This window comes from Oryza sativa, chromosome 12 (assembly GCF_034140825.1).
Source record: "Oryza sativa Japonica Group chromosome 12, ASM3414082v1".
Classification (NCBI taxonomy): Eukaryota; Viridiplantae; Streptophyta; class Magnoliopsida; order Poales; family Poaceae; genus Oryza; species Oryza sativa.
The window spans coordinates 13,597,266-13,669,354 of NC_089046.1; the positions used below are offsets into that span (position 1 = coordinate 13,597,266).

The 72,089-nt window shown below is 43.8% G+C and overlaps 2 protein-coding genes and 1 pseudogene across 2 annotated transcripts; all 3 read left to right on the forward strand.

Annotated features, from left to right (window-relative positions):
- Window positions 1–7,915: 7,915 nt before the first annotated feature.
- Window positions 7,916–9,301, forward strand: LOC4352086 (heavy metal-associated isoprenylated plant protein 39). Its single transcript, XM_015762849.3, has 3 exons — window positions 7,916–8,077; window positions 8,266–8,341; window positions 8,468–9,301. Exons 1-3 carry the CDS (start codon window positions 8,069–8,071, stop codon window positions 9,100–9,102), a joined length of 720 nt encoding a protein of 239 aa, XP_015618335.1. The 5' UTR covers window positions 7,916–8,068; the 3' UTR covers window positions 9,103–9,301.
- Window positions 9,302–27,678: 18,377 nt separating this feature from the next.
- Window positions 27,679–31,006, forward strand: LOC107279654 (protein DMP10-like; annotated as a pseudogene).
- A 39,899-nt stretch (window positions 31,007–70,905) lies between these two features.
- LOC136354545 (uncharacterized) lies at window positions 70,906–71,988 on the forward strand. The gene is made up of 2 exons (XM_066306050.1): window positions 70,906–71,593; window positions 71,666–71,988. The coding sequence occupies exons 1-2, from the start codon at window positions 70,906–70,908 to the stop codon at window positions 71,986–71,988; spliced, it is 1,011 nt and encodes a 336-aa protein (XP_066162147.1).
- The last annotated feature ends 101 nt before the right edge of the window (window positions 71,989–72,089 follow it).

A 72,089-nucleotide genomic window follows, 5' to 3' on the forward strand; every position in this document is an offset into this window, starting at 1 on the left:
GCTTGCCTCCGTCGCCGCCGACTAGTGTTTCCGCCTGCACGGCTGGCCTATTATGCCGCCGTTGATGGGCGTCTACGTCTTCACTGACCAATTGCCTTCGCCACCTCGTATGATGCCAACTGGAGCTATCGTCTTCACAGCTGGCCACGTCGCTGCCACTGCTAATAGGCGTCGTCATCTTCAATGCAAGCTGTCTATGTCTGCTGCCGACTGGTCTCTTCACTTCCATGGCTGCATGATTCTGCCAGTGTTGATTGGCCTTATCGTCTTCATTGCCGGTCGTCTCGTCTGCTGCTGACTAGTGCCCTCGCCTCTACGTCTGGTTTATACCGCTACCACTACTGATGGACATCATCATCTTCCGTCGCCGACTGGTTATATCGCCGCCGACTGGTGTTTTTATCTTCACAACTATGCGTCTTCGCTACGGTTTGCTTCCGTTGCCGCCGACTCGTGTTCACTTCGTCACGGCTATGCAACTTTGTCACCATGGTGGAGCGACTTCATCTTTATTATCTTCGGCACCGGCAAACCCAATTGTCGCAACTTCGCATGTTTTGCTACTTCACCAACCACGTCTACAAGAGCTTCGACATCTCGGCATGCACTTCCATATTCGATGCCGTGTTATTCTACTACAACAAGTGGTTCCCTAATTTTCAAGATTTCTATTCGGACATCCTCAACACATATCTTTACTCGTGCAATGAGTACTCGATGACAAGAAGCTACAGTTCTCGACTCTATGTTCAGTTGCCTTCTAACTAACCAAAGAGTCGGGGGCTACACAAATACAAGACTCTCAAAATTCAACAAGCTGAAGAAATCAATTAATCAGCCAACGAGTCAACTCCAGGAGTCGTTATCTTCATCTTTGCTTCGAAGCAGATATTCTACTTCAGCAACTCCAATTATTTCACTAGCAATTTTGGTTTCTGGACGCTGCCATAATCTACTCCAAATTTCTCAAAGTATCAAGTTCAAGATTTAATCTACATGTTCGAGAGTTTGGAGTTATCAGCCAATCAGCTTGGTTTAGACGAGTTGGACAACAGCATCTACTTTCCTCCAAGTGAAGCATTTACAACAGCTATAACACTAAGTTCTGCAGTCATCTTCGTACATCAAGAAGCGTTGCATCAGTCTTCTTTATGCACACGCTCTCGTCAAGGAAACTACTTGAGCTTTGATATCTTCTGAACAGTTTGATGGATTATTGTCGCTGACATCATCACTAGCACCTCTGCTTCATTAGCCCTGACATCTCCGCTGTTGCTAATGGATGACTATGTCTTCGCCGACTTATTATTTCACCTTCACGGTTGACCTACAATGCAAACGCTGATGAGCGTCTTCGTCATTATCATCAGTTGCTACACCGCTATTGACTGGATTACCAACATCGTCATCTTCATCAACATCCTGTCAAGCCTCTTCAACATAGCCTACTCTGCTGCCGTTGATGGGCAACTTCGTCATCATAGCCGGCTATCTCTGTTGCCGCTAATCATCATTACCGTCGGATGCGTTTGCCATCGCCGACTATTTTCTTCATCTTCATAATTGGTGGATTTCGCCATCACCATCGATGCGTGTCTACTTCTTCATAGTCGGCTTGCTTTCGTCGCCACCGACTGCTCTGTCGTTGTTGTTGGGCGCCTTCATCTTCACTGCTAGCTGACCTGACTACTGTCGACTAGTTTTTTCGCCTCGATGGCTATGCGACTTCATCATCTTTGATTGGTGTCATTGTTTTTACCACCACCAACATTTTCGTCACCTCTGACGGGCGATATCATCCCCATGTTCGTCATTTTGCCTTCATGTCGACTGCATAAGCTATTGCCAATGGAAAATTTTGACTATGACAGAAGGACAAGTTATATATGCTCAGGGGCTTATCAACTCAATCACAAGGATCATATCTTCAATTTGGACTTGTTCCGGATACATTCAACATGAATTTATGGTCACGAGTCGATTTCATATGCTTAACGGCTGGACTATTCATTATTCCCCACAAGGGCTATCAACCGACTACTTGCGCTAGTCGGGATTCAATTTTTATATCTATTTTGGAGTATCCCATAAGGGATAATCACTCAGATCAGAAGCTATTCTTATGAGCTACAGTTGGTCTATATCACCCGGAAGATTTATTACTCAGGAGCATGTTACATGCTCCATCCTTTAAAGGGTGTCAAAGGCATATTTTTTTGCCTAGGCCTAATATGTCTGCAGCCCATATTTTCAGGTGTGGCCTGTCACATTCTTTTATGTACTTAGGCACCTTTCGCTTAGGCCAAAGTGCGCGTGATCAAATGCCCAATACCTTAAAATCCTTTTATATCGCAGTTACTCAACTTTTTAGGAGTTGGTACAATGCATTTTAAAAGGTGCCCAACAGTGAAGTTTCTCATAGCTGCCCCGCTGACTTTTTTATATAGTCAATGCGTTGTTTGGGTTTATAAAGCAATTGATTGGATACACTATCATTGCTTTTTGTCACGTAAGTGTGCATTATTATTGACCAATATTATGGCTTAGGCTGATTAAATAATGTGGTCATTTTTCAGACGGTTGGTAAATCCTTATGAGTTTATTTACTCGGATTTTACACCACATAGGCCATATATTTCCAGGTGTGGTGAAACCATGTGTCTTTTAGAGATTTAAGCACATCTGTTAAAGCAGTGTGCGCATGGTGTGTGCCCAATACCTTGGAAATTTCTTTATTCACAACATACAAGCTTCTTTAGAGCTGTTTTGCTATGTGAATTTTCAATGATATAGTCAACTTTAGATTGCATGCATCATGCTTTACAAAGCATTTGGTATATCACATAGATCATGTTATTCGGGATTTCATACCGCATATGCTATATATTGATATCAAGTCACTTGGTTGACTATAATTATCAAAAATCACTCTCAGTTGGTTGGATTATTTATTCCTTGACTATATGCTTGGTTTGTTCAACTAACCATAGTCGGGGGCTACACCTATTAGGTGCATCTATTAGATGCACCTGACCTTATTTTTCAGCCCTCCACAGTCCTCTGATTTGGTAAAAGTACTCGGGAGACCATGGCGAAGATGATTGAAGCACTCGGCTTTAGAGTAATCTGGTTCGAGGAAAGATTATCTTCTCGATTGTGAAGGTCTTAGGGGCTACTGTGGAGATTATGGGTACCCCATACCCACACGGCATGGTTATCCGACTGGTTGTAGGGGATAACTTATATCTATATAATATGGAATGGCCTAAAGTCCTGATTTGATAATATTGTAAAGTAGATTTAGGAAGCCAGTACCGTATTGGTTAAGGCTTCTATCTTGTAATCATGCCCCCTATCCTATATAATGTGAGCAGGAGGCCCTCTAGGGGCATGACCACATATGTTCATCAGATCTATACTATACCCGGCGGATTCAAATCCCCAAACAGGAGTAGGTTATTACCTTTCATTGAGAGGGCCTGAACCTGTCTAAATCCTTTGTCTCCTCATTCATCTACTTTTAGGTCTCGTGCGCTACCCCTTTTATTATTGCCGAATTCATGTTTCGACAATACCAAATTACCAACCGAAGAGACAACTTCTCAAGAACTCATTTAGTACGGAATTAATAACTGAAAGAGGTGGCTACGATCAATACGAATATTCGAAATTGACAGTAGCAGAGGCTGCAGGCGCTGAGGACGGATGGCCACTGGCACTACTCAGTGATGAGAACAAGAGAGAGGGCCATGGCGACGATGGATTGAATGGAAATCAGGGTGAAATAATTGAGCTGAGGGCGCACGGCCGCGTGGGGCGGCGGACATGGGACTGGCTTCGCCCTTTTGGTGCCATTGCCACGCATGCATGCCAGATCGAACTAGCCATAAAGCGGCCGGCAGGGCACAGGACGAGCATGATTAATAAGCCTCACATGAATCAATTCCATCGAATGTACGTTCCAAGGAATTTCACAGAAAATTGTTATGTTGCCTGCAGTACGAAATTCGTACGTAGGTATGTACGTACTCTATATTTGTAACTGGGAATTTCTGATGCTACGTACGATAACCACATCATATTCTTCTTGCTAGGCCATCAGTCACGAGAGAGTGCGCGGAATATTGCGGTGCGTTATGCGGATAATGTGATAATTGGTCATGCATGTTAATTAATTAGGGGCTATATTAATTCAACTTTGCATAATTTCTATTGCTAACAGCAATATAATTAACCACACCGATAATCTCTTGGCATTTTATATTGCAAGGCGACTCGATGTATATAAGCACGTGTGATATTTCGCATTTCATGTCTCCGCAATACTTTTTTTAATTACATGCGTTGGCGCGCACACACGTGAAAATATAACTCTCTAGGACATTCTTAAGACATACTTCCTCCGTTTCACAATGTAAGTCATTCTAATATTTTCCACATTTATGCATTCATTATTAATATCAGTATGAATGTGGGAAATGCTAGAATGTATCTATCTAGATTTATTAACATCAGCATGAATGTGGAAAATACTAAAATGATATACATTATGAAACAGAGGGAGTAAATGATAATTAAAAGATAGATCCATGAAGTAATTATACTAGTGATGCTGTTGGTAACAAAATTCAGAAATTAAAGACCGTACCAGGCATGAAAGCTTAGCATTGGTTGGAAAGATGTCTGAGCCGTACTATTCTAGCCGATGGAATCAAAATCATGTTCTCTCTCCTAAGTCTAAACAGCTGGAGGCACGACGCTCTGTCCTTTGTTTCATGGATCATGCCAAGATTGTTCGTCACGTGTTGCTTAACTGAATTCAAGGCCATGGGGCTAGAATTTGTTGCTGGCAACTTTGAATTCCTGTGTGTAGGGCCGAATCAAGTCTATCTACTGCATGGAAGAACAATCTACTGCCAATATTCTACCATCTTGATAAGGTATTAGGAGGTATCACATTTTCTATTATAAAACTTATATCACATCCTTATAAAACTATGTATTTCGAGTTATCAAAATTTGTAAAATTTTGTTACGTATAAATATTTTTAATATTTTCCAAGGACCGTAAAATTTATCCCCTTTTAAACCTCTGAAGGTACATGGATTTTAAGGCCAAGCCAAAGAAATTAAACCTTGGAGTTACAAAATAAGGCCATATATTAAGAAACAACAATAGCAAAAATGTAATGTTTGTTTCGTTACATAAATGCAAATGTAACACTAAGAATTGCATTAAGCATTCGTCCTAAAAGAGTATTAAGTAAAGATATTATGTAAACACTTACTGATATCTTAAAAAGTCTATAATACCCTTGTAAAGAATTCTTCAATGTTATATTATCTTATATGACTAACTACTTCTCCATTCTTATTTTGATCAATTCCTAGTTCCCTTCCTAAGTTAAAATTGGCCATTTGGTAATTAATCTTCTCCTATTTGAAAAATGGATTTATTTGCTTTTTTTAAACAACTTCTATATATAATTTTGTTAAAAAAACATATCATTTAATAGTTTGAAAAGCATGCTAACGGAAAACGAGAAAATTAAAATTGGAGTTGAAGAATAGAACCAGGCCTTTGTAGTATATACTTATAACTAAATATTTGGGGTCCTGTTCTATCGCCATATTAAACATGCTTATACACAGCTTAAATGTTTTTGTTTTTCACTTATGGTACAAATAATTATAAATATTCTAAAGTATGCCAGAATACGATATACACATGGAGAAAGAAAAATATCAGATTAGACTTGAAAAAACATAGTCACATTTGCAATTTGAATTTTTTTTGTCCATGCATATTGAATTTGATTTTGCAAGTTTATAGGGACGTCTACAATCAATAATCCAAGTTTTCTAATGTTTCTAGAAAAAAAAATGTAAGAAACGAGGGCTTAAAATCTCCATCCTATTATCCCAGTATCAACGGAAAACCATCTAGAAACATTAATTTGAACCATACAATATGCTTTCATTAACTTTGACATGAACCAAAATAAAGAATGTAAGTAGGTAGGTAGGTAAACCAGGACAAATAAAGGAATATATGATAATTATAAGCTGCAAGAAACATGCACACCGGCTCTTCTGATAGGGCTGCGCTGAAAACATGTCATCACCGGTTCCTATCATGAGGTAATCGATCATATTCGGTACGTCTCTCTCCTCTCCTGGAGTAGGCAGACGCAATCTTACATTCTTACCTAAATCACTTTCTCTAATCCGCCATTACAGCCATGAATTGGAGTAAAGCAGCTTGGTCAGCTAGCACTCATCAGCAAAAGGTCTTATGCTTTCCTACAGGAAGAAGCAGCCACATGAAAGAGCTGAAAAAAACAGAGCAAGAACCACTTCCTTTCGGTTTTCTAGTGTAGCACTGGCAAACATTTTTTTCACTAACCAAACTCAAGATTAGTCGGCTAGCTAGTGATTATTGCAGAATGGTTTTGTTAAGACCACCCTAATCTATAATTAGGAGTTAGGCTTAGCCAAAAGTTTGATCATGGAAGCACAATCACTTCATGTCTGCATTCGTGTTACAATTTTTTTTAGATAATGGAAATGGATTACATCTCCGGTTTCTGTCATAAGACACACAGCCATAAGTTTAATAGTAATAAAAAGGTAAGATAAAAGTAAATCAAAATGAGAAATAAGGTGATGGGACAAATCCCCAACTCTCCTTTATTATTGACTAGCGTTAAATCACATAAAATATTTTAGCTAGCAATTCTTATAGAACTACGCTACCCATAGTGGAATAAGAGACTCTTGGCTACCGATTCCAAGAGTGTAGCACCATTGCGCATAGTATTCTGCTCCTCCTGTGGTAGCATTGTAGACCAGAAGTGGAGCCAGTAGGAAGACATGAAGATAACCTGCATAGGGTTAGATAATTGTTTACCATTAAAAACTTTATCATTGCGACAACGCCAAATTGACCAACATACAGCGCTAGCTCCAATTAGAATCATCTTCTTAATGGACCTAGATACCCCTCTAAGCCAATTACCGAAAATGTTTTTGGTGTTACGGGGTGGGGGATATTAAAAGCAAAAAACACACATCTCCAAACAAACTAAGCGACATGACACTCAAAGAAAAGATGTTGGATTGTCTCTTGTGCATAGCAGAAAGAACATTGTTTGTCTCCCCCTCCCCCCAATTTCTTTTAGCCAGGTTATCTTTCGTTAGAATTACTTTCTTGTGAAGAAACCACATAAAGACCTTGATCTTTAGTGGAATTTTCAAGTCCCACAGAATTCTCTTTTTATCCAAACATTATAGTTCATGATCGCGGCATATATAGATTTGACGGAAAATTGACCATTCTTATGGAGCGACCATACAAAGCAGTCCTTTTCATTTGACAGAGTTATATTAGCTAGCCTGAGGATCAAATCGTTCCACTCAATTAGCTTTTGGCCAACAATAGCCCTTCTAAAAGAAATATTTAGCGGCGTTGTGCTCATGACCTCTGCCACAGTAGACTGCTTCTTTCGAGCCACATTATATAATGTAGGGTATTAATCTTTGAAAGCACGCGATCCCAACCACATGTCTTCCTAAAATCTTATGTTTACCCCATTGCGACATCTAAAAGAACCAAACCTAAGAAATTGGTCTTTGACTTTCATTAAACCAGCCCAGAACTGAGAAATACCTATCTTGCTGGACATACCAGAAAGAGGTTTACCCTTTAAGTATTAATTTCCCAAAAGGTCTTGCCATAGGCCTTCACCATTAAACAACTAGAAAAGCCATTTGTTAATAAGTAGCTATTACGATAACAGAGAACTTTTACGATGATCTCTACTGGTAGTATCACGGACGGCACAATCAACGGCGGGCGCTTCAAAAACGTGAAGGGAAGTGGGAGTATTTAGGACCCTTCCCAGCAATCTCACCCATCCCTCCCCTTCCCCTGCTTCGGCAGCTGCTGGTGTGGTGATACACTCGCCTAGCTTTGGCCACCACTAATCTCTGCTCTGCTTTTTCTCCTCTGCTCCACTGATCATCCAATTCTTCTCTTCCTGATTGGCCATTCTGATTGGCTGGTGACATGTCGAAGGTGAGCCTTTCTTGCTCTTGGATTCTGATCCTGATTAGCTCGTGTAGAATCAGGATCATCATCTTTTCTTCTTCAGATCCCAACAACCTTTTTTCTTGCTTGTCTTCCTGAATTGTATCATGTTCAGGTGTTTGTGATTCACACATTGCCAACCTTAACCCTCTGTTTCACATGTTGCTCTGCTGCAGAAAATTGTGGTGAAGCTGGACCTGCATGACAACAAGGACAAGCAGAAGGCCATGAAGGCCGTCTCCTCGGTTATCGGTACGAACAATCGTCTCGAATCTCGATCGATGCATCCACCATTTCTGTCTGTGATTCTGTGTACATCAACGAACTCTCTGAAGTCTGAACATATGTCTGATTGATTGTTGTGTGTGCGTGTGTCAGGAATCGACGCCATTTCGATGGACATGGCGTCGCGGAAGATGACGGTGATCGGCACGGTGGATCCGGTGGACGTGGTGAGCAAGCTCCGCAAGGCGTCGTGGGCGGCCTACATCGAGTCGGTCGGACCGGCCAAGGAGCCGGAGAAGAAGGAGGAGAAGAAGGAGGAGGCCAAGAAGGACGCCGGCGGCGGCGGCGGCGACGGCAAGAAGGAAGGAGGTGACGGCAAGAAGGAGGAGGGCGGCGACGGCAAGAAGGAGGGGGAAGGCAAGAAGGAAGGCGACGGCGGCGGCGACAAGAAGGAGGGCGAAGGCAAGAAGGAAGGCGACGGCGGCGGCGACAAGAAGGACGGCAACGGCGACGGCAAGAAGGAGGGCGACGCGAAGGCCGCCAAGAAGGAGGAAGGCGGCGGCGGCGGCGGCGACGGCGGAGGGAAGAAACCAGCCGCGGTGGCGCCGATGCCGATGCCGATGCCGCTGCACCACCTCCCACCGCAGTACTTCAACATGGAGTACATGAACCAGTATCACCGGCCGCCGCCGCCGCCGCCGGCCTACCCGTACGTGCCGCCGCCGCAGTACTACTACGTCCGCAACATGAGCATGGAGGAGAACCCCAACTCGTGCGCCATTTGCTGATCGAAAAAAAAAAACGCCATGGCAAATGAGCACCATGAATGCTTTGCATCTCAATGCATGATCTGTGTGCACTTCTGCAGCAGGTAGGCGACGCGTGCGTGCGTACACGCTTGTGTTCTTGATCGATCGGCCGTGATGTGTATAGTATAAGATCTCAGTGTTTATGATGAGAAGAACAAATTAAGTTTGCGTGATCGAACCAGTACGTACATAGTAGTAAGTTCGTTTTTTTTTTCTTTTCGACAAATTCAACCAACCTCTTCATCGGTGGATATATCCGGTTAATGAAATATATGATGAGACCAACAAAGTTTGCAAGATCAAACTAGTATACATAGTATGTTTACGGTTTTTTCGACAAAGGAATTCAATCCAGCTTCTGCAGGATGTATTTTGGCCGAATTAAGTACTACCTTCTTCTCAAATTTTATGGGTAAAATCTCTTATATTTTAAGACAGAAGATTTACGTACAATTTGTAATTGGAAATTTGTGATGCTACGTTCTGTCTGACCCAGGTGCATGCTTCCTACTATAACCACACCATCCTTTTTCTCTAAAAAAAACCACACCATCTTTTTCTTTCAAGCAAAGAGAACCAGCAGTAGGAGAGATAGAGAGAGATGGGCATGAGAGAGTGGGGAATATGCAGCGCATGATAGATGAGTGGTCATGCATGTGGTGGGTGCTGTTCAGACTTTGCTTTCTAGCTAGGAGCATTAGAACATCACCAATAAAACTTTGGCATTTTCTCTCCCAATTGTAGCTCGATGCATGTGTATTACCAGCCTAGAGATATGGAGCATATTAATCATGTTTCTACAGTTTCTTGAGAAGAAATTCTCTTGGCAAGACCAGTCATGGAAAAAGTTAGCATCTGTTGGCCTGAAAGATCTCTGGGCCGTACGATTTATTTTTTTTTGAAACCTAAGTTGGAACTTTGTTCCACTTTTATATTTAGAAGAAGAGAATTGACCCAGTTTATAAGGAAAACCGGGCCCGAAAACCATACAGTTGCACGGTTAATTACGGGAAACCGGCTAAAACCCACCACACAGAAGAAAGCAAGAGACCTAACTACAACTAGCATCGACGGCGGAGCCCAATTGTACCACATCATTGTCAAGCTAAAACACAGAAGCGGCCTAAACAGCTCTAACATCACAGAAGAGGTGTTATCGTTGCCGAGCTGGCCGCCCAAGCGACCCAGCAGCGCCGACTTCACAACCGCAGCGACACTGGAGCCGCGAAAGTCACCAGAGCGAAAAGCAGCTCCGACATCTAACAATGGACATCAGCCAAGCCACCAAAGAGCCACTTCCTTCACACGGCCAGCACCAAACTCCTTGGAAGAGACTGCAACTTGTCATCGTCGCCAAGCATCGCCGCACCCCATCAGCGAGCAGCTCCGACTTCATCAGCAGAAGCAACCGAAGAGCGTGTCGCCCACCACAATAACGAAGCGGACCCAAGGAGGCGAAGGCCTCGCCGAACGCCAAGGTATGAAAGTTTTTGAACCGAAAAAGACCCTCCACGGTCATCGATGCATAGGAACTCCTCCGAAGCGACGCCCCCAAGAAGGACACGACGCGTAACGTCGCCGCCTCTCGTCCGAAATCGGAACAAGGTTTTCACCTGGAGATTTGTGGGAAATATGAAAGAATGCCATGACAATGCCTCCAAGGAGGTTTACGGTGCCCATGAGCGTCGTCGTCGTTGAACCGGCCAAAGGCACGGCAAGGCTTTCGCCAGCGTCTTCACATCACGCACACAAGCACCCCACATCAACGACCATGGAATAGTCCATGACGTCTCACAAGCAGTCATACCTCGACGTAACCAAACACGCCAACGCATCCACATCCACACATCACGAGCAGGAGGCTCGCCGCCAGCGAGCAACCCTGCCGGAGCCCGCCTCGACTTCGCGCAGCCGCTGAGCTTGCCAGAGCCCTCTTGAGCCGTGCAACGCCGCCACACGCAACCGCCGCCCACGCCACGCCCGCTCCCGGTCTCCTCCTTTCCAGCCGCCCAACTCCTTCCCCGCCTTCATATGCTGCCGCTAACGTCGACACGCCGTCTGTCGCACGGCGCCACCGTCGCCAGCCAACACCACCACGGCCGCCGCCGTCAGCCGCCGTGGTCCACCGGTCATCTCCCCGCCACCATCACCAGCCGCGGCCGCCAGCCGCCACCATCACCGGTCGCTGCCACCAGCCGCCGCCCGTGCAGATCCGGCCGGGGTGGCGCGGATCCAGGGGACGGAGCACGCCTCGGTGCCGGGCTGGAGCGAGACGACCAGGACGACGCGGCGGAGGTCCCTGCCGTGGCGTCCTGGTCGCGCCGCGGTCCACCACCGACGTCGAGTCGTCGTGGTCCGCCGCCGACGTTGCCTTCAGTCGCCGAGGTCCGCCGCCGTCGTCGGCACCGTCACCGTCAATCCCCCCGCCGGCCACCCCCCTCCAGATCCGGCCGGATGTGGCGTGGATCTGGCCGCCACCGCCGCCGCCCCGGACAGCTCCCCCAGCCGCCGAGCGTGGGGTGGGCGAGGCGAGACCCCGCCGCCGCCGTCCTTGCGGCTGCGCGGCTTTGCCGGCACCCGCTCGGGCGGCGGCGAGGTGGAGGAGGGGGCGGTGGGAGGAGGAAAGCGGCGGCGCGCGCGTCGCGCCGCGAGCTGCCCGGGGGAGGGCGACGCGAGGGCCTATCTCCCTAATAAGCTGTTCGCCGTACGATTTATAGCTGGTAGGAATCAAAATCATGGTCTCCTATCAGCTGAATGCACTCCACTTTGTTCTTTGTTTGCTGAACCATAAGTCAAACACCATTTGTTTAAGATTTTGACAGTTCTTGCTCTTTGGAGAGCTGAAATTTATGTGTAAGGGGAGAGTTTGTGTCTAGTTGACCTATATATACTCCCTACATCCATAATTTACAATTGTTTGGCCTTAATCCGAAATTGATGTACTAGTTATCTCATAATCAACTCTAATTCTATTTTCTATACGCCTTGCCCCCCAATAAACATTCCACTCACCACTGTGGAAAAATCTAATCTAATTGTTGTATTCATGTTTTCTCTAATCTATTACATTGATCCTCTTATGGGGTATATATAGAAGTACATAAGGGATAGAGAGTACCCCCTCCATTCCAAATTGATCTACATATAGTTTTTTGAGGTTATTGCTAAATGATCTACATATTTGTGTTCATTCATGAAGTATATTCGTTATTTGTGCATTGGAGTAAATGGATATTGATGCATGCATCCATGCACATAAGTATTTATAACCCACATGCAATATCTTGGTTTGCTATTGGCTAGGAAATAGTGGGGATGGTGCATGCATAGAGTTTGTTGCTAGAGTAAATATAGTATGAGAGAGTTATTAGCTTTTTTTGGTTTTGGTGTACCTATGAAATATGTAGATCAATTTAGAATGGAGGGAGTACAATACAAGTAAGAGTCGATTTATCTCTAGAATTCTATCTCTAGGACTCTATCTTATATCTAGGATTCTATCTCTAGAATATATCTTATCTCTATAATTTGTATTTGACTCTTATCTTTAACCGTCATATTTATACTTCTAACAACGATCACCTCTTGTTTAATGAGACATCCTAGTTTTTTTCTTTATCCTTGATCCCTCAAAAAGGACAAAATCTCTTCTTATATTACAGGAAAGAGGGGAGTAATATATGGTAAAACTCATCGGAACGCTTGAGTAGCGCGTGCGCACGGTGGTTATTATATCCTACTCCTGATCCGTCCCAGAATATAGCAACCTAAAACCGTATAGGACATATACTAGTACTATGAATCTAGACAGAGAGATATCCAGATTCATAGTACTATGATACATCCCATCCGGTCCTAGATTGCTATATTTTGGGACGGAATGAGTATATTCTGGGACGGAAGGAGTATAACGTTAGCAGTTTGATCCTATCGGATGCTACCATTAGAAAATTGTCTTGAGCCAAATATTATAATTCTTTTGAATTAATTTAATAAATTGTTTTGCAATTTCAAATATTTTTAACTGATTTTCTGTAATTTCTCTCAAATTCTGAAATTTCAGAAATCTTAATTTCCAGCCCCCATCTGACTGTTTTTATCATTTCCTTCCGCAACATCTCGTGTGAACATAGCACATACTCTACTACGATGACACATTACACATATATGTTACTGAATTTAATTTGCTAATTCAGCAGTTCCATCTATGATGTCATCGTTTAGCACTTAATTTCCCACATGAAGGATCACGCTAATTAAATTGAAGATTAGTAGTGCGCAGCTAGGCTGTAGGACCACACACTAATTAGTAGTACGTGTGCATGCACTCCCTAGAAAAACTGCACACGGTAACCACACATATAAACTATGCATATAAGCTTCCTAAGTAGGGATGTAAACGGTATGAAAACTTTTCGGATTCCGGACCTATTTTAAAAAACAGAATACGTCGGTTGGAACTTTTCGGAAATGGAAACGAATTCGGAAATATTTTCTCGGAAACGAAATCGAAAATGATAAGGGCAGTTTCTGTCGGAACTCGAAATCGGTCGGAAAACTTTCCTGAAACTTTCTCAGAATTTCTAGAAATTTTGTGACTGAAATACCCTGGATTCTTTTTTCTTAAGCACTGAATAGTGAATACCATGGTGATTGGTTGTTATTTTTTAAAAAATATTTGTTATGCAAATCTAAAATTACATAAGAATATTTTTTTTCATGCATTGGGATTTATCAACAGCATTACTCTCTTAAACATAGATAATTTATTCCATAGATTGTGTTTTGTAATGTACGATTGGTACTTAACAATTGGATTTATATAATTGTGTTTTACGATGAATTGTTGACCGTTGAGACTTGAGAATTGGATTTATCACTTTAAGAGATTTTTTATTCCGATAAATTTTTGTTACCGTATTTGCGCCGATTCATTTTTGCTCCGTTTTCGGTTTCGATAATATTCGATTCTGTTTTCGTATCCGGGGTTTTCGATTCCGAAAATAATATGAAAACGAAAACGATAAAGATGGTTTACGTCTGTTTCCGTACCGTTTTCACCCCTATTCCTATGTATACCTTGTACCTACCAATTAACAAATATCCCAGAAAATTCTAAAACTAATCTGACATGTACTCTTAAATAGTATTACACGTATCTACAAATTCGTATATTTAAATTCATTATATTTTTGCCGTCAAAAAAAAGAAAAATCTAACGGTTTTAAGAGTGAAAATCTATCAGAATTTTATCTTTTTTTTCGTCTAAAATATATTGAGTTTGAATATGACATTTCACATATAGGTATAATACTACTGAAAATATTATCTATTTTTTTCTTGAATTTTTCCTTAAATTTATTAGTTGATGTGTATGAAACATGCACGAGAAACTTGTGTCATGTTCCATGTATATAAGACTTATGGATTGCAATCTAGGTTTGTTTAATTTAATAATTATCACTTAGCAAAGAAAGATGTCATGTCATCACAATCACCAGGGCATCAAAAGGTTGGTAGGTTTTAATTTACAACAAAACTAACAGAATAAAATATATGTTTTGGGGGAAAGTCATATATATGAATGCATTCAGAAGCGAGCATGCAAGGTTGTGATTTGTGTTTAGCGATAAAAGTGTTCATGAAATTTTTCGAATGTTCGATTGTCCTTTTCTATATAAACTAGGAAGTAGCCTGTGCATTCGTACGGGCATGCATCGTAGACTATGTTTGAGAACTTATAATGATGAAATATTAATCTGAACTTATAAAAGATCATTTTATTTATTTGGATTATTTGAGCATATTTAGAAAAAAAAATTAAGTAATTGGACTATTTTCTCTAATTAAAGGAACTCAATGTTTTATGTAGTGGCTCAGACTATTCATATTTTAGTTAGTTATTTTTTTTACGAAGTGTACGTTTAATTTAGCTATACATGTTTCAAAACATAGCATGGTGCGACTCTATGTTGTTGAGTTATTTCTTTTTCTTTTGGCAAATTAAATATGAAAATTTTATTCTGGTACTATATTGATTTAATTTAGCTATGCATGTTTGTAGAATTTTTCATAATGACATAATATTTATTGTCAAAATTTTAAGGTATTTAGATGTGGTGCAAAGTGCATGGGTGGACTGTGCCCAAATGCTATAATTCTTATACAGTAAAATATAGGCATATATAAATATTACATTGTTAGTTTAATTAATAGATAGAGAATAATTAGATAGAAATCAGACATGTATAGGTTATAAAAAATTGTAGTTGTTTCAACATTGATTGTTTATCGTCTAGATTAGTAGCTACAAAAATAAGGAATGGGAGGGCAGTGTTCTCTACATGTGGAGGAGGTGGAAGGATTTTAGTGAAAACCAATGAGAGATGTTTCTTTTTTCTCAGCATTTCTTTTATTGTTTTTATAGCTGGTAAGACATGACACGTGTTGTCTTATGTTTTTTTTTCCCAAAAAATAGATGACATGTGTACTTATGGTTCTTTCAAAAATAGATCTAATTGATGAAAATAATGAAATCCATCGAGTTAAGTTGGATCGTTTTCTATTTTTTGAGACATGATACATGGTTACTTACAAGTGCAATATGGGACGTTTAATCAAATTTTATCAAGTAGACTGATTTAATATAACATAATGCATATAGTCAACCTTTTCGAAATGTCTCATTCCTATTTGGTTTCCATGCAAAACATAGGTGCCAATGTTCAAAAGAATTTAAATTTATAATAAAAATATGGATAATATGGAACTTGAATTATTTATTTAGTTATAAATAAAACAACAATTGAAACTAACTAAAAATAAGATACAACTTTTAAAATTATAATCATTAATCTTTCTAATTATTGTTTTTTCACATAATGTTGTCCATTGAAAAAAAGAGAGGATGTGAAGGGAGAGAAGCAGAGATAATGTACGTATGGAGACGTCACTTGAACACATACATGACGTGTGAAGGGGTAGGAAGTGGGTCTTTTCCGTTTTTATATTGTTAAGATAGCAGTAGAAAATAATAGGTACACCGTGTTTAAATTAAAATAATTGATGGTTAGGTGTATTATGTAATTTCTTTAGGATTTCTAGGATTTATTGTATACTACTGGAGAAACAATCTTTGGTCGGTCGCCAAGAAACCACAATAATCCTAGTTCGAATAGAAATCGGGACTAAAGATTATTTTTAGTCCCGGTTAAAAACTTTTTGATCTTTAGTCCCCAGTTGATGTTACCAATCGGGACTAAAGATCATTTTTAGTCCCGGTTCAAAGAAGTTATTGGGTCGAGTTAGGCCCCAATTATCTTAGATCTTTAGTTCCGGTTCTTTATATCAACCGGGACCAAAAATACTCCCGAGCGCACGTCGAGTCCTCTCTTATCAATAAGACCGATAAAAACCATTTGCACTTCCTCTCTCATTATAAACCATCTCCACTCTCCAGCCTCCTCGATCCCATCTCAATCTCAGGCGTTCTCCTTCTCGATCGGCCTCCTTTGTCCGATCCCCCTCTCCTCTCCCCTTCCTCCCACTTCCCCTCTCCTCCCCCTCCCCGCCTCCTCCTCCTACCACGGCCTCTCTGGGTCAGCGGCGGCCGGTCGAGGTCGGCAGCGGTGGCGGCCGGCTGGCCGGGCTGGGGAGGCGCGCACGGCGGCCTTCGGAATTGATTTTCTTTTTTTGAGGAATTGTGATGATTGTTTTTGATAATTTGTTATGTGATTAAATGTGGGAAAAAAATCAATTACACAGTTTGCGTGTAAATTGCGAGATAAATCTTTTAAGCCTAATTGTGCCATTTTTTGACAATGTGGTACTACAGTAAACATTTGCTAATAATGGATTAATTAGGATTAATAAATTCGTCTCGCAGTTTCCTAGCGGAATCTATAATTTGTTTTGTTATTAGACAACGTTTAATACTTCAAATGTGTGTCCATATATCCGATGTGACACCCCAAAACAAATTTTTTTGGGAATTAAACCTGGCCTTAGTAGAGTTCTTTGTGGAGGTTCAGTCTTTTATCTTTATGAATTTATAATCGGATGAATTCATATTGTTTTAATTTACTTAATACTATCGTTCTAATTTATTTGTGATGGTTTTTCAAAATTTGTGATGTAATTTTTTTTAGAATTTATGATGAATTTGATTTGGGGATTTATCTGTTAGGGGATGTAATGATTAGTGAAATCCATATGAAAAAAAAATTAAAAAAACTGCCAACCGCCGGTTCTAGCTCTAGCATTTTTAGTCTCAATTAGTAACACCAACCGTGAGTATAGGGGGTTACAAACCGGGAGGAAAGACCATTTCTCCACCAGTGGTAGTGTCACATGGTGGCTTAGGTGTGTTCGTAGGAGTCCCGCGTGGTGGTTTCAGAGTATTTTGTGGGAATTTTAGTTGACTTTTAGCATATAATAGATAGATATGGCGCAAGTTGTCGAAATGTGCCTAATATATATCTACATGTTTCTTTAGGGAATATATTTCTACAAGTAAAATTATACCGGTGTAAACTACATTTTTCTGACATTGTAGAACTATTTTAGTTACATGCCAGTGAAGTTATTATATAGCATGAAACAATATAATAATGGTCACTTTCTTTTCATAATTTTTACAAGCTAAATTATAGTTAAGAGGTGTATTAAATTCTAATTTGTGATTTTAGTCATAATAATGACACAATAGAACATGTAATTTCATCCGATAGCAAAAAAAAAAAACTTCCTTAAAAGAAAAACGGAGAGGAGTTATGTACATGCATATGCACGGGAAGAGGGGATGCCTCTTTGTAAGAAATAGAAAAATCAATCTAATCCAAGTATCCAACGGCTTGGAGTGATGGGCCTATTAATATTAATTTTAGTGAAATCAAAAGCTGGGTTTTTTTTTCAGATTTTTCCTAATTTATTGGAGCGCCACGTGGCATTATAGGAGCATTTATATAAGCATCATGTGACAGCTTAGAAGCATTTATAAAATTTTTCACGGACTTTACTATATAATAGATAGATTGAATATTATCGATATAATTTAGTGAAACATATTTGTAGAATTATTTAAGGTGACATATAATATACCAACCGGAGATGAGGGGAGAGAGGGAGTATGTACGTACAGAAGGCCAGGAGGGGAACATACTTGTGGTGGGGACCGGTGTGGAGAGGAGGATTTTATTTATTTTATTTGATCTAATGGTTAAAAATGTTAGACCCACCAATTTAAAAGAAAATCAACGGTTAGATTTTTAGACTGCCACTTGGCGTCTTAGAAGCATTTGTAGGAGAACACGTGGCGGCTTAGGAGCGTTTTTAAGAAGTTTAATGGACTTTTAGTATATAATAGATAGATAAATGGTACTGTTTAAGAACTTTTAGCTATCTGTAAAATTTAAATGTTCTATTCTTTTTAGCATCGTTTTGATATCAATATAAAACACGAATATTAGAAAATGATCTAATATCATATTGTATTATTTCGTTAAATATGATCGATCGCCGATCGACCGAGGATCGTTGAGGCTACCGATTCTGACAGTCTTCATCTCTAGTTGTGGTGTCCAAATTTGCATCTGTATTTTGCATATCCCAGCTGCTCGATCTCCTAGCCCAAATCAAAATAATCAAAACAAACAGATGGTGTTAATCGCTTGTCAATTTTTGCGGTGCGGATGAGTCGGATGATCCCGACGTCTCGTCGTCCCCTGACGACAGCCAGTCGTCCGGGCCGGCAGTGACAGCTTATAGCTCTTTCAACGCCTCATGGACCTAATGAAAAAAAAGCTGATGATGAGGTAAAAGGCGACCTATCCTTTTCGTTTCGATAAAGAATGATAGCTTTCAGCCTGATCCAGATGTGTCACTGAACTAGGCGTTGTTAATTGTGAATTTATGTGGGTGATGCAGGTTTTACTATTAAAGAATATGATGATACTGTGAAGTCACGTTCAGCTTCTGATCATCCACTCGCAATATAGTACTATATAATATGAGAACGGGAAATTAGCTTAGCTCGGGAAATGGAGCGACGTGTGGTGCCTGCGTGCGTGCGTGCAGTGGACTGGTCGGTGACGATGTTGACTGAAGAAAATCTCAGAGACGATGGAGTTGAAAATTACCTCTAGCTCATGCCTGCGGTTTTTTCAGCCGCACCTGCATGCCGCTTTCATTGTCACACTTGCGAGCGTGGAGATAGGCCGGTAAGAAATAACAGCACGAAGAAAAATTGCCATATATGAGTGTGGTATAAGTAGGTGGCTAGCTGAAAATATACAACGTTCAGTCAATGCCCACGTTAAATACTTTTGAACGGAGAAATTATATCTTAGGCTCTGTTCCTTAAGATTATTCACACTGATTATTTGTTTTATGTTTTGAAAATATGTTTTCCAAATGATCTTTCTTCTACTATATCGCTTAATTAGACCACTCATTTTAAACTATTTGTATGAAGTATATATTTTTAAAAATATTTGATTTATTCCTATAGTCAAGTAGATAATCCATTACAATAATTTGAAAAGAAATGGCCCTTAATATATCTTAAATGTATTAAAAAAATAGACCTATCCAAGGCATGACCTTAAATACCTAGTCTTGTTTGTGAATGCATTGCAGAGCCAGAAAAATATCGAGAGCTTAGGCTAATCTAAGCATATGCATGGACATGGACATATGCATATTCAGATTTGTACCAGGATTGGATTTTTTTTTTACATGTTAGATGGAGTCACATGCAAAAGAGTATATAGAGTTCAAGCATGTAAAATTTCTTGATCCGTGCTTTAACCTCATGATACTGCGAATCAACTACTCCTATGAAGTTAGCGGACGTTGACAATTGAGTGTCCCGAGGCAGTCTATGTCAGAATGTCAGATGATTGTAGTGTACCGACTCAGGGGCTCAGGGCGATATCACTGACAGACAGCAACAAAGCAGCCACTGTTTTCTGCTGTTAAATCGTAACCACCGGCTGGCGTCTGCATTTCAGATCGATTTCTGTCATCGCACTCAAGCAAAAGCCATTTTTGCAGCGTCGGATTCGATGTTAGTGTTTCACGGGAAGGCGTACGGTACTTCTTTTTGGGACAGTAAACATCGGCATTTGCAGCAGTGTTACGGGTACGTCCTGATTCCTGATGGCTAACTGGCCTTTTTCGTCAGTAATCGCAGGAGTCACCAACATAATGATGGTGCACACCATACGTACCAGTTTACCATGGGAATGTGGGAGTCGCATCCAAAGTATTTCCCCATTATTTTGAAGTTGTTTGGCGGAAATCAAGGTTGGGAAGAAAAGATTTTCCTGTGTATACCCTAATTAAATGATCAATGGATTAAGATAGGAGAATAGTTGAGATTAAGATAGAAAGAAATTTGAACGAAAAATAATTGGTAGAATAAGGAGTTATTTGAATGCTTATATTGGTGGATAAATTTTAATCCCTTAACTTATATTGATGAACATATGAAGTAGTTTGACATATTAGTTTCAGAGGGATTTTATGGGTGTGTTTAGTTCACGCTAAAATTGGAAGTTTGATTAAAATTGAAACAATGTGACGGAAAAGTTAAAAGTTTATGTGTATAGGAAAGTTTTGATGTGACCGAAAAGTTAGTAGTTTAAAGAAAAAGTTGGAAACTAAACCAGCCCTATGTAGCATGAACGAATCGAAACGGCAACCTGCAGATGTCTCATTTTGATTTTAAGGAAAAGCTACCGGCAGGCACATCCATGACTGAATATTGGTTCAGACTGAATTCAGTAGTGCAGATCATTGGCATTATACTAGGAGTACCAATTTAGCAACTTGCAATACCTTGAAGAAACAGGACAATCTGCAGATGTCAAAGATAAAATTGATCTGTATTCCGCGGAGTTGATGCTCTGGAAAGGTTCAGTGAAATGCCAATCCAACTTGTTAGAATGTAGATTATCACCAGAAAATTAGTTCAGGTTAAGTCAGTCAATTTGCTTTATTTCTGCAGTCTTGCTTTAACCTTTAGGATGGTAAGTAATAATAAGTACGGATCGAAGACACTATGGTTGGCAGCTCAAGTATCCTCTGGAAACTAAAAGAGTAAAAAAAAGTTAGGTGCAGATGGAAGCACGCAATATTCTTAGCTGCAAGATTTGCAATTAAAATTCAAAATCAGTCTATACTCTTTAGAAGCACATTAATTCCTCTTTGTTTAAAAAATAGAGAAGTGTGCTTTCAGAAGGAATCGAGATGGCAACGTACTCTGCATTTCTGGAACCTGCAGAATGATCTGGTAAACTGGTTCTAGATATTGGTTACACATTAAATTCAGTAGCGCAGATCATTGATTCATCTAGCCATTGAGATAAGGGGCTCCCTACTTATATATTAGGTCATTTGCCCTTCCACAACCAATGTGGGACTATTCAACACATCCGGCCCAGGTGGCGTTGGCCGAGGCCCAATAAATTAAGGTTGATTCATCATTCATGGGCATTGATATATCCGGCCTAGGTGGCGTTGGCCGAAGCCCAATAAATTAAGGTTGTCCGGACCCCAACAGTTCTTAGGCACACCCACTCGGGAAAATGACCAATCTCCCTAAAATACAGTCCAATAGAGGAATGGTGGCTCTCCCTTTTAAGGTGGCTTAATCCTCCCAAGCTAAGCAAGGTGGGATTATTCAGAGGCTCACACGGTCGCCGCCCAACTACAACTGGACCACTTGGCCCCTTATTGCGTCTTTGCCAGCGGTTAATAGTGGAGGATATCCTCATCAGGCATAGTACTTCTTCAGATAATAATGACAATTTGCAGATGCCAAATATACAATTATCTTATCTGTATTCCACACAGTTGAGATGCTCTACAAAACTTCAGTGCAATATCAAAGAATGTTGGCATGCAGATTATTATTAGGGTAAGTTTATCATCATTGAGAAGATACCTAGAGATATCATATTTTCTAGTGTAAAATTTGATACTTCTATATACTAATTCCCAAAAGTACCAAAATTTAAGTATCTGAAGGTACTTTCTTAATGACCATAAAATTCCTCTTATTATTAACTCTTATGAACAGAATATGAGTTCATAACTTCAGGTTAAGTGGGTTATTTTGCTTCGTTTCAGCTTGAAACCTTCGATGTGTTGACGTTTTTTTACAGAGTTTACTCAGAGAACTCGGAACATGGTGAATCAATTAAGGCCCGGTTTAGCTGTTTAGTTCAGGAAAAGAAAATTTTTGGGTGTCACATCGGACGTTTGACCGGATATCGGAATGGGTTTTCGGACACGAACGAAAAAACTAATTTCATAACTCGCCTTGAAACCGTGAGATGAATTTATTAAGCCTAACTAATCCGTCATTAGCACATGTGGGTTACTGTAATACTTATGGATAATCTAATCATGAACTAATTAGGTTTAAAAGATTCATCTCGCGATTTTCATGCAAACTGTACAATTAGTTTTTTATTTTATCTATATTTAATGCTTTATACATGTGTCCAAAGGTTTAATGTGATTTTTTGGAAAAAAAAATATGGGAACTAACCAAGCCCTAAACCAAGGTAGAGTATACTGCAATATGTACAGTAAATTAACGCATTCAGGTTTCTTGCCGCCAGTAAGTCAAAGTATGATAACTCCATCGATCAAGAAAGACGACGTGGGTTAGCCACATAAAATCCAAGCAGAACCGTGTATTAGTACATGTCTTCAATTGTCCATTGAAACAAAAAAGAGTGAAGTAGCACAGTAACATGAATCATGCGAATTCCGAAAGGGTAAAGGAATAATACCTCAGATATCATATAAAAAATGGGCGATGGAAAGTACAAGCTAACACACATACTAGTATTTCTTAGCGGGAGCTGCAAGCCTGTAAGTGATTTCTGCACTATAGGAAGTTATGCTTCGGTTTACAATATTCAGGATTATACAGCTATCTCAGCAGCACAGTACCATCAAACTCTCCCTATCAGCCACTCACTTCATTGTAAACATGATAGAGGACTAAATTAAATACGCATAAAAATTAAATTCAGCAGTGAAGATCATAAGCACTATAACATGATTAACACGTTAGTAACTTAGCAGGGTAGCAGTCATAAAGAAACAGAATAATCTGCAGAACAAAGAAGCATGAACTGAAATGCAAATCTGTTGACACGTGTATAGGAAACTAACTGAACGGCAATTCATCATCTTCAGAATTTCTTCACTGAATTAAGGAATCCTTCATCAGCTTACACCAGCAAGAAACAGTTTCTACACGAGATCACCATCGAACTCAGCGAGAAGCTTGAAAGAAACAAGCAACACACAGAACTGATGAAGGCATCAAGCACATTGATCTCTAACTAATCACCTGATCTGGTGCCCAAACTTGCCGCCTCACTTAAGGGAGAATCCTCAATGGTTGGTAGCTCAAGTATCATCTGGACAAAGGAAAAGGATAGGTGCTAGATCAAAGCACACAATGTTCTTAGGTGCAAGTGATTGTTTTCTGCGGAGGGACTCTAGAAGAGTGACTCTAGACAGTGCGTTGCGGCTTGCGTTGTGCTGGGCCGGTGATCTCCAAGACAGGCCTATCTGAAATCTCATAGCAGGCCAAGATGGGCTTCTTTTGAAGCGAGAAAGATCCATCGGAGCATTTTGGGCTGGATTTCTTCAGGTCCATTAATCTGTTCCAAGCCAATTGCACACAACACATGGTGACATGGAGCAGTGTAGCTGGGTTCGTTTTGAGCTTTTTTTTTTTTACTTTTTAAATTTTTAATTCTAAAAACAAACTCTCCAAAAACTTAGTTTCAAGTACGAATCTTTTTGTCATGCCAGTCGAACTGACTACAGTGACGAAATGAAGCTTCCATGCTGACGCCCTCTTGGGGGTGTGTATTGTTGTTTAACACGCTTGGCGGGGTGGCATGGTCAAAACGTTTATGAGGATTTATTTTTAAATTAAAAGTAAAATAATAATAAACATTATCGTTGGAATGTTTTAGTAGGGCTCTAGGTCCTATATTCTGGTCTTATATAGCAGGCCGGTGCTTAAGCAAATGGCAGTCCATTTAGAACATTTTGAAGACCATCTCATATTCATTGCAAAAATTAAATTCAGGAGTGCAATAACCGCACTGCCCATCAATCCATACGAAATTATTCATAAGCCTCTGATCCACTATCCTGGCTGATCAATAGAGCCATGCCCACTCACCCACACGCTTTTTATTTTTTCTATCTTTTTAATAATGGAATGAAACATCTTGGCTTTTGCTCAAGAGCTATAGCCAATTATTACAAGGTTCACACAAAAACAAACTCACACAGTGAGTATGTAGCCAGTAGCCAAAGTAACAAAACCAAAAGTAGAAGCAAACTAATAAGAATCAAACAAGGTAAAGACCTCATAACTACTGAATTCTATTGATGAATCTCCACTTGAAGTTGGCAAAGAGCTTCATGATCGTCGACTCAAATATACGACACGCATCTTTTATTAGCTTGATATGATCATCATGTCTTTGTAACTGAGCCCATTCCTAGAGCCAATATGTTATCCTGAAAAGTGCCTACAAATAAAATTTTGAAGGTGATCTATCAAAAATCATTTCATTTCACTAAGCCAGAGAGCCCAACATACAGTTGAAGCTCCAACAAAAATAAGTTCCTTGATCTTTTTATTTTTTCCATTTAGCCACTCCTCCCCCACCGCTAGCTATTCTTCTCCGCCGACCTTCTCAATGTAGGATCTGAAACACCAAGCAACTGACGAAGTGGATGAACAACATGTTACCCACGTAGGACACCTTTTATCTCGCCACCGCAAAACCACAATATGCGGAAGATAACAATCGAACCATCAATGTCAGTTGAAAGCAAACAGGATCTTCATAGGATCATCCTCTTTCCCTTTTATGTGATCGTGCCAAATCATAGGAAGAATGGGTAGCTAGACCCTCACATAGTTCTAGCTAAAGCTAATTTTTATTCATAATATTGAGTCTCCCTTACAATGGACGCACACCTATTGCTTATATATAACAATCCTAAGACCTACAAACAAGAAACAAACTCGTTAGATGACTTGGACACGAAGAAAAAAAAACTTTTGTTGCAGCAACCCTATGCTAGTTTGGTAGATTACCGATAAACCATGAAGAATGTGAAGGTGGGACCAAACCTTGACATGAGTCATAAAATTAGCTTTCCAACAAGTAATCAAATGTCCAAAATAGAGTCCGTATGTGAAATCCACGACTGTTTCATCATAGGCTTGTCCAGGCTGTTCGAACCGAATAGAAACCTTCTTATTGTAATATCAAGGAGTTGATTTATATTTTGTGTGATGAAAACATTGGTGGTTTTCGATATATCATGTGTGAAAGATTGGTTTCTTATGATAAGATTTCAGAGTTTAATAGATGATTGATTTTGTGAAGTGATGTTTCTGTTGACCCCGGGTGTCGCCCGTCAGACCGTATGTCATGCAGCCGTCAGACTAGCCAACCCAATGGTATGACCGGCAGGATCCTGATCATTATTGGTTTCGGGTTATCTTGTTGGATTTGGATGTTTTCTTCGAGGATTTGACTTCTAGATGGTTTATATACGTATGGATACTATTGTTATACTAATGTGAGTCAAGTTGGGATAAACTTGTGCTCGGAATATGGTTTCTTGGTTGTTTGCATGTGCAGATGTTGCTTACGGCCTCGGGAGAGTGTTGCCGGTGATAGATCGGAGTTGACTTGGGAGAAGTTGATGTCTAGGGATCAGGAGATCATGTGGGATACTAAAAGGATAGAGAACAATGCACGTGGTGATGAAGAATCCATATGGTATGCAAGAGGGATTGTGTATGTATGGAAAGAGGAGTCAAATTTGGAAGGGAGTCCAAATTCTAGAAGATTGATAGAGATAAGGAAAGGGATAAGTTGTATACTTGCAATAGAGGGTTTCCCACATGGTTAGGAGTCCTAAGTTGTGTTTGCTTTGTAGGCTTTGCACAGCCTACCTCGTGTATAAATAGAAAGGGAAGGTGTGGCCTCCCGGTATCGGTTGTTGAGAGACTTAAGTTGAGAGAAAGTTAGGGTTTCGAGTTTAGTTCGAGATTTTGGTGAGGAATGCTGTTGGTGCACTTTGTAAACACTAGTTGATGCCAAAAAGTCGAAAGTTTCAATCTTCATCTTCGAATTTGTCATCTGTCAGTGCTTTTTGGGTCCTGACGGTCTATCCGCATGTGTTCGGGTGGTCTAACCGGTGGGATAGCGGCGATCTGACCGCACGTGTTCGGGTGGTCTAACCGGTGGCAGGTGGGCGGTTCGACCGACGACAATAGTGCTTCGTCATCTACTCTATTCGAGGTAAATCTTTTATTCCGCAAAAAGGTTTTGGGTTTTAGGTTTTCCCTACCATTCACCCTCCCCCCCTCTGGTAGATTTGTTTGATCTTATGTGATCCTTCAATTATCTTCGAATTTCTCATTTGGAAACAATTCAATCCGTGCAGATGAGATAATTGTTGACTTATGGATTATGGATAGTGTTGGAATAGACGAAAACTATCTAATCATACCGTAGAATCCACAAACTCTCCAAACAGAGCAATTATGTCGTGTCACTTTTACAACATGGGCAACCTTCAGTAAAATTGCCACTACTTTTGATTGGAACATCCAAATCATATGACTTTGATCTGTTAGAAAGACGAATTGAAAACCTATCTAAATATGACCTTTTGATACTTTGAATTCCTATAATTTGATGCACAAATCTTCAGACAATTGACGGCTAGTACTGCACCATATCCTCATCAACCTCCCCTCCTCCTCCCAATGGCATGGAAAGGTTCGATTTATTTGCTGCGAATTCAGGGCCTGATGATCTTGTGGCGGTAAGCTCTTGGCCACCAAATCTGGCTTGTCCATGTGATTCTGGCACAAGACCATGGCAACGGTAATGATTATGACTTCATCCGATGCCCAAATTCGTCCACTCCAAGGTGAGTGCTAGCATAGGTGGTGATGGGCACGATAGGCAATGGAGGCCTATAGTGATATTCCCTTCGTCCCACAATAAGTTAATCTAGTAATGGATGTGACACATTCTAATTTTACTAATCTGGATAGGAGCCTATCCAGATTCATAGTACTAGGACATGTCACATCCAATACTAGATTAACTTATTATTGGACGGAAGTAGTACTTTGTGATGGTGATGGAAGTATGAGATCTATCAAATGAATGGTTGACGACTCGGCATAGGTGACTCATGCCGGTTGGGAACCGGCGATAGGTGGCGGATTTCCCAACCAGTACCCTGCAAGCAACACCTTTGAGGTTCTTGGAATGCAAAAATAAAGCCGGCTCCCCATCACCACTGAGATCACCGTCATGCCCATCACCCAAGAACATGATCACAAAATCAACCTTGAAAAACAAAATTTGAGAGGGATGATCAAAATCAACAAAATCACATAGCGAAGAACACACATAGAATGCCACCTTTGCCGATGTTGCCTTCGTCGAGAGGGCCATCCCTGTGGTTGCGATGGCGGATCCACCCACCCCCGAGCTTGCGGCGGCGTATCCGTCCACCACCAAGGGGTGGGCGCAAGGCGGCAGTTCTGCCCACCCCCGAGTGCACGGCGGTGAATACGGCAGCTCCTATGCTCGTGGAGTAGATCTAGCCAGCCTCAAGAGAGAAATGAAGCGATGTAGGCGAGGATTTCTATCGGTGGCTGTGGCAAAGAGGAGACACCGTGAGCGAAGACGACCGTAAGTGGTTACGGCTGCATCGGTGGAGAGGAGGAGACGTCATGGGCGAAATGGACCGGTGGTGGCTGCGGTGGAGGAGAGGAGGAGGAACAATGGTGGGGGCGAACGATGATGATGGGCGAGGAAGAGCTAGCCACCGCCCGTGCCCGAGAGGTGGCCGGCCATCGTCCGTGCTAGAGAGGTCTCCGAGACAGGAGATGAGGAGTGGAGAGAGCAGATAAGGATGGGGAGAGCAGCGGTCTCTTCTACTAAGTGGAAACGGTGACCGTAAAAAAAACCGGTCTCACCCATGGCCGGTCTTGGCTCGCTCTAGTAGGTGTCGTCTTTTTTTAAAACCAGCACCAATAACACTATTATAAGTACCGATTTATTAAAAAAAGGTACAAATAATTATTAGTGCTGGTTTAATAAGAATTAATGGTGCCGGTTTTCAATTTCAGACGTCCCATGAATGGAAAGGGATCATGAGTGCCAATTTTAGATAAATCGGTACCTTTAGTGCGTATCACGGCCGGTTAATTGATCGGCTTTGAAGGTGCTTGGGCATAACTGCTTCCCCTTTCAATGATTCGGTTCGTGGGCTCCAAATCCGGCGTTGGTTGCAGTTTGCAACTCGGGTATGCGCGCAGTAGCAAACGAATCACGAAATGTTCGTAAAGCCCTGACGACTGCCACTGGTGGAGATGTGCTTTTTAGTCCCGGTTTGTAAACCCCTGTAGTCCTGTTTTTTAAACCGGGACTACCAATCCGGGACTAAATATCGCTATCTTTAGTCCCGGTTCAAATACCTAGGACTAAAGATCGATCTTTAGTCCCGGTTGGTATCAACCGGGACTAAAGAGAGGGGATCTTTAGTCTCGGTTGCTAACACCAACCGGGACTAAAAAGAGGGAAGCGGCAGTGAGATGGTCCCCTTTTCTTTTTTTTCTTTTTTATTTTCTCCCGAATCGAGTGGGATATATATCCCAAATCAAACCCAAATCCCCAAATCAAAGTAACATCTCAAATCTACATCACAAATCTTAAAGTTACTTATACACACAAATCAAATACATCACAAATCCTACAAAAATTACAAACATATCAAATACATCACAGATCCATACAAACGTGCAATGAATCACAAAATTATCCACACAAATATGCAAATGGGCTGCCGCTGCCGCCGGCCGCCTGCCAGCCGCCGCCGGGCGTGGCCCCACCGGCCGCCGCCGCACGGCCGCCTCGCTCCGCCGCTGCCGCACGGCCGCGCGGCCGCCTCGCTCCGCCGCTGCCGCACGGCCGCCGCCGCAGGGCCGCGCGGCCCCCTTGCTCTGCCGCCGCCGGACGCGGTCCCACCGGCCGCCACCGCCACCCGTCCGCCGCACGACGGCCTCGCTCCGCCGCCGCCGCCGCCGCCCAGCCGGCTCGCTTCATCGCCGCCGCTCGGCTGCAGCAGAGAGGGGAAGGGGGAGGAGGAGGAGGCGGGGAGGGGGATCGGAGGAGAGGGGAAGGCTGGAAGGGGGAGGAAGGGGAGAGGAAGAAGGAAGAAGGGGAGGAGGCGGATACCGAGACTAAGTCTCAGTTGTTTTTAAGGAGAGAAAAAAGGGGAGGGGATACCGAGGAGATATCGGCAGTTTATTTTGGTCCCGGTAGATATAAACAACCGGGACTAAAAATAGATCTTTAGTCCCGGTTGTTTATACCAACCGGGACTAAAGATAATTGGAGCTTAACTGTACCCACCAACTTCTTTGAACCGGGACTAAAAATAATCTTTAGTCCCGGTTGGTAAATTTTTTTAACCAGGACTAAATATCATCTTTAGTCCCGGTTTTTATTGCAACCGGGACTATTGTGGAATTTGGTCGACCGACGTTTCTCCAGTGTGCATATATCTTAATCATTGTTACCCCGAACAGAACATCAAACCTCCTTCTGATCTTTAGTCCCGATTTTTATTGCAACCGGGACTATTGTGAAATTTGGTCGACCGACCAAAGATGGTTTCTCCAGTGTGCATATATCTTAATCATTGTTACCCCGAACAGAACGTCAAACCTCCTTCAAATTGAATAAACAAATCGCACAACTAAAGAAACGTGCGTACGTATCCATTTTTTTAACTTTCCAGGCTGAAGGTATAAAGCAAAATATTACGTGAATTTGCCCTTTGCGTGCTCGCAGTAGTGACGCCCCACTGACCACTGTACAGCTTATACCTCTATATATATACATACACACATGCACACACACTACACACACAAAGCTCTTGGAGCTGCATCTGCATGCAAACACCTACTATACAATATTACACACAGTGACACACACTATCGGAGAACGTAGGTAAGTAAGGGCTTACGGCCAGCAACGATGGCGCCGCAGAACAAGGAAGACAAAGCATCGGCCGCCAATATTGATCCAAAACTGCCAATCAGCGAGAGCGATGAGGCGAGGGCACACGCTGCCAATGTGGCAACCGACAAGGTGCGGTGTTGGCGAACTTGGCGCGGCTTCTGCCGACGGGGACGGTGCTGGCATACCAGTCGCTGTCGGCGTCCTTCACCAACCAGGGGGAGTGCTTCCGGGCCAACCGGTGGCTAAGCCTCGGCCTCGTCGTCTTCCTCTCCGCCGCCTGCGTCTTCTTCGCCTTCACCGACAGCGTCCTCTACAAGGGGAAGGTCTACTATGGCTTCGCCCTGCCGACTAGGCTCAACCTCTTCAACCTGAACAAGAAAGAAGAGCAGAAGCTGTTCAAGGACCTAGAGCCCGAGCTCGATTAGCGGGACCTCGGCTACGTCGACTTCGTGCACGCCTTCCTCTCGGCTGTCGTCTTCCTCTCCGTCGTCTTCAGCGACGTCGGCCTCCAGAAATGCTTCTTCCCGAACACCGGCAAGAACGACAAGGAGCTGCTCAAGAACCTGCCGCTGGGGATGGCGGTGCCGTCAAGCTTCGTCTTCATGATCTTCCCTACCAATAGAAGGGGGATCGGGTCCCATTGCTCCAACTCCGAGCACATCGACGACTCCTCCTCCAAGTCTGGTAAGAAAATCGATGGCTCCTCCTCCAACTCTGCAGGTGAGAAGGAGAAGGCGAACAAGCCCACCGCGAAGAACGTGTAGCACCACCAACTTTGGGGTGGTAATTGTTAGGAAACGATAGGCGAACAAACGATAAAAAACAATAGATCAATCACAAAAGACACGAGATTTAACGTGGAAAACCCTCCCAAAACAGGAGAGAAAAAACCACAGGCGCCAGCCAGCAAAATATCTTCACTATATCTGAGGTGAGGTTACATCGCCGCACGACGGCTTACAAGAGGTATATATAGTGGAACCTAAAAGGGATGATGATCCGTACATTATTAGGAGCTGGCCTTTATTAAGTGCAAATGAATTTGGATCACAACTCAACAAACTCCACCTTGAGACAAATTCCTTCTTGTAGCGTGAATCAATCCTTCATCCTGAACACAACAAAGACAAAAAAAAACACTTTCGGCGTCAAATAGCCTCTCGGGCTAAACCACTATACCAACTAAGCTTGAGCAAAGCTCAAACTTAGCAACAGGAACAGGCTTTGTCATCATATCAGCAGGATTATCATGAGTACTTATCTTGCATACCTTTAGCTTACCTTGCGCGACTACATCGCGAACATAATGGTACTTGATATCAATGTGCTTTGTCCTCTCATGAAACATCTGATCTTTGGTGAGGCATATAGCACTTTGACTATCACAAAACAAGTTAATGCAAGAATCAACTCCACAAAGCTCAGCAAACAATCCTTTCAGCCAAACTGATTCTTTACATGTTTCAGCAATAGCCATGTATTCTGATTCAGTGGTAGACTAGGCAACAACAGGCTGCAATGTTGCCTTCCAACTCACAGCACAACTACCAATGGTAAACACATAACCTGTGAGTGACCTTCTCTTATCCAAATCTGCAGCAAAATCAGAATCCACATATCCAATAAGCCCCTTATCAGTCCTGCCAAACTTCAAGCAAGCATCAGCTGTGCCTCTGAGGTACCTGAAAATCCACTGAACAGCTTTCCAGTGTTCTTTACCAGGATTAGTCATGTATCTACTAACCAAACTCATAGCATGAGATAAATCTGGCCGGGAGCAAACCATGGCATACATCAAAGAACCAACAGCACTAGAATATGGAACTCTAGACATGTATTCTACATCCTCATCAGTATTAGCACATTGTAAAGCTGATAATTTAAAATGAGGTGCAATAGGAGTGCTAACAGGCTTTGCATCATGCATGTTAAAACACTGAAGAACCTTCTTAATGTAGCTTTGCTGACTAAGAAATAACAAACCAGAATTTTTGTCTCTAGTGATTTCCATGCCTAGAATTTTCTTAGCAGCACCAAGATCCTTCATATCAAACTCACTACTCAACTGTTTCTTCAATGTAGTAATTTGTTCCTTGCTCTTGGCAGCAATCAGTATATCATCAACATATAACAGCAAGTATATAGGTGATCCATTAACAAATTTAATATACACACAGCTATCAAATTCAGACCTCTTAAAGCCATGTGACAACATAAATGAATCAAACCTTTTATACCATTGACGAGGAGACTGTTTCAAACCATACAAAGATCTTTTCAACTTGCAAACATAATCCTCCTTACCAGGTACTATGAACCCTTCTGGTTGGTCCATGTATATCTCCTCCTCAAGCTCTCCATGTAAAAATGCTGTCTTCACATCTAACTGCTCAAGCTCAAGATCATGCATAGCAACAATACTGAAGAATGTGCGAATTGAACTATGCTTTACAACTGGAGAGAACACATCATTATAATCAACACCAACAATTTGACTGAAACCTTTTGCTACTAACCTTGCCTTAAACCTCGGAGGCTCGCTAGGAGATAAACCCTCCTTTCTCTTGAAGATCCATTTACAACGAACAGGCTTCTTCTGTTTTGGCAAGTGCACAAGCTCCCATGTGCCATTCTTCTCAAGAGACTGCATCTCCTCCTGCATAGCTGAGATCCACTTCTCACGGTCTCCAGAAACAACAGCTTCAGTGTATGTGGCTGGCTCAAGAGTATTCTCCACCTGTTCAGCACAACTAAAAGCATAATAAACCATATCACATTCCTCAATAAGACGGACTGGAGCTCCACAACTCCTCTTTGTTCTGCGATGGGCAATAGGTTCATCTTGTGGCTGCAAAACAGGAGGTGAGTGCTGAACAGTATCATTAACATCATTACCAACAATTTCAGTTTCCTGATCATCCACGTGCTCTACCTGCACGCTAACATATTGCTGCTCCTCATCTGAACCACCTGGTATGACATCTGTGGGCAAGCTGTCATTAAACATAACAGATTCATTGAAAACAACACTCCTGCTCATGAAGGTCTTGTTAGTTTCAGGATTCCATAACTTATATCCTTTTACTCCTAAACCATAACCAAGAAATAGACACTTAATAGCTCTAGGCTCTAATTTTTCATTATCAACATGAGCATAAGCAGTGCATCCAAAAACTCTCAACTGTGAATAATCAGCAGGCATACCAGACCATATCTCAATGGGAGTTTTCTTATTAAGTGGGATAGAAGGCGACCTGTTGATCAAGTAGCAGGCGGTGTTAGCAGCCTCTGCCCAAAAACGCTTGTTCATGCGAGCGTTGGACAGCATGCAACGAGCCTTGGAGATGATGGTTCTATTCATGCGCTCAGCTACACCATTCTGCTGTGGAGTGTACGGGATGGTGTGATGCCTAACGATGCCTTCCTTCCTGCAGTAATCATCAAAAGCATCCGAACAAAATTCACCAGCATTGTCAGTGCGAAGTACTTTTACCTCCTTTTCAGTTTGCCTTTCTATCATAACTTTCCACTCCTTAAAAGCAGCAAATGTATCATCTTTATGTTTCAGAAAATAAGGCCACACTTTTCTAGAGTAATCATCAATAATGGTAAGCATATAACGAGCACCACCGAGAGAGGGCTTACGAGAAGGCCCCCACAAATCAGCATGTACATAATCAAGTATACCTTTGGTGCGATGAACTGAGGTATTGAATTTTACCCTCTTGTGCTTACCAAAAACACAGCGCTCACAGAACTTCATGTTACCCTGAGTGCAGCCATCCAGCAGGTTCCTCTTCATCAATTCTGCCATACCAAGTTCACTCATATGTCCAAGACGCATGTGCCACAGGTTAGTCTTATTAGGTTCATCTTTAGTAACAGCAGCAGCGGTAACAGAACCATGTAATGTACTTCCTCTAAGGACATATAAGTTTGCAGAATTCATATCACCAATCATGTAAACAAGAGAACCTTTCGATACCTTTACAACTCCACCTGAACCGGAGTATTTGTATCCTTCTGCATCAAGTGTGCTGAGAGAGATGAGATTTCTCGCCATCCCTGGTATGTGTCTCACATCTTTCAGCGTGCGTGTTATGCCATCATGAGTCTTGATCTGAACGGAGCCAATGCCCACGATCTCACGTGGGTTATCATTTCCCATGCGCACAACATCTCCATTCTGCACAGACTTGTAAGAACTAAACCAATCTCTGTTAATGTAGATATGAAACGAACATGCAGTATCAAGTATCCATTCATCATGACTAGCAACACAACCAGCAAAAACAACAAGACAATCTCCTGAATCAGAGTTTTTAGCACTGGTAACAACAGAGGCCTTACCATCAGATTTCCTTTTCTCCTTATTCTGCAGCTTCCAACATTCTTTAATGAAGTGAATTTTCTTTTTGCAATACTTACAGAACTTTTTACCTCTAGATTTAGAACGGCCTCTACTCTTACTCTTGTCACGATCATTGCTGTCGTTGTAGGTTCTCTGCTCAGATCTGCCTTTGACCTGCAATGCTTCGCCCTTAGAGGACGACGCATCAGACTGAACCATACCTTTCATCTTCTCCCTGTTTTGGAGCGCCTCATAAACTTCCGCTAGGGTTAGTTCATCACGGCTTAAAAGTATGGTGTCACGAAAATTTTCATATGAACTAGGCAGTGAGCATAACAGTAAAAGACCTAAATCTTCATCATCAAACTGTACCTCCATCGACACTAGGTCGGCAACGATCTCCTTGAAGACCGATATGTGGTTCAACACAGAACCACTCTCCTGCAACTTGTGCGAGAACAATTTCATCTTGATATGCATCTTACTGGTTAGATCTTTAGACATGCAGATCGATTCCAGTTTGAGCCAAAGTTCTGCAGCAGTCTTTTCCTGCAACACTTCTTGCAAAATATCATTAGATAGATGAAGTTGGATTAGCGACAGAGCCTTACGATCTTTCCGCTTCTCCCCAGTGGTCCACTCAGTCGTTTTCTTCTTCCCGAAACTTTCCAGCGCCTCATCAAGATCCGAAGTTTGAGCTAGAACAGCTCGCATCTTGACTTGCCACAGCGAGAATCTCGTCTTGTAGTCTAGCAGCGGTAGATCATACTTCATCGACGCCATCGCGAAACCCTAATCTGGGAACCAGCTCTGATACCACTTGTTAGGAAACGATAGGCGAACAAACGATAAAGAACAATAGATCAATCACAAAAGACACGAGATTTAACATGGAAAACCCTCCCAAAACAGGAGAGAAAAAACCACGGGCGCCAGCCAGCAAAATATCTTCACTATATCTGAGGTGAGGTTACATCGCCGCACGGCGGCTTACAAGAGGTATATATATAGTGGAACCCTAAAAGGGATGATGAGGTATATATATAGGCAGAAGCTGGCCTTTATTAAGTGCAAATGAATTTGGATCACAACTCAACAGTAATGGGCCACAACTCACGGATCCTTTCGTTGCCCACTCAATCTTTGTTAGCTAAAGTAAAATAAATGTGTGAAATTCAGCTCAACCAGTTGGGATTGCCTGCAGTACTACTGATGCAGTAGCAGTCACCGACGTGTGGGCCCGGACCCATATGTCAGCCACTGCTACTGTATCAGCAGTACTACAGAGAATTTGCATCTTATAGATCGGCCCCATAGGCTAATGGTGTTGGCCCATTACCACCGGCTCAGTCATCCCTTTGTGTCTGGCTTGCTACCCCAAGAGTTTTCTTCTTTTCTCCTTGAAATCTATAAACCGATTGTATTCAGTGCTGAAAATTTTTAGGATGAAGGATGGCGTCATTCCTTATATATGTTCTGAAATATAAGAACATCAAACTGTAATTAAAGCAATTCATAAATCCAATTTATTAATCTCAGCTAAAGCAAACTCAATATATGTGAAAAGAAAAATAATAAGTTGGTATCTAGTACACCATAGTACAATTCATGGATCAAGAGTGTATCTGATACAAACAAGAAATGTTAAATGGGAATGAAATTTTTATTTAATTCACAAGCTCCTAAATAATAATGAAATGCATGAACTCGAGCCCTGTATCAATACGATTGTAAATAAAACTGATACCACTTAGGAGGGAAAAAATGATTTGTAGTGCAATAAATATCATTAATATGCAGTAGGAGTAATTATTTTTGTTCTGAAACATGCAGTAGGAGTAACTAATACTCCACTAAAACAATAAAATTTTAGTTCAGTTATCAAATTCCAGGTTACGAGTTCAAGAAAAAAAAATCAACAAATCGTCTAAATAAAAGAATTTCGTTTTAAATGAAATTTGAAAGTCCATATTCATTTAATATTTTGAATTTTCAATTTTCTGAATAAAAGGGAAGTTCCACAATTAAATTCCGAATTTAATTTAAACTCAAAAGCAGCCATTTGGTTGCCTGCAAAAGAGGTCATTGGGCTTGCAGGATTTTGATGCTTTGGTTGGCTGGGAAAGCCTTGGTCTGCTAACTGGTTAGGACCCAAAAATCTCCGTGCAGATAACCAAACAAAGATGGAATAAGTTCATATGAGGTCCCTTATCTTGTCGATCAATCCGATTTTCATCATTCAACTGGAAAATCATATACAATGGGTCTCTCAATTGTTAAAACTGGTGCAAAACAAGTCCCAAGGCGGTTTGGACGACGGTTTCAGCTGGCGTGATGCCTACGTGGCTAATTTGACTCGGTCTTCATCTGACGTGGCATATGAAGCCAAATTTAACAATTTTAAAAATAAAACAAAATATGTGGGCCCACATGTCAGTCAAATAATAAAATTAAAAATAATGAGACCCACTTCCTCCAACTCATCCTCTCTCTTCTCTATCTCCCCCCCTCATCCCATCGTGGAATACACGAGCTGACACGACCACCATCCCAGGGCTCTGCCACCGGTGGCGGTGGAGGAAGAGGACGGCGACGTGACCGGTGGCTTAGGAGGATGACAGAGAAGGGGCGGCGGTGTGTCTCGCGGCGGTGGAGGAAGACAGCGCCGAGGGAGAAATCGACGAGGTTGGCGTCGGAAGAGGACGACGGCATGGTTGGTGGCAGAGGAGGACGGCGCCGTGGCCTGCAGTGGCGGAGGAGAACGACACTGTGGCCCGCAGCCTCCCGCAGCGGCGAGGGAGGACAACGTCGTTGCCCGCGGTGGCGGAGGAGGACAGCGTCGTGGCCCACCAAGGGGGACGGCGCCGTGGCCTGCGGTGGCGGAGATTGACGGTGGTGTGGAGTGTTGTTGCGACATCCTGCAGGTGTCCAAATTCCACAATCTAGGGAAGAAGGGAAACAGAGGAGAAGGAGCAGGGGAGGAGATAGAGAAGAGAGGGGATGAGGTGGAGTAAGTGGGGCCCAATGACATGTGGGTCCTACTATTTTTTTTATTTTATTAATTGAATCACATGTGGGTGTTAATGCCAAAATTTGGTAAGCCCGAAGTTATTATTTGCCTAGAGTTAGTACCGGCTTTAGAGTCTTGGAATCGGCCGATGGGAGTCGTCAAATCGCCAGCAGTTGTGTTCTTGGTGGAGTCGGATTAATTAAAGGAAATTTATGCAGAAGAGTTCGAGTTCAAGAAGGATGCGGCATGGCAAGTTTATATATTAATTAGGAATAATTTGTTAGTTCCTTTTATCTTTAGGAAAGTGTGTTTAGTGTCATGTAAGGACTTTATGTTTTCTTTTTATCTTTAGGAAAGTTTCATTCTTGTTCTATAAGGACTAGTATCTCCCCATGAGTATAAATATTTACACCCGGGGTCATTGTAAGATATCTCTCGATCAATACAACTACTCTCGGCGAATCGCCACCCTCTTTCCTTAGGTTTTTACTTATCATCTGGTGGAATTTGGCACCTGACGCGGGGCTGCATCGGTTCAGTTCTATCTCCGGTGAAGGAATAAGTCCTACATTCCGCCGGCCTTGGTGAATCTATTGGATACGTTAGTGTTGTTCAAGGCTGCATCGCTTCGATCTCTTGGATCGCTCTGGTTTGGTTGATATATTTGCCTACCTGATATCTCAATTCTATCTCTAATTGTGTTGTGTTTGGAGACGCATCGGTTTAGTTGGAACTGTCTCGGTTAGGTCTGATCTTCTATCTTAGCCGATATCTCTCTACAATCACAATGCTGTTGTAAATAGATCTGTCATATCCATCACGTTAGACAGATCTATCGGCTCATCGAGTATTATATTATCATATACAATCTCGTGCTGCATCGGTTAGGTTCGACCTACTAGATTGTTGTTGATAATATAAATCATGTTAAGCCGATAGGTTCATGCTAATGTTTTATCGGGGTGCTAGCCGATAAGTTATCTGGACGTTGCATCGGCTTTTAAGGATTGTATATATATACATATATATATATAATATTTAGCCGATGACAACAAAGACTTTATTGTTATCTAATATTGTGGATTTTATGATATCGGATCTCCAGTTGATGTATGCTTTAACCTTCGGATCAGTGCTAATTCTATTATATCATACTGCTAGCCGATTGGTTTCTACTCGATTATATTGTTATACTATACTATCATCAGCCGATTGCCTTTATATCATTATCTACATTGGACATATAGCCGATGGCTCAAAACCCTATCGTTATCGGCTGGTATCGGCATCGGCTAGAACTACTCCATTGGCTTGTCCGCCGATCGGCTCATTGATCTACTATTTGCATATCTTGTCAATTGCAGGATCAAACTGACTGGCACGCCCGCATCTCATCAAGATTTAGACCTGCACTAGAGCTAAGCAGATCTCCCAGGCTAGTGTGTTTTTTCATCAACAGTGGGTCCACATATTTTGTTTTATTTTTTAAGTTGTTAAATTTTGATTCATGTGCCACGTCAATGCCACGTTAGATGAAGACCATATCAAATTAGCCACGTAGGCGCCATGTTAGCTGAAACCGCCTTTGGATTTATTTTGCACTGGTTTTAATAGTTGAGGGACCCGTTATATTTGGTTTTTTTGGTTGAAAGACGAAAATCGGATTCGTCGAGATGTTAAGGGACCTCAGATAAACTTATTCCCATTGAGATTGCACATTCTGAGCAGGCTCAATCGAACGATACGAACCAGGCTGGACGGTATGCAGGGATCAAACACACTCTTTTGGCCTTTTACTTCTTCTCTTTTTCGATTTCTTTTTATTTTTATATTTTTACATTAAGATATTTGCAAAATATATATTTTTAAAACCTTTACAAATCTATATCCCTCACGTTTCTTGGAGGACGTTTTTTTTAAAAAAAACATATTTTCTTATGGCGTTTTCTATGATGTAGCAAACAATCATCGACGTGTGCTAATGGCGAGAGCTGGTCATTTTGCCATCCTCTTAGGGCATGTACAATGGTCCAGATGCTTAGATACATGCTTAGAAAAAAAAGTATGTAAGCATCTGTTGAAGAGCCTTAATCTCCAATGAAGAGAATCCATTCCACAGATGCTTAGTTATTTAAGAGTCTATCTAAGCATCTAGGTGCTACAATGGTAGTGAATGAGTCTACCAATTTTTTTTATTTTACTATCTCATTGTCAACCAATTTTTAATTTTATTGTCATCTTTATGACAAAGGTGATGTACTAAAATACTTCCATGTGTGATCCATATGCCTAAAACAAGATTAGTTAGTTGGTACTGAGCGCCAGGGCTTGCTACGCTCCTCCTTTTTTCGCGCAAGTGCTCCCAAGCGACGACCGCTTCGCGTGGCGACGGGCGACTCGCGTAGCGCCGGCCTGGTAAAAAAAAACCCGGTTTTTTTCTCTAAGCGTCTACTTAAGCATCCCATTGTACATGGCCTTAGAGGGTTATCTTCTAGTTTTGCATGCAAAGGTCCTGTAAAATGGGCAGGCGTTATTTTTGGTAGGGCTGCAAGGGGTCGCTAGTAAAATAGCCAGAGCTCGCGCCAATGGCTATTTAACAAGTCATAAAAGTTGTCCCACTAAAGCATTGGGGGTATTTATTTGTAAAAGTTCTTTAAAATATATCTTTAGATATTTTAATAAAATATAAAAAATCCTCTTTTTTCCGTGTAAATCCCAGCCGGCATTGTTCTTCATGTATCAGTCCACAAGCTGGATTGCTGGATGGGAGGCTAGCCGAGCCTGCTCGATACAGGCCTGGACCAACCAAGTAACACCTACACGAGGTAACCTCCAACTGCAGCCAAACCGAGCAGACCAGGACCAGCCAAGCGCCAAGCGGCGCCAGCTGCTCAATAGGCCGAACTGGCCAGGCGGCCGCGTCGTGTTGCCACACCACACGGAGGTCGCACTGATCGATCCATTTCATCTTGCATGCAACCAGTCAACCCGACAAGCACGCTCCACGCGCGCAGCGTTGTGTATCGGCCGTGCACAGTGCACCTCTTGTATTGTATACCACCGACGTCCATGCCGCCAGCATGCCAAATGGCGCCAAACCGTGCTTCGGCCCCTCTCACTATCTCGCACGCACCGCTGTGTCTGAACGAGCGATACAGTCGCGCGATCGCGCCACACCCGTGTCCGTGTGCCAATCGTGCGCCACCGCTGACGCACACTACGACACTCGCCACCAACAGACGCATTGTGACCGCGTCAGCCACACGCCACAGCGCAGCTCCTCCACAGTGGCACTGTGCGTCCTCGCCGACCCGCGACTTCGACGCCATCCTTGCACTGGTTAACCACTGGTGTCGTGCCACCTCGCAACCTCGTTTCAGGCTTCCAGCCCAGCCGTTAGAGCGAGGATAATAATACAGCCAGCTGCTTACTTATAGCCTATCTATCAGCTCACTCATATAGTGGTTAACTCTTTACTATAAATATATGGTCCACATGTCTGTCTCACAGATTTTCTTGGTTCCTGTGCCTAAGCCGGTTGTAAACTTACAGCCCGCTTCTCATCTCTCTCCTCTTTTCTCCCATCCACCTCAGCATTCAGCCTTCTTATAGCCCACTATTATACCTTCTCTTAGCTCGCGTTGGCCACTATGAGCCCATCAGCATCAATCCAACCTCGCGGTGGTGCCACTTGTTAAACACTTGGCACGCTTAAATCTCGTATCATCACACCGCAAGTCGAGCGACGTGTGGCCCCCCTAAACCTCGGCCCATTCCGTCTTGATGCCATAGGAGGCCAAAGACGGCGCAATATTAAGACTACACAAATTTTGCTATAATACACCGTGACTTCGCGGTTTTAGCTATAGGACACGACACGAAAAACTTTTGGGGGGAAACACTCACAAAAGTTGGATATTTGCTAGTGTGCATCGCACCCATTAAAATAATAATTTCCGGTTGAGGATGAGAGAGAAATTGTGTGAAATGTTAAAAATGTCCTTTGACCCACATGTCAGCTCTTCTATCTCTCTTCTCTCTATCCCCTTCTCTTCTCTCTCTATCCCATATGTCCGCGAAGGCGGCGGCAGGCGAGGTCCAGCAGTGGCAGGAGGGCTAGTACGGAGCGGCCGCGGCGACAGCGCTGGAGGCCTTTTCACTCCACACGCCGGCTCCTCCACATTCTGCGCTCCGGCGTGGGACGCCTCCTCACTCCGCGCGCCGCTGCCATCGCTGTCCAGCCGCGCCGCCGCTCCTCCACTCGCAGTTGCCACCGCCGAACCTCATATGCTGTCTGGCCGGCACAGCGGCTGCTCCGCCCTCGCCCTCCTGCCGCCGCCGCTGCTGGACCTCACCCTCGGCCACGGATCGTCGCGGCCGCTCCGCCTTAGCCCTCCCACCGCCACCGGACCTTGCCTGCCGCCGTCGTCGCTAACATGTGGGATAGGGAGAGAAGAGAAGGAGGGGATAGAGAGAGAGTTGACATGTGGACCCTGGGACATTTTTGACATTTCACACGATTTCTCTTTCATCCTCAACCGAAAATTATTATTTTAATGGTGCGGTATCTATCAGCAAATATCCAACTTTTAGGAGTGTTTTCTCCCAAAAGTTATTTTGTGTCGTGTCGTACAGCTAAAACCGTAAAAGTCACGGTGTCCTGTAGCAAAATTTGCTGAAGACTAAGGTCCGCCGTGTCGACGAGTGATACTCTTAGACCGAACGAGTTGGGTATTAGGGTACGTAGGTACAAGGATCTACATAATACGATATCAAGCAAACAGAAGACAAGGATTATACTGGTTCTGGCCCCTTATCAGGTAATAGTCCTAGTCCAGTTTATATGGGATTAATATGGAGGAACCACGTAATACAATGAGAGTAGATAGATCTGACGATACCGACGAGATCGTAGTCAATAGACTCGACGAAATCTCCCGGTGACTTGGCTCCGTATGCTCTGGCTTCGTAAACTGTGGTGGGTGTGTATGCGATGATATTCGATGCCTTGCACCCCCAGGGGGTCCCTTTTATACAGTGGATCATCTTGATCTTCAAGTAATACTCGGAGACATTGGATCCCGTACGATACAATAGAAACTCTATCCATACCGGGTAGGACTTTGTAAATCATTCGACCCGTAAAGATATTTTCCATAATTCGTGATGGATTCCTACAACACATAAGGAAACAACCCGTGTACGTGAATATATACCATACTTGTATATTCTCTAAGTTGTAGGATAGAAGGTATCCCTTATCATTAACCATGACAAGCCGTGAGTCCATGACCACACCACTTCACGGTGTCATGAAGAAAAATTTGCCCAAGACCAAGATCAGCCGTGAGTCCATGACCACTGTTCTACTTGCCTTGTAGCCGCCACCGATCAAACCTCTCGTGCGTGTGAGACACCGTTTGAACACATCGCCGTAGTCCTTCCCCTCCACTGCGCCCAAGCCTCGTTCCTTCCTGTTGACCTGCTGAACCGAGACCGCGCGCCGACCGAACAATTGGCAATTGGCACGCGCTCGGCGCCACTCTGCTTTGTTCTGACTCGCTGCGGATGACACGCCAATCGGTCGTTCATGGCCACCAGCGTCCAGCGGGCAGCGGATACCCGCTTGCCGCCTCTTGTGCGCCATGCTCACCAGACATCCTCACATCAGTCACTCCACCATCAGTGGTACGCTGCCAATGTACATGGCTTGTCCTGCCTCCGTCAAACCTGGAGCTCGACGGCCGTGGCCATGCCCGAAACAGAGGACGGCGATGATGAGCACAAGCTTCCGCCACGAACGCCGGACCACGCGTCGAGCACAGGTGTGCACTCGACTGTGCTGTGCTGGCTGTTGCCACCACCATTGCATAGAGCCAAACTAGCCAAACAAAAGGAACGTTGCATACACAGCATCCTTTCGGATAGTTAGCTGCTCCCAACATCGCTCCACGCGTCATAAACCTTGTACTGGTTTATATGAGTAAATTGCACTCACGATATAAGAACTTGTCAGGGTGGGTGCGTTCTAGTATAAGAACTTGAAATTTAAGCATATTGGTGCATTAACTTAGCTTTATAGTGCATTTTAGGCAAAGTGAATATCACATTATTATTCTTTTGCCACATTAGCAGGGGACATCAGGTGCACAAGATCGCTTCTCTCGCATTCCAATAAATTTGAAACAGACTTCCTACCACTTTTTATGTTCTCTTTGTTCCGCATGATGTATATTTAATGTTGGCTTCCTTCAATTTATCAGGAACTCGTGCTTCCTAGGTTGATCCATTGCTTTTGGTCAACTATAAAGCTTCTGAATGTAGATCATGCATTCATGCTGCTTTTCTTAGACGCCATCTAGCTTCATTGTTCAATTGACAGTATAACTATGAATTGGTTCATGTATCGATCAAAGAGATCACGGTGCCCTGTATCATTGCTAAATCTAGATTTTTAGTGCTTTTGATTTGATGTTGTTAACATTAAACCGGGGATATTTGCTGAAATGGACCTTCAGTCTACTGCTGTTCCGATCCAAGGAACCAGTAGAAACATGTAACAAAAATGACGACGTGTCTTGCAAACCTGGAAAAAGATTCCATGTGGCAATCACTTTGACCAAAAGCGCACCATCTAACCAAGTTTGGTGTACCAATTACTCAGTTTTCAAGTTTATGCATTAAACTGCACCCACCTATCAAGTTATGTTCTTGTATCTTCAATGCAATTTACTCGGTTTATATTATCTCAGAACATACAATGCCACGTATTCCTGAAAATACGTACAATACCAATTATCTGCACTACTGAATTTAGCATGTATCAAATATTCATTCAGTCGTAGATCGATGTACTAAGGGGTGGGCGTTCGGTTTACTTGGTTACTCGGGTCGGTTTCTTCGGTTTGCTTATACATCAGTTTCTCTAAAACACAAGCCGAGAAAAATCTATTATCTATTATCTATCTATCTATCTATCTATCTATCTATCTTCCATTATATACTAAAAGTCCATTAAACATCCTAAAAACGCTCTCAAGCCGCCACGTGGCACTCTAAACACTCCTATGCCGCCACGTGGCACTATTTAATCTCACAATCGATTTTTATTTAATTGGTGGACCCACTATTTTAGATCATTAGATTAGATCTGATTTTTATTAAATTGGTGGACCAATTACTTAGACCAATCATTAGTGTTGTCGACAGGTGGTACCCGTAGACCGGATATAGAGGGTATTGGGGTACGTTGGTACAAGGATCTACGTAATACGACATCAAGTAAACAAAAGACGAGGATTATACTGGTTCAGGCCCCTTGATAGGTAATAGCCCTAATCCAGTTGATGTGGGATTATATGGTGGAAAACACAGGTTACAAAGGGGACAATGGAACTTGTCGGATCCGGCAAGATCGTAGTCGAGTTGGTTCGACTAGATCCCGATGGCTTGGCTCCTTGCATGCTCCGACTTCATAGGCTGTGTGGGTTGTGTTGGCTCTGATATTCGATGCCTTAAGCCCTTCCCGGGGGGTCCCTTTTATATTGCAGATCTGGAGGTCTCCAAGTAGAACTCGGAGATATCAGACCCTATACGATACATCAACGACCCAGTCTTGTCCGAGTAGGATTCTTCCCATCCGTAGATTCCGTGAAGGATTTCCTTGGAATACGAAGGAAGTATCCGTATGCGCGTGGGTATACCATACTGATATGTGACGTATATCGAAGTGTAAAGGGTATGCCTAACCATAACCCTGACAGTAGCCCTCGACATCTGCTTAAAATGAGCTCGCGTAACCATTCGCGACTTCGGGTGTCGAGACTGTTGTCGTTCCCGGTGCGAGGACCGCGGAGACAGGCCGTAGTCGAGCACGCCATTTGAAGCCCAATGGTCACGAGCGAATTTAAATTGAAGTCCAAAAAACTGCCGCGCGTAACGGACCCAGAAATTTCCGGCGGGCATCTCTCTCTATTCCTTGGAATTCGCACCGTCGGTAGTGCGCCTATTTAAAGGAATTTTGGGGGTCCATCTTCAAGTCCGCCCACCGTGCTGAAAACATTCCGCCTGTAAGCGCTCTTCGCCTTCTTCGCCGCCACAAGAAACCCTAGTTCATCAACCTAGGCCCTTTCTCTAGCGATCTTCGATCAGCGATGGACCTCGGCAAATCATCTTCCACCAGTGCGTCGCTGAAGAAGCTTCAGGAAGACGACGCCCCTCCTGGTCTTGGAACCATGGAGAGGGAAGCAGGATGTACTAATCCCCAGCCCGTCTTAGGTCACATGGTTGCGATCGAAGACTATATTCTCTGCGGTTTTCTCCCTCCGCCTTTCGAATTTATTCTCCTAGTTTTGAACTTCTATGGTCTTTCTCTTCTCCATTTGAACCCCAATTTTATCGCCTTTCTTAGCATCTTTGCTCATCTTTGCGAGGCCTATATTGGGGTAGAGCCTTTCCTTGATCTCTTTCGCTTCTACTACGAGCTGCGTTGGATGGAGTCCAACAGGGTATCTGGTTGCGTCGGGTTCCGACTTCGGGATGGCCTGAAGTCACGTTATATCCCCTTCCAGTGCCCTTCTTCTCGCAGCAAGTGGCGGAATAGGTGGTTCTATCTTGAGATCAAAGACTTGGACCCTGTCTTCGTTGTTCCCAAAGAGCAACCAGACAAGATTTCGTCTTGGACCGCAAAGCCCCCTTTGACCTCCTCTCTTCAGTCGTTTATCAACATCATTGACGATCTCCGAGTACGGGGCTTGTCGGGGTATGAAGTCATTGCAGACTTCGTTGGTAGGCGGATCCAGTCGCTGCAGGCTCGGGCCCATCCAACCTTTAACTATTCCGGACCGGAGGACGCGACCCGGGTTTCTCCTCGGGGTATCTTTCTCGCATTTATCCTGGCATGTTTATGTTCGCGTTCCTCTTGATTTATCGAAATTTGGTTCTCGATTCACAGGTCTGAACAGCGAAGCCATGGAGCGCCGTGTCGGCTAGGTGATGATCAGTGGTCCGACAACAGCGAGTGACATCCCCGTGCCCCTTTGTGAGAAGGGGGCAGCTGAACGCAATGACGCTATCAACGTAAGTGTACTCGATTGGCATCCTGCATTTTCCCTTCGAGATCACCTTATGACTTGATTAAGCGTAGGCTCTTCCTCTGACTGACATCATCGGGCCGCTCGCGGACCATCAGGTGGCGGCGTCTCTAAAAGAGAAGGTAGCCAAGGAGGCGTCTGATGCTGCTGCTGCCACCACTAGCGGTGGCAATGTTCCGACAAAGGGGAGGAAGTTCTCCTCTGTAAGCGGACATCGTCGCAAGGCGTCGACCCCCTCGGTAAGTTATCCTGTCGTCAGATCCTGCAGCCAGAAGGATTCTGCCTTACTCCGCATTGGTTGTCTTTCAGGCCTCGGACGCGTCTCCCCTGCCTCCACGACGACAACGTCTTGTGACGGTTAGCGAGAAGTAAGTAGGTGAATTTTTAGGTTTCCGTGATTCTATTCAAGCATTGTCTGATTCGTGGTCATCCCATAGGGAGGCGCGGGCAAAGGCTGCCCAAGACAAGTCGGAGGGACTTCCAGCGCATCGCCTGAACGACGGATGTCGTGACGGAGGCGCGGCCTCGACGGATGTCGTGCTCGCAGCCGGGAGGCGACGCCCAACGGCCCAGTCAGCGATCCCGCGGCAGGTCGTGATCCACCAGCTGCCGTCCTCACCTGGGAGGAGCTCCAAGTCGAGATGGGGCGCCTCCTCGAAGCTGGTGCTTGCGACATCGGCCGCGACATTGCAGAGGCGTGGTCGGAAGCAGTGCTGGCGAACGCGCGTGCTGACCGGCTGGTGCGCGAGTTGGCTGAAGCCCGTGAAGACCTCACGAAGATGAGGGAATTGGTGGCCGGCAACGAGCGACAACGGCAGGGGCTCAAGGACCGCATGTCGGAACTCGGGAACAACCTGTCGGAAATCTGGGGTTCGCTGCGGGTCACCTACACTGGCCTGCACTAGCTCGTCGGGGAGTGCGGCATCAAGTCTACCATCCTGGTGAATCTTGACGAGTTATCGCTAACATCCTCCCTTGCGGAACTGGCGACGGTGATGGGGGAGATCCCCTCCAAGCATGCGGCCAGGATCGTGGAGGAGACGTCGAACTGGATTTACACCGGGGCGTGCCATGTCCTCGCGTGTGTGAAGCTGTCGCGTCCTGAACACGATCTACGCGAGATCTTGGATCAGGGGGCGGCCTGCAACACGCGTAAGGAGGTGATGGAAGAAGTCGGTGATCTGGGAGAGTCTATTCTCCCCCTATTTGAAGAGTAGGACTTCTTGTACTTCCAAGACATGATGTGTAACATTTGAATTCTGACCACCTTCGTGCGTGCAATTATCATTTTACTTTTGTATGTTGACCTCGGGAACTTTTGTCCTTTGTAGAGATGCTGATGACGAGGATGTCCAGCAGCGCGGGCAGCCCGAGTCACCGGCGATAATTCCGGTTCTCGAGTTTGAACCACACGTGTCGCCCGACAATGTGGACCAGACCCTTGTTACGGAGACGGAGATGGCGACGACTTCCTCAGGTTAGTAGTCCATTCACCCCTTGACGCCCTCCCGACTAGATCAACTGTGTTCTCGAAAAGAGGTGTACCGCTTGACTTAGTTGTTATCACATTAAGCAGATCTCGAGGGTGCCTTTGCTGGCCAAGATCGTCGTATCCAATACTGGAAGACGAAGTTTGAAGTAGCGGAACTTGAGAGAACCATGCTGGCAGTGAAGAAAGAGCAGGCTGTGGAAACGCTCCAAGGTTGTGAGGTGTGGTTTAACTCGTACTTGAAGAGTTGCTGCACATCCATGGCCAGAGTCTGTAGAGAACTTCGAGTGGTCCACGGAGATCCTGAGGAGTTGGCGGCCGTGTACATCTCGTGGCTGAACGGGGCCTGTGCTCAACTCGATGGCATTGGCAAGCGTATTGACGAGGCCTTGAAGCAGGAGTGTTGTCGATCGAGCCGATACGCCGGAGGGCAATTGTTGGCTTGCCTACGAGATCATCGCCCGCGCTTAGACCTCGAATTTCTCCGTGAGGGTTTTGCTCGTTCTCGGAGGACTTCGGCGGAGATAGACCATCTGGCGAGATCGATGTCGCCGTTGGCCGAGAAGATCTTCCAGTCTATGGACTGGCGTTGGCCTTCTTGCTAGTATTCGTACCCTGTGACAGATATCTTAGGAAAAAGGTGTAATGTAGCAAAAGATTTGTGTAAAAACTGTAAGAAGTATTTTGTGAAATAGAAAAGAAATCTATCATTAACAAATGTTTCTTACTCTGGATGTTGTGTGTAAGAGTGCGTTCTCAGTTCACGACTTTAGTTAGCCGTTTGAGTCGTACACTCTCTCTAGCCCCCAGCCTTGTCGTCGGAGGAATTTTCTCGGAGGATAAGGCTCTTGGACCTTTGAATAAGCTCTGATCCTAGCCCCCAGCTGTGAAGTTGGAAAGTTGATTTCCGATTTCACGGCTTGGTTAATACGCACGGTGAGAACTCTTACACGACCAGATCTTACATAGTCTTTCGTCTCTACAGGATCTGACAAGGCCTTATCGGCACTGGGCGTCCCCAGCCGAAGATCCCTTAGGTTCCTCGGAGGCCTTGTCAAGACAGCGTAAAGGGACATGAGGACAGGTTTCAACGCTAGGTGTCATCAGGGTAAGGGATCATTGGGCAAAAACACTTTGATTGTAACATGGGCCTAAGAATTGGCTTTATTGATACTGTAAGCTGTCTTACAGGTACGGATGGTATTGACTCATACATAGAATTTACGTAGTTGGTCAATGTTCCAAGAATTTGCTAACTCACGACCTTCGCCGTCTGCAATTTTGAATGCGCCTGGCTGCAAGACTTATGTGATCGTGTAAGGTCCTTCCCAATTGGGTGAGAGCTTGTTCCGCCCTGCTTGGCTTTGAACCCGTCGGAGGACAGAGTCGCCGATCGAAAGTATGCGTGCTCGGATGCGCTTCTCGTGGTAACGGCGGAGGGCCTGTTGATAGCTGACTGCTCGAACGGCAACTCGTTCACGATGCTCCTCGAGAAGATTTACATCGATGTCTCGCTGTTCCTCCTGGTCCTCGTCGGAGTGCTTCTGTACTCATGTACTCTAATGTCGTAGCTCGCCGGGGAGCATGGCCTTAGAGCCGTACACGAGGAAGAAGGGTGTTTCCTTGTTAGACGTTGTCGGTGTGGTGCGTACGGCCCATAGTACTGATGGGAGTTCTTCAACCCATTTTTTGTCGTGTGACATGAGTCTGTCGTAGACGCGGGTTTTTATCCCTTGTAGTACTATGCCGTTTGCCCTCTCGACTTGTCCGTTGCTTGGAGGGTGAGAGACCGAGGCGAAGCATATTTTGACCCCCAACCCGATGCAGTAATCCTGGAAATCGGCGCTGATGAACTGGGAGCCGTTGTCGGTTATGATGCGGTGCGGTAGTCTGTATGTGCAAAATATCCCTTTGATGAATTTGATGGCGTTGTCGGCCTTGATTTCCCCCATGGGTACTACTTCGATCCATTTGGTGAACTTGTCGATAGCCACGAATAAGAACCTGTAGCCGCCCTGTCCTCGTGGGAATGGCCCAAGTATATCTAGCCCCCAGCACGAGAACTGCCAAGTCAGAGGGATAGTCTGGAGTGCTTGCGCGGGTAGCTTTGTGTGTTTACTGTGGAATTGATAGGCTTCACATCGCTGGACCATGTCGCATGCATTTTTAAGGGCGGTTGGCCAGAAAAAAACCTTGTCGAAAAGCTTTCCTGACCAATGTCCGACCGACGGCATGTGACCCACAAATGCCTTCATGTATATCGAGGAGGAGGTGTCTGCCGTCGTCGGACGAGACGCATTTGAGAGGTACCCCATTTGGCGCTTTCTTGTATAGATCGTTGCCGACCATACAGTAGATCTTTGCTTTACGGGTTATTTTCTCGGCCTCTGTATCGTCCTCTGGCAACTCCTTGCTGATGATGAATTTGATTAGTGGGATGCGCCAGTCGTCTGTGGTCTCGATATCGGCAACAGCGCGTTCTGCCTTTGTGACCTCCGAGCTGATGTCGGGGGTGTCCGGGCTAACTTCGCCGCTAACCTCTTTCACTGATGGCTTCGTCAGGATATCCAGAAAAGTGCCGGGCTCGAGCGGTTCTCGTCTAGACGCTCGTCGTGCTAGGTCATCTGGCTCGATGTTGTCTTTGCGGTAGATGTGTCGGACTTCGATCCCATCGAATCTTTTCTCTAGCTTCCTGACTTCTGCGAGATACTTGGATAACTCTGGGTTAGAGCATTTATAATCTTTGTGCACCTGGTTCGCGACTAGCTCGGAGTCCCCTTTGATGATTAGTCGCTTGACCCCAAGTGCGACTGCTGCTCTTATCCCGGCGAGTAGTCCCTTGTATTCGGCTGTGTTATTGGTCGCCCTGAAGTTGAGGTGGATTGCGTGCTTGAATTGATCTCCGGAGGGAGACGTCAAGATGAATCCTGCCCCTGCTCCTTGGCTGTTGAGTGCGCCATCGAAAGCCATTGTCCATGTTTCGTTGTCGACTTGGTTGTTTAATTTGTTATCAGGCATAGTCCAATCGGCAACGAAATCGGCGAGTACCTGTGTCGGAGCCCAAAACTAACAACTTGGATCCGACTGAGATTAATGTATCAATCCCTGGATCAGTAAAAATTGATACATACAATATAACTGGTTCTTCATTGCATATGTTAAAGTCTTACAATACTAAGGGTTTTACAATAATAGGTACTCACCTATCTAATTAGTACACAGCGGAAGTTCTATACATTCTGACTAGTGAGGTAAAACCCTCAGGGATTTTCTAAGTTATCGGGGTCTTCGTAGTAATAGTCATATGGGTCCTCCTCTTGACCCAGATCTGAAAAAGGGGTTATAAGAGCAAGGATGAGTATTCACAATACTCAGCAAGTTATGATGGAAATATGTTATGAATTGACATATAATAGGGTTCTTTGCAAAAAGCGGTATTGGACAATCTGGAAAAGTTATAGCAGAATTTATAAAACATATAAACTTTATATTTCTAACCAGAGTACCATATGAGTCCCGGTACTCAACTCCATGAGTACGGCTATTCGAATAGTTTCAAAGATATTCTACTGCAGATGATGTACGCTTTACCCGCAGTCCACGATTTGCTGATAATTATCAGCTTTAGTCATGGCCCAGTATTAAGTCATTAACAGTTATGGCACCTGTTCCATGAACTTGTATCCTCATATGTTCTGAACGTAATGTTAACAGCAGTAAGAGGAGTTATGGCGTTCCCGAGGTATTTAACGGGAACTGATCGTATGACACCACGTCATCTCGATCAGGGTTTAGAAATATACCATATAGTTTATACTCGAGTATCACAAACCATTTACCTGTACATGGTAATGGTTAAAGTTGCCCTTCGCGGCTATAGTTGCCTCCTGCGCGAGGACTTAGAAATAAGAACCACTATACATAGGTGCCATAATGCCAATTAACCTAATAAATAGGTCTGTCCCCATTTTAGAAACTGCGGTCGTACTCGTTCGTTCGACATAAGTACCTAGTAAAACTTATATCGATTGAGACAATACTAGCCACCCGGAAATCATCCAAATCTTACGTATTGTCTCAATCTAAGTATAGGGTATTTTAACCAGATTGTAAGCAAAATAAGCAATACTAAATTATTTGGGTTTCTATGATTAATTTATGCATAGAAAATGGAATATTGAATAGAAGGCTATAAATAAATAATTTATAAAATATAGGCTTAAATGATCAACAGGTATATGGTAACTTGCCTTGCTCGATGTCCTGAGATTGATTGATATTATCTAGAATGTCAGAGGAATCCTCAAGACCTAGGGTTAGACATATAAAATTCAAATTCAAAAAGGAGTTTAAATAAAATCCAAAAATAAGAAAAATAGAGAAAATAAAATAAAATGAAAAAAATAGCGAAAAGGGGTCCAAAAGATAGAGAATGATTTTAGAAGAATATTGGTCCAAGTTTCATTGAAATTGGATCTATATTTTAAAATATATGGGCTTCTAAAGTTTGAAAATCAAATAAATGTGAAATGGCACTGTGTGTGGGTCCCACCTGTTAGTCTCTCTCTCTTCTCTTCTTCTACCTCCGGCCGTTCCCCAAGTCGGGCCGGCGGCGCTAGGGTTTAGGATTGCGGCAGCGTTAGAGGAAGAAAGTGGTTGCGGCCGAGGAGGGGAGGGGGCTAGGGATCTCCGTCGACGGCGAGCGGCGGCGGAGGAGTTAATTTGATGCGTGGACGGCCTAGCGGCTAGGGCGGCGGTGGCACGGTTAGGCCGAGATAGTGATCAAGGTGATAAGAGTTAGACATGGCTAGGGAAGGGGTTCTAGAGCATCTACGAGGTGTCCAGAGGGATTCCGACAGCTTGCCAACCTTTGACAAGGCGCGGAGCATAGTTGCCGACGAGCGCCTCCATAGGTGGCGGCCGTGCTCACGTCGGCAGCTCAGAGGGTGGCATGTTAGTGCAAAGGGATTGCTAAAATGGAATCTAGGTAGTATGTAGATGGTTGTAACAGAAGAACTCACCGAGATTGGTTGAAACGACGGATTGCGGCCGGAAAAACTTCGCGGCGGCGAAGAACAGAGCAGTGTGGGGGCGGCGGTGCTTGGTTTGGTGCGGCGAGGTAAAACTCGACGCAGTGCTTTGGTTAGGGCTTATTATGCTAGAACATGGTAGGATATAGGTGTTCTAAGGGTTATTTAGGGCGGAAGATGGATGGAGAGGGGTGGAGTCGATCGCGCACAAGGTGCTCGACCGACGGGCGAGGGTGGTTGATGAGATGGATTGGTGAAGCAGAGCTTCGGGGTTGTGGGGCTATGGTTGTTGATGATCGATGCTGGACAGGGAAGGGATTGGGGTCCTATTCATAGGGCTAGGAGGAACGGATGAGCTCGGGCACCTTCATCGCCTTGGATGAGCTCGGGATTTGGATGAGGCAAAGGTGGCAGAGGCTGAGAGAGGGCGGGCAAGATCGATTTGAGAGGCGGGAGGTCACGTTCGAATACTTACCAGCGAAGGATTGACTTGACCGCGGTTGGAATCTGCTGGCGACGTGTTGGCGCCAATCCGGGCGTGACGCGTGGCGGCGGCGAAGGTGAAAATGGCTGGCTCGGGGGTGAATGGTTTGAATTGTGAGAGGGGATACCACCGTCTATCTCCAATCCTACCGTGCGGCAAGAATTGGCGCGATTCACCCCGGGTAGAAGCGAAATCGAACTCGGCGGTGGCTTGGACGGGTGCGCATGGCGTCGAGCGGTGATTTCTTGCAGCGGTCGTAGTCCTGGCTTTGTCGTCGTCAATATTGGTGCGACGACAGTGGGCTGAGGGCGGCGGACAGGCGACGGCGCGCCAAGGCAGTCGGGCACATGCAAACGGCCCCGAGGCCGACGCGCGGTGACACGGCGCGCGGCAAAATCAGATGCCAGTGCGGCGCGTGCAAGGGGAGGAAGAAGCAATGAAATCCACGGTTTTTGAGTGGGGTGTGGTCCCTAGGATCAAATCTAAACTTTGTGCAAGATTGGATGGAGTTGGGCTGCTCTAGGTGGGCTAGACATTCTTCCGAACACCTTATGTGCAATGAATAGTAGAATTCAGAAATTTTGAATATTTCCTAGAAAAGATTTGAATTCAAACTAGGAGTTTGAAAAGGTTTCACTAGGGTTTAGAGTATAGCAAATCTCCACTAATATTAGGATAAGCTAAAGAAATAATCTATGGTTTGAATTTGAGAGAATTTGCTCAAATTCACTAGAGTTTAGAATAAAGGGAATAAGTTAGAGTAAATTGCTTGGGCTCTAATACTTGAACCAATTTTAAATAAAAATCAAATAGATTTTTGAACCAAACAAATTTAATCAAAAGCCAGCATGATGCCGTCAAATTTTAGTTTAAAATTTGAGGATGTTACAACCTGGGACTTGATGGCTGTTCGTGGCACAAAGTGGACATCAAACTGGCTCAGCTCGACTACCCATTTCGCAATGCGGCTGATAACGTCTTTGTTTCTCACAACTTCGTCGAGAGAGAAAGAGGAGACAACTGTAACTCTGTGGGCTTGAAAGTAGTGGCATACCTTCCTTGATGTCATGATGACCGCGTAAAGGAGCTTTTGGATTTGTGGGTATCTTGTCTTTGCGTCGTGGAGAGCTTCGCTGACGTAATAGACTGGTCGTTGTACTTTCTCTCTCTCGACAACAATGACGGTGCTAACGGAATATGGCGTGGCGGCAATATAGAGGAATAATTCTTTATTAGGTTGGGGAGCAACAAGTACAGGGGGGTTTGATAGGTAGCGCTTGAGTGCAACGAATGCCTCTTCGGCTTCCTGTGTCCATACAAATTTGTCTTGTTTCTTCAGCAGAGCGAAGAAAGGTTGTCCTCGTTCTCCCATCCTAGCGACGAACCTGCTCAGTGCCGCCATGCATCCGGTTAGCTTTTGTACCTCCTTGAGTCTTGTGGGCGACTTCATGTTCTCGATTGCCTTGATCTTCTCGGGGTTTGCTTCTATTCCTCTGCCAAAAACAAGGAATCCGAGCAGCTTGCCCGACGGTACTCCGAACGTGCACTTCTCTGGATTGAGCATGAGGCGATATCGTCGAAGGTTGTTGAACGTTTCCCGCAGATCGTCAATCAATGAGTCGCCTGTCTTGGTCTTGACAACGATGTCGTCGACATATGCCTTGACATTATTGCTGAGCTGGTCGCTAAGTGCGCCCTGGACCGTGCGCTGGAAGGTATTCCCTGCGGTTATCAGTCCGAACGGCATCTTAACATAGCAAAATACCCCGAACGGCGTGAGGAATGCTGTCTTCTCTTCGTCCTCTTTTGCCATGCTGATTTGGTGGTAGCCAGAGTAAGCGTCGAGGAAGCTCAACAGCTCGCAACCGGCTGTTGAATCCACCAATTGGTCTATTCGAGGGAGAGGGAAGTGATCCTTGGGGCATGCCTTATTGAGGTCGGTGAAGTCGACGCACATTCTCCATTTTCCGTTGGCCTTCCACACCATGGTTGGATTGGATAGCCACTCTGGATAAAGTACTTCTCTGATGAAGCCAGCTTTGAGAAGTTTGTCGAGCTCTTCTCGTATGGCTTGTTTTCGGTCTGGTGCAAATCTCCGCAGTCTTTGCTTTACTGGCTTGGCATCGGGTCGCACCATGAGTTTGTACTCAATCACCTCCCTGGGGACCCCCGGCATGTCGGACGGCTGTCAAGCGAACACGTCAGCATTATCGCGGAGGAAGGTGATGAGCGCGAGTTCCTATTTCTCGTTTAGTGTCGCCCCGATCTTGACAGTCTTGTCGGGGTTGGCACTGGAAAGTGGAACGATCTTGATGGCGCCATCTGGTTTCGGCGTCTTGTTTGTCTTGCTCACTTTCTTGGGTGGCTCAGTCGTGGCGGGTGGGTTGGGCGTTTGCTCGACTATGTCGAGGCTCCGCTTGTTGCACTGCACCGCCAGTTTTGCGTTCCCTTGAATAGTGATTGTTCCCTTCGGTCCCGGCATCTTGAGCACTTGATACGCTTAGTGAGATGCGGCCATGAACTTCGCAAGCGTAGTTCTCCCGATGATGGCGTTGTAAGCTGTATCGAATTCAGCGACATCAAAGGTGATCTGCTCTGTTCGGAGGTTGTTGGCTTGGCCGAAAGTTACAAGCAACGTAATCTTGCCCAATGGTCTAGACGATGATTGGGGAGTAATTCCATGGAAGGGTTGATCGGTTGGTGTCAACTCGCTTTGCGGAATTCCCATCGCGTCCAAAGTGCTGGCGAAAAGAAGATTGATTGAGCTGCCACCGTCAATGAGGACTCACGCTACCTTGATGTTCCGAATAGTGGGTTCGACCATGATCGGATATCGTCCTAGGATGACGGCGGTCTTGGGGTGGTCTCCTTCCGAGAACTCTATCTTCTGCTCAGACCACTTCATCTTGGGTGCAGCCCCCTGCCAAGTCGAACAGACTTCATGTTCCACTTTCTTGTATTCTCGCTTTGAGGAGTACGTTGTGGAGCCTCTGAAGATGTGTGAAACGTGGAAGTCGGAGTCTGGAAATGCTGAATCCGATTCGTGAGGAACTGCCTCCTCATTCTTCTCGACCACGCGTACTCGCTTGCCTTTTTCAAATGCGATGTGCTTCTCGAGCGATTTTCTGAAAACAAGGCAATCTTCCAGAGAATGTCTGTTCGTCTTGTGTATGGGGCACCATGCTTTCCTTGTGTCGCTACTTTGTGGGTCTGGTCGCTTAGGAGGGTTCGCGTATTCCGCTGCGAGGACTTCCGCTTGAGCTTTCCTTTTCCCATTTTTGCGATTTTTCTTCTTGCTTGACTCAGATGCGTTTGTGGCTGGTTTCTTCTCTCCCCCGGTCTTCGGCTTATCGTTCTTGCGTCTTAGCGCATCATCTGCGTGGGCGCATCGCTGAACAATCTCGAACAATCTCTGAGAGGTTGTGATGCGTCTTGTCGCCAACTCCTGGGTAGTATAGCAATCTCTGACACCGGAATCGAAGGCGCGAATTACAGAAGCGTCGGTGATTTCGGGGATTGTATTTCTGCACTCGTTGAAGCGCCGAACATATTCCCTCAATGATTCACCCGAGTTCTGTGTCAACGCGTATAGGTCGTCTTCGATCGCGTGGCGCTTGTATGTTCCTTGGAAATTGGCGACGAACTGTTGCCACAGGTCTGCCCACGAAGAGATTGAGTAGGGAGGAAGATGCATCAGCCATGAACGTGCAGAACCTTTCAACGCAGTTGGTAAATGTCACGACCGGAAATAACCCAACGGGCGTTCCTTACGTGCGTGCATTAATCCTTGTCCTAGGAGGCAAGGTACACCAAAAGTTGATACAATTCAGAGTTTAACAAGCGGAAGCGTAAATAGTTAATCTATTACATGGGCAGCGAAGGCCCAGCACACACAAAGACAAACGAGAAACAGCGGAAGACTAGGGCGACGACCACAGGCACTTGACGGCAGGCACGAGCTAGACACCGAAGCCTTCATCCTCCAGGAACTCCTCTTCTGGGTTTGGGAAAAATTGAGCAAGACTGAGTACAACCACCGTACTCAACAAGACACACCCACAAGTGCAGAATAAATGCAAGGGAGTACAAAGGAGTTATACTATAAAGGGTTAGGGTTGCAGTAAACAGCATTTAAAGACATTAGTTGCTCAGGGCTATTTTGCAAAGACGATTCTAGTACTATGCAATATTATTTATCAAGGCCGTGAACCCAAACGAACCTGCCTTAACCCAAGGCCTACGATGATTCAGACCGAACTGGCAACCCGACCCTGGGTCCCAGCTCGTCCCAAGCCAACCCAGGCTAACCATTCCACATTTTAGTTGTTAAGCAGGTTTTAAGAATTAAAACACTAACTTGGGTACATTGCTCGGCTTGCCCATAACCGAGGGCGCGGCTATTCGAATAGATTATACTCTGAGCAGAGGTGTACATCTTTACCCACAAGACACATCTTCCTCACGTGTAACCACGTGCCACATACCACCACGGTATACAGACGGAAGACGTGACATAGTTTCCAACCCATCCTAGCCATAGACAAGAGTACCGACCCAATCCCACCTACGGCCGGAACCCCCGGGACAGGCAGGCAGGACTGAGCCCCTAGCAGCAGGACACCGGCCCTGTGCCATGACATCTCGACTACCGGGCCGCAGCTCGTGTAGCCTTCATTTGCCCTGGAGATGTCCATCGACCCCCGACTTCTTCCATCTCCATCCGTGTACTTTTGTTTATAACTAGACTGAGCCACAAACTAAGCCTTACCCACTAGACATGTGGAAGTACGGTAGTGCTTTTCAACAGAGGCCCGAAGACCGGTCCTTATATGGCCGAGGTGCTACTATCAAAACCATGCACCCCGAGCCCAGCCAATTCCACAATAACCAAACCATTCCATAGTGTCCAGGTGATATGAATATTCCCAAAGTCTAGAGTTGTAAAACCGCCTAATGTTACCTAATTAAAAGCGAAGCATCTACCTAAAATTATACTAGTGGTACCATGAGTAGAGGGTCCACTAGTTGGGGTTTTGTTTATTCTAGGGTGAACAAGGTAATAATAATAATAACAATAATAATAAGGTCATAACAAAGGTAAATAGGCATGGCTAAATAAAACAGTGATAACGCGGGAATTTAAATAAAGCGATAACGCAATAAGTTAAATCAACATAATTTTACAAACTGGGATTCAATATGTTCAAAGATGATGTGACTTGCCTTGCTCGCTTTCCCAAACGCCGGCTTCAACCTCCACGAAGAGCGGATCTTCCGAAGCTGCAGCGTCTACACGACCAACGGAAAAGAAACGGCTTTTACTCTACTAAACTCCATATAACAAGCAGAAACAAAGCACAAAAATGGGTTCTTGGCTTCTTAAGGAAAAATTAGAGACTTGAACGGTCCAATTCCGAGTTCAAATGGCCAAGTTATGGCCATTTGAAGTTTATCTGCTCTTTAAATGGATATTTACGAATTTCTTCATTTAAATTTTAATTTAAAATCGGATTTATTGCGTCAGCCGAGGGGAGGGGCGCGCGGACCGGGTCCACGGGAGTGGGGCCCACGTGGCAGCCTCACGGTCCACGGTGGACCGGGTGCACGCGGCTTACGCCGGCCGGCGCCGTGGGTCCCACGCGTCAGCCGCACCCGAGGGCGCGGGCGGCTGACGGCCGGGCCCCACATGGCAGCCGCGGGGCGCGCCCGAAGGCGGCCACGCCGGCACAGCCGACGGGAGGCGGCGCACCCGCGCCCCGATGCTCGCCGCCGGCGACCACCGGCGCGGCGGAGCGGCGCCCGAGAGAGGGGAGGGAAGGGGGAAGTGAAACGGCGGTCCACGGCTCACCCCGGGTCGACGGCGACGACGGGAACGGCGACCGGAGCGGAGGAAGGCGGCGGCGCGGCTCGGGTCGACGAGGACGGCGTTCCGGCGGTCGGCGGGCGAAACGGAGGGGTGGACGAGGTCGGCGAGGTTGCGGCGAACCTGAAGAAGGCGACGCCGAAACGGGAGAGGGTCCGGGGCGACGACGGCGGCGGACCGGAGCTCGGCGGCGACGGCGGAGAGAGAGAACGACGGCGCGAGCTCGATTCCGACGGGGAGAGAGAGCAGCGAGTGGCGGAAACGGTGGAGGGAGGCACGGGGAGCGTTTATATAGTGTTGGGAGAGGGAGAGAGCGGCCGGATGAGGGGGAATCGGCCACGGAAGATCCGGCCGCCATTGATGCGCCGGCGAAGTTAGCGGGGGCAAACTTTCCGAACGAATCCGAGGGAGAGAGAGAGGGAAAAGTGGGGGGAAAGAGGGAGGGAATCACGGGGAGTGATTTCCCCCTCTTTATTGCGCGCGGGGACGGCGGGAGGCGGCGGGATTCACGGCGGCGGCGGCGCTAGGGCACGGGCGAGGCGGCGGGAGCGGCGGGAGGAAGGGGATGACGGGTGGGCCCCCCCCGTCAGCGAGGGTGGCGGGCGGGGCCGCCCGTCAGCGGCACGCGCGCGTGGGGAGGGGGCCGATTGGGCCGCGGGGGAGAGGAGAGAGAGGGAGGGAGGTGGGCCGAGCCGGCCCAAGAGGGAGAGGGGGTGGGAAAAGAAACTTTTTAGGGTTTTTCTTTTTATAAAACCTTTTTAACTTTGTTTATTTCTTCTTAATTATTATTTGTGCTCTGAAAATTCCACTAAAATTTATTTACGCATTTTAGGCTTTTAGGAAATATACAAAAATCCTCCAAGCCTTATTCGACTTTTAACTTTGCACATTTTAATTGTTGGAGGCTTTCACATGGATTTTACTTATTCTATGCACAATTTTGAGGATGTATTTTATAGTCGTTTTGGGACGCGACAGTAAATAATTCGCCAACGCGTTGTCGTCTGCTCCAGCAGCGTAGAGCACTGTGGAGTAGACTTGAAGGAACTCCTCTAGGTCGGTGCTCCCATCATACTTTTCTATTGCTCCAGGTCGGAATCTCTCAGTCCATCGGACATCACGCAGGGAACGACCGAAAGCCCTACACCCAGCGTTGGGGGCGGTGGGTTGTCGGCGGTCGTGTGTCCTTCGTGGATGTCTGTCTGACGATGAGGAGGACAAGGATGATGACGATGACGATGGGTCACTTGGTTCCGGCATACGATTACGAGGATGTCGGCCTGGATCTCGGGAATCTTGTCGTCGTCTCCCGCTGTTGTCTCGGCGCCGATCTCCGTCATCGTCGTCGTTATGGCGACGGCCTCAACCAGTATTGTCTGGCACCCGTCGTTTGCGACCGTTGTGATCGTGGTGGTAGTCCTGGTCTCGGTCGTCGTTTGAGCGGTCTTCTCGATTTTCGTTATCATGGCGCTGTGAAGAGACATGACGCCGAGAATGATTCACATTGTCTCGTGTGCGTTGTGCCTCTCGGCGGCTGTTGATGTGATCTCGGAGATCGCTAGTGCCGCGAGGTGGAGGGGTAGCTCGTTGAGGTTATTCCCTCCGTTCCGGGTTTTCACCATTGGCATCGCCAGTTGGTGGCTGCTCCGGGTGCACTGCGGTAGCGGCTTCTTCGAACGCGTTGCTGAGGTTGGTCACTGATTCCCGTAGTCGTTCTATCCAATGCTCGAGGTCATCGTTCAGAACGGGATCGTAGGGAGTTTCCCTCAGTATAGCTTGAACGGTTCTAATGTGCTGGGCTGGTGTAGTCAATTGATTCCCCGCTTCTGCGTTGGCATGGGCTGACGTGCCAACGTCATCAATGGCCAATACCTCCCACGGCGCGCTCGTTGTCGATGACCCATAGTCTTCGAGAAGGTGTAAGACTGATGGTTCGTGAGGATCGATATCGATTACCCCAACGAATCGATCTGAAGTTGGAGTCGCTCCTTGTTACTTGTCGTTATCCCTGATGGGGACGTATGACTTAGGAGACGGAGCTTTCATGGCGCCGAGAAAGACCTCGCAGCTTGAGATGTCGTGATTCTTTATCTTGTGAATAGGATAATAGACATCGCGAATTGGAGAAATACGCTGAATCCCACGCTCTTTGCAGGCGCGAATTTCAGCGCGGACATTGAGGAAAACCCAGCAGGCTTGCAAAGTGTGTTTCTTGGTTTTGTGGATAGGACAACAGGACCTTGTGGCTTCGGAAGTCATCTTTGTCGGCTCGCGGTTTATGTCGGAAGGACAAGGTTTGGCCACATCAGAATCCTTCTCGAGCTCGGATGTCGTCGATGCTCCGTTCTCCGTCTCAGCGGGAGGATTTTTCGACATGGAGTCTCGTTGGTTTGTAGCCACTGCGTTCTCGTTTCCGGTCATTGGGGGATCGGTTGAGATCGGCGTCGTGGTGTAAACCGGGAAGACGATTTCGCCGACTTGATTCCACACCAGCATCGTTAAAGCAGGGAGTACTTGGCTGAGGTTGGTGTTGACGCTGTTGTCGACGAAGCTGGATGACATAGTAGTAGAACCTTAAGTACCAAGTGCCCCTACCTGGCGCGCAACTGTCGACGGATGGTACCTGTAGACCGGATATAGAGGGTATTGGGGTACGTTGGTATAAGGATCTACGTAATACGACATCAAGCAAACAAAAGACGAGGATTATACTGGTTCAGGCCCCTTGATAGGTAATAGCCCTAATTCAGTTGATGTGGGATTATATGGTGGAAAACACAGGTTACAAAGGGGACAATGGAATTTGTCGGATCCGGCGAGATCGTAGTCGAGTTGGTTCGACTAGATCCCGATGGCTTGGCTCCTTGCAGGCTCTGACTTCGTAGGCTGTGTGGGCTGTGTTGGCTCTGAGATTTGATGCCTTAAGCCCTCCCCGGGGGGTCCCTTTTATATCGCAGATCTGGAGGTCTCCAAGTAGAACTCAGAGATATCAGACCCTATACGATACATCAACGACCCAGTCTTGTCCGAGTAGGATTCTTCCCATCCGTAGATTCCGTGAAGGATTTCCTTGGAATACGCAGTAAGTATCCGTATACGCGTGGGTATACTGTACCGATATGTGACGTATATCGAAGGGTAAAGAGTATGCCTAACCCGTATCCCTGACAAATGTATATACCTTCCCATTATAAAAGTGAAAATACGTACGTCGGCAAAAAAAAAATCAAGTATCTCCGGTAAATATGATTCGGGGAAAAAAGCGTTCACGTTCCGTTCGCCGGAAGAAAAAAAAATTACCCGGCCATGTTATAAAAGAGATAAAGCAAAAAAAATACAATAAATACTCATGTACCGTCACGTGGCACTATCTAATCACACCATCGATTTTTATTTAATTGGTGGACCTGTTATTTTGGTCTATTAGATTAGATATATATGTATTGTTTATTTTCATTAAATTGGTGTACCCATTAGTTTAGATTAATCATTAGTGTATATATAATATCTTCCCTGTATAAAAAGTGAAAGTACCTACGGTTGGCAAAAATAAATCAAGTATCTCCAGTACGTATGATTCAGGAAAAAAAGCGCTCATGTTCCGTTCGTGGAAGAAAAAAAATGCCAGGCCGTATTAAAATAGAGATAAAGCAAAAAAAAAAAGAATACAAACAAAGTATCATCGGAAGAAAAATATAGAATATAATTTTCTACCGTATAAGATAAAGCGAAAAAACCATACTTACATAGTACCATCTATATCTATCTATCTATCTATCTATTATATAATAAATAAAATCCATTAAACTTTCTACAAACACTCCCAAACCGTCACATGGCACCCTATAAATAATCTCAAGTCACTCAATAAATATCGATATTCATTTAAATCAGTGGACCCATTATTCTATATCGTTAGATCTATGGTAGAAAACCAAAACCTCCCACACCTCCCACGTTCCCATATCCGTGCGACCAGGCTCCTTGTTCCTTTCTCTTTTTTTTATCCCTATCACAATTTAAATTAAAATTATGATTATGCAAAACAATCTCATAAATAGGTGTTAAAGTCCATTAAACATTCTATAAATATTTCTAAATCGTTGTATGACATTAGAGAAACATCGATCCATTGGTTTCCACTTAAATCTGGACACATTAATTTACATCGTTATTGGATCTTTTTTTTACTAAAAAAACACCTCAAATCATCTTCCCTTCCTCTCTTCCTCTCCATCCCTATGGGCATTTTGCCAAGCTGCTACTTGTCTCACTTAAATTAGAAAAGATTATAATAAATCTGAGAAAAAAAATAATATCCAACCATCGATTTTGGCTTAAACTTCAACACATTATTTTATGCCGTCAGATCAATCATTTTTTTTCTAAAAAAAAGAAACATACCAAACCTCCCTCCATCCCCGTCCCCATGCGGTGTGCAGCGTTACTTTTCTCTGTTTTTTCTGTCTCTATGAAAATTAAAATTAAAATTATTTTTATGGGCAAAGAAAAGACCACAAATGAATCTCCATCTATTAGGTCTAGCCGGCTATTTTTTTTTAAGTGGAAACAATAACTTAATACCGATATTGACTATATTTAAGTGCTAATTTTTATAAAAAAAATTACTTTATGAACCCACATCCATATTGAAGCCTCTACTTAATAAAGATAAAATTTGCTACAGGACATAAAAGAAGTGTAGTTAGTTGAGAGACACTGGAAGAACATATATATGCTATGGGACACAGAAAAAAAATGGTAATTAGCGGTTGGATACCCGTGGCATTATTTTTTTACATCGAAAGGAAAGGGAGAGAAACAATCATGAAAGTATGATTTTGCCCCTTCCTGCCATATGCGGCTCGCATATAGGTCTGACGCCATTGTAGTCACGACATGAACGGTGGAGGATATGGCAGCGTGGCGTGGCGTGGCGTGGCTGTGAGACCGACAACAATAGCCAGCGCTCTGCGGCACCCTGCTCGACATAAATCAGGAGGTGCTCCATGTTGTGCTCACCCTCAAGCGCGGTGTGTGGCAGAGCATCGACACTGGCATGGCCCTCGCGCTGCAGCGACGATGAGTGCGGGAACGACATGTAGCTACGGGCCCAGGCGCATGGGCTCTCCTTGAAACCCCCTCCCCCCTCTAGATAGCCACCTCACCGGTGGCGGGTCCGGTTGCTGCGTCAGAGGTGTATGCGAGCCGGACTTGGTAGGCAAGGGGAAAAATTGTACTTTTGTTATTGTTTCTCTCTCCATTTCCATTGGACATTATAAAATAATGTTGCGGGTGTCCAGCAACTAAATAGCAGTTTTTTCGGTGTCCTACAGCTGATACGCATTCTTACGGTGTCCCTAGCTAATTACATTTTTTAATGTCCTGTAGCAAATTTTACCCTAAATAAAATAAAATACTAAAGTTGCTCACTAAAAATCAAAGTATCCCACCTTAATTTTTAATAAAACTGGTAGATCCATTACTTATATCCCGTTAGACATCTAACAACTTTCTATCAACTTAATTAATTTTATTTTCAGCGAGTATACAGGAGCTATTTACCCATACATTTTGATATTGATGCTTTTATGAATAAATGATCATTTTAGGAGATAAATACATAATCTTAAAATGATCATATCATCTATATTATATATATGATCTATGAAGTCACGTGGCCAGTTGAACAACATACCGATCATACTAAGCACGTTGGTTGCACCAAGGAATCTTAAGAGTAAAACAACCATTATGTGGCCTCAATAATATATAAGCCAATTCCAGATAGGAATTAAAAGACCGTATCCATTTACTTTTCGGGTAAAACTTGCTACAGTACATCGCGAATTTGTGACATAGCATAGAACAATCTAGAAACGTGTAATTATTACATGACGCTCCAGTTCAGTGGTAATTTGCTAAGAAAATACTATGGCCTCTATTTTAAATTTTCTTAGTTGATTGGAGCGAGATAATTTAGAATGGATGCCTTTACCCCATGCTAGGTTGTAGGATCAACCCACTTATATTTTCATCCCGATTTACATAGATCAAAGCATTTCAAGATGCTTCATAAAGTGGATTTGTCCAAAAAAATGAAGATAAAAAGAAATGAAAATTAAACAAAATTTATCTAATTTTAAATTTCTTTTCGTTGGGTTTATAACCCATTCTAAATAGAAATATCCAAACATTTTACCAGGACTAATCAAATGAATATATTTAAAATTTCAAATAGAATTTAACCAAAAAAAAAATTGGACATTCATAGGAAACACATCAATTGTTTCGATACAAAATTTTCTCATGAATTAAAAGAACACTGTTTTGAAGTAATTTTAGTTCACAATTTATATGTTAGCAAGTAACCAACGTTCAAAGCACGTTAAATATGTTAAATTTTAGTTTATGATAAAGTAAAAGAATATTTTTGATATAAAACCATCCAGACATGGACATTCGTAATAAAATTTTACGCACATGCCCGCGCATATGCGCGGGCTACCTTTCTAGTTATTATTATATACTAAAAAGTCCATTAAACTTCCTACAAATGCTCCTAAGCCGCCACATGTTCTCCTACAAACGCTACTAAGATGCCAAGTGGCAGTCTAACAATCTAACCGTTGATTTTCCTTTAAATTGGTGGGTCTCCTATAAACGCTCTTAAGATGCCAAGTGGCAGTCTAAAAATCTAACCGTTGATTTTCCTTTTAAATTGGTGGGTCTAACATTTTTAACCATTAGATCAAATAAAAAAAATCCTCCTCTCCACACCGGTCCCCATCACCTGTACGTTCCCCTCCTGGCCTCCTGTACGTACGTACTCCCTCTCTCTCCTCATCTCCAGTTGGCATATTATATATCACCTTAAATAATTCTACAAATATATTTCGCTAAATTATATCAATGATATCCAATATATCTATTATATAGTAAAAGTCCATGAAAATTTCTATAAATGTTTCTAAGCTGCCACATGATGCTTATATAAATGCTCCTATAATGCCACGTGGCGCTCCAATAAATTAGAAAAAACCTGAGAAAAAAAAACCTAGCCTTTGATTTCACTAAAACCTAGCCCATCACTCCAAACCGTTGGATTAGATTGATTTTTCTATTTCTTTCGAAGAGGCGTCCCCTCTTCCCGTGCATACGCATGTATATAACTCCTCTCCATTTCTCTTGTAAGGAAGTTTTTTTTTTTTTTTTGCTATCGGATGAAATTATATGTTCTGTTTGTGTCATTATTATGACTAAAATCACAAATTAGAATTTAATACACCTCTTGACTATAATTTAGCTTGTAAAAATTATGAAAAGAAAGTGACATTAGTATATTGTTTCATGCTATATAATAACTTCACTGGCATGTAACTAAAATAGATCTACAATGTCAGAAAAATGTACTTCCTCCGTTTCATAATGTAAGTTATTCTAGCATTGGCTATGAATATATAGATATAAGTCTAGAGTTTTTTTTCATATTGATTTCACCAATCACTACATCCCCTAATAGACAAATCCCCAAATCATCTCCGAATCACATATTAAATTCATCATAAATTCCAAAAAAATTACATCACAAATTTTGAAAAAACCACCACAAATAAATTATAATGATAGTATTAAGTAAATTAAAACAATATGAATTCATCCGATTATAAATTAATTCAGATAAAAGAATACTAAACCTCCACAAAGAACTCTACTAGGGCCCGGTTTAGTTCCCAAAAAAATTTGTTTTGGGTGTCACATCGGATATACGGACACACATTTGAAGTATTAAACATTGTCTAATAACAAAACAGATTACAGATTCCACCGGGAAACCGCAAGACGAATTTATTAAGCCCAATTAATCCATCATTATTAAATGTTTATTATAGTACCACATTGTCAAATCGTGGCGCAATTAGACTTAAAAGATTTGTCTCGCAATTTACACGCAAACGGTGTAATTGGTTTTTCCCCTCATTTCATCACATAACAAATTCTCAAAAACAATCATCACAAATCCTCAAAAAAAGAAAACAAATTCCGAAGGCCGCCGCGCGCACCTCCCTAGCCCGGCGACCGCCGCCGTCGTCGTTCCACCACCGCCGCCGGATCTGGCGGATGGGAGCCAGAGGCACCGCCGCTCCCGCCCAATCCAACGCCCCTCCTGCCCTCCCGCCCGATCCAGTACAGCGCCCGGCTGGCCCGCCGCCGACCCCGACTGGCCGCCGCTAACCCAGAGAGGCCGTGGTAGGAGGAGGAGGAGGCGGGGAGGGGGAGGAGAGGAGAGGGGGGGTCGGAGGGGAGAGGGGGTCAGAGAGAGGAGGCCGATTGAGAAGGAGAATGCCCGATATTGAGATGGGATCGAGGAAGCTGGAGAGTGGAGATGGTTTTTAATGAGAGACGAAGTAGAGATGGTTTTTATCGGTCTTACCGGTAAGACCGAGAGAGAGGACTCGACGTGCGCTCGGGAGGATTTTTGTTCCTGGTAGGTATAAAGAACCGGAACTAAAGATCTATTTTTAGTCCCAGTTATTTGATCTTTAGTTCCGATTGTTTATACCAACAGTACTAAAGGTAATTAGGGCCTAACTCGACCTAATAACTTCTTTGAACCGGGACTAAAAATGTTTTTTTAGTCCCGATTGGTAACACCAACTGGGACTAAAGATCAAAAATATTTTAATTGGGATTAAAAATAATCTTTAGTTCCGGTTCCTATTCGAACTGGGACTATTGTGGTTTTTGGGCGACTGACCAAAGATGGTTTCTCTAGTAATGTACAATAAATCTTGGAAATTCTAAAGAAATTATATAATACACCTAACCATTGATTATTTTAACTCATTCATAGTATACCTATTATTTTCTACTGCTATCTTAACAATGTAAAAACGGAAAAGACCCACTTCTCACCCCTTCACACGTCATATATGTGTTCAAGTGACATCTCCATACGTACAATATCTCTGCTTCTCTCCCTTCACATCCTCTCTTTTTTTCAATGGACAACATTATGTAAAAAAAACAATAATTAGAAAGATTAATGATTATAATTTTAAAAGTTGTATCTTATTTTTAGTTTGTTTCAATTGTTGTTTTATTTATAACTAAATAAATAATTCAAGTTCCATATTATCCATATTTTTATTATAAATTTAAATACATCATTTGAACATTGACACTTATGTTTTGCATGGAAACCAAATAGGAATTAGACATTTCGAAAAGGTTGACTATATGCATTATGGCATATTAAATCAGTCTACTTGATAAAATTTGATTAAACGTCCCATATTGCACTTGTAAGTAACCATGTATCATGTCTCAAAAAATAGAAAACAATCCAACATAACTCGATGGATTTCATTATTTTCATCAATTAGATTTATTTTTGAAAGAACAATAAGTAACACATGTCATCTATTTTTTAAAAAAAAAACATAAGACAACATGTGTCATGTCTTACAAGTTATAAAAACAATAAAAGAAATGCTGAGAAAAAAAAAACATCTCTCATCGGTTTTCACTAAAATCCCTCCACCTCATCCTCCATCTCACATGTAGAAAACACTGCGCTCCCATTCCTTATTTTTTTAGCTACTAAACTAGAAGAGAAACAATGAATGTTGAAACAACTACAGATTTTTTATAAGCTATACATGTCTGATTTCTGTCTAATTATTCTCTATTTATAATTAAACTAACAATGTAATATTTATATATGCATATATTTTGCTGTATAAGAATTATAGCATTTGGGCACAGTCCACCCGTGCACTTTGCACCACATCTAAATACCTTACAATTTTGACAATAAATATTATGTCATTATGAAAAATTCTACAAACATGCATAACTAAATTAAATAAATAGTACCGGAACAAAATTTTCAAATTTAATTTGCCAAAAGAAAAAGAAATAACTCAACAACACAGAGTATAGTGATATGTTTTGAAACATATATAGCTAAATTAAACATACACTTCATAAACAAAAATAACTAACTGAAATATGAATAGTCCGAGCCACTGCATAAAACATCGAGTTCCTTTAATTAGAGAAAATAGTCCAATTACTTAATGTTTTTTTCTAAATGTGCTCAAATAATCAAAAAAAATAAAGTGATCTTTTATAAGTTCCGATTAACATTTCATCGTTATAGGTTCTCAAACATAGTCTACGATGCATGTCCGTACGAATGCGCGGGCTACCTTTCTAGTTGTAGAAAAAATAAAACCGACACGAGAAGACCGAACAAAATCGGTTTGGTTTGTTTGGGATTTCATTTTTTTACCGAAGCAGCTGATTGGTAGGGTTAACGAGAGGTGGGGGTTTGATCTGGCCACGTGAGAGCAGGGTTCACCCTACCGCCGGTTACCGCGCGGTTACCGCGGTAACCGGCCGTACCGCGGGGGGTCGGTAACCCTTACCGACGGTAGGGTTTGAGCAAATTTTGCTCAAATTCAAAATTTTCAAAAATAACCAAAAAAAATCAAAAAAAAATCATGGATGTATAGCTTGATTTGTATGTTGTTATGGTGTAAAAATTTCTTGAAAAATAGTAAGAGAAATTCAAATTTGAGCGCAAAAACTAATGTCGATTAGAAAATAGAAAAAATAATTAATGTAATGGGCCAAATATGCACTGTTCAGGAGGCCCAATAAGGCCCAACAGTGGGGGGAAAATATCTACCGCATCTCTTCCTGGTTTCTGTCGCGTTCTTCTATTTCTTTCCTCTCTCTCTCACAGCTGCGCATTGCTTCGAAGGGGCGACGAGGACTGCCGCGCCAGATCCGCCGCCTCCGCGCCGGCGTGGCTGATTTCCGCGCGGTATGCAGCGGTAACCGTGTGGTAGGAGGCGGTTACCGACTGGCTCGCCCACCAACAGGTATGCGCATGAGAGGGGGCGGTTACCGCGAGATTTGTCCGGTAACCGTGCGGTTTGGGAGAGAAACCGTAGCCTGTTATTTACGTTCGCTGCTATTGTTGAGCACGGTAATCGTTGTTTAAACCGCGGTAACCGTGGTTGATACTGTGGTTACCGTGCGTGAAACCGTGGTATATGTTTTTTTATACTGTCATATGAACATATTAGGTGAAAACATTGTGAATATGAATTATATTTGGGGATTATGTGAAGTACGTTGGGAATATGAGTTTATTAGCGAATTTGGTTGCCCGTACTTGCCTAAAACCATGCATGTGAAGTACATTTGATTGTTTTGTTGTATACATGCCCGAATTTGGGTGAAAGCTTAGCTGTATACATATTATTGCGTTATGAGAGGTATGTTTATAATTCCTAGTGATAATTTTTCATGCATTTCATATAGGGTGGAGATGGCAGAAAGTAGGGACCTTGTGTGGGAGCACGGGGAGAATTTTGCACCTGGATGGCGTTGTAAGTATTGCCATCAGAGGAAGAAAGGTGGTGGGGCCACACGACTAAAAATGCACTTGGGACACAAAGGGAAGGGGGTTACATATTGCAATTCAGTGCCTCCGGATGTCCGTGATTTCTTCAAGCGTGAATTGGAGAGGATAAAACAAACAGGTGACAAGCGTCAGAATGATAGCAATAGAAGGGTTGAAGCGGCAGGGGTCAACTATTATGACCTAACAGGTGATGCCGACGAGGAGGAACAAATGGAAGCAGCCATGGCAGCCTCACGACAAGAGGAAAACTTCAGGAGCCACGTGGAGGAGCGTGGTGGCACTTATGAGCATGGTGGTGGGAGTGGATCCGCTCAGCCCGAGGCACGGAAAGGTAGAAGTAACCCAATTACCAATATGCTACGAAGGGCTACATCTCATAGGGAGTCACCTGCTGTAAGAGATTACAATCTAGCATCTGCCAAGTCCCCTGTGCAGACACGCATTGACACAGGATTCTTCACAAAGAAGGGGAAGCAAGCTAGGCAGGCCATTGGTGAGTCATGGGCAAGGTTCTTCTTTACCGCCGGCATTCCTGGTAGAAATGCCGATAATCTATACTTTGTCAGCGCCGTTCGGGAGACACAAAAGTGGGGTACGTATGTATTTATTAAGGAATTACATTTTTCTAACACATTTTTCTAATTACTTCATACGTCAATTATAGGTGAAAGTGTTCCTTCTCCAACTGGTAGGGAGATAGATGGCAAATATCTTGATTCTACAGAGAAGGATGTGAAGAAGATATTCGATAGGTTCAAGAATGACTGGGATGAGTACGGTGTTACTATAATGTGTGATTCTTGGACTGGCCCGACGGGTATGTCTGTAATCAATTTTTTGATATATTGCAATGGAATAATGTTTTTCCACAAGTCCATTGATGCGACGGGCCAAAGCCAGGATGCTAACTTCGTGCTGAAGGTGACGTCGTTGATGCAACAAATTACTTCTTCCTCTGTTATCGTCAGTGTTAGGGTCATGGACTAATTTTTATTTTGTGATGTACTAATGCAGGAGATAAGGAAGGTGGTACGCGAAGTAGGCCCTTGTCACGCCCGGAAATTCACTAGTAATTTCCGAACTTATTT

Bases quoted from the DNA above. Each gene is read 5' to 3' on its own strand.
- LOC4352086 (XM_015762849.3), top strand. The intron at 8,342-8,467 runs GTACGAACAATC...TGCGTGTGTCAG, and splicing joins GGCCGTCTCCTCGGTTATCG to GAATCGACGCCATTTCGATG.
- LOC136354545 (XM_066306050.1), top strand. From the start codon at position 70,906: ATGGCAGAAAGTAGGGACCTTGTGTGGGAGCACGGGGAGAATTTTGCA. The intron at 71,594-71,665 runs GTACGTATGTAT...CGTCAATTATAG, and splicing joins TCGGGAGACACAAAAGTGGG to GTGAAAGTGTTCCTTCTCCA.